At 30.1% G+C, this 60,948-nt stretch overlaps 4 protein-coding genes across 6 annotated transcripts; 3 read left to right on the forward strand and 1 right to left on the reverse strand.

The window, feature by feature from the left end:
* Window positions 1-11,584: 11,584 nt before the first annotated feature.
* On the forward strand, window positions 11,585-22,866 carry LOC8268106 (senescence-associated protein AAF, chlorolplastic). 2 transcript variants are annotated; one of them, XM_048373971.1, is made up of 13 exons: window positions 11,585-11,740; window positions 13,398-13,796; window positions 14,062-14,211; window positions 14,587-14,660; window positions 15,074-15,150; window positions 15,245-15,316; window positions 15,880-15,948; window positions 16,150-16,196; window positions 16,332-16,461; window positions 16,554-16,622; window positions 21,388-21,491; window positions 22,162-22,237; window positions 22,324-22,866. In XM_048373971.1, exons 2-13 carry the CDS (start codon window positions 13,465-13,467, stop codon window positions 22,495-22,497), a joined length of 1,374 nt encoding a protein of 457 aa, XP_048229928.1. In that variant the 5' UTR covers window positions 11,585-11,740; window positions 13,398-13,464; the 3' UTR covers window positions 22,498-22,866. The 2 variants fall into 2 exon arrangements, with proteins under 2 accessions (XP_048229928.1, XP_002531181.2); XM_002531135.4 differs by lacking the exon at window positions 11,585-11,740 and having other exon boundaries at window positions 11,773-13,796.
* Window positions 22,867-25,884: 3,018 nt separating this feature from the next.
* LOC8268105 (myosin-binding protein 3) lies at window positions 25,885-30,001 on the forward strand. Of its 2 annotated transcripts, none has more exons than XM_002531134.4 (4): window positions 25,885-27,429; window positions 27,532-27,747; window positions 27,857-29,306; window positions 29,396-30,001. In XM_002531134.4, exons 1-3 carry the CDS (start codon window positions 26,115-26,117, stop codon window positions 29,266-29,268), a joined length of 2,943 nt encoding a protein of 980 aa, XP_002531180.2. In that variant the 5' UTR covers window positions 25,885-26,114; the 3' UTR covers window positions 29,269-29,306; window positions 29,396-30,001. The 2 variants fall into 2 exon arrangements, with proteins under 2 accessions (XP_002531180.2, XP_015582099.1); XM_015726613.3 differs by having other exon boundaries at window positions 25,887-27,429; window positions 27,535-27,747.
* Window positions 30,002-30,187: 186 nt separating this feature from the next.
* Window positions 30,188-33,343, reverse strand: LOC8268117 (galactose mutarotase). Its single transcript, XM_002531131.4, has 5 exons — window positions 33,046-33,343; window positions 32,911-32,960; window positions 31,974-32,100; window positions 31,062-31,166; window positions 30,188-30,985 (listed from the first exon to the last, which is right to left on the reverse strand). The coding sequence occupies exons 1-5, from the start codon at window positions 33,143-33,145 to the stop codon at window positions 30,360-30,362; spliced, it is 1,008 nt and encodes a 335-aa protein (XP_002531177.1). The 5' UTR covers window positions 33,146-33,343; the 3' UTR covers window positions 30,188-30,359.
* Window positions 33,344-45,739: 12,396 nt separating this feature from the next.
* Window positions 45,740-47,818, forward strand: LOC125370213 (HMG-Y-related protein A-like). Its single transcript, XM_048375126.1, has 2 exons — window positions 45,740-46,068; window positions 47,077-47,818. The coding sequence occupies exons 1-2, from the start codon at window positions 46,018-46,020 to the stop codon at window positions 47,587-47,589; spliced, it is 564 nt and encodes a 187-aa protein (XP_048231083.1). The 5' UTR covers window positions 45,740-46,017; the 3' UTR covers window positions 47,590-47,818.
* The last annotated feature ends 13,130 nt before the right edge of the window (window positions 47,819-60,948 follow it).

Genomic DNA, 60,948 nt, shown 5'->3' on the forward strand with positions numbered 1-60,948 from the left:
AAGGTATCCAAGAGCTCGCAATAAAAACTCAAGATAATAATGTCAAAATACTATTTTTGATATTGCAGGATATATTTTAAAAAAGAAACGTGATAATCCACACTTAAATGAGTCACTTATTTTCAATCTTTATTCTACTTCTTCCATATATGTCGTAACACAACTAATTCATCCTAATTTTTTTTAAGAAATCAAACTTCTTATTTTTTATGTGATTCTATTACTTGGATGTTGTATTGAGATTGCATAAACTAGGTACTCAAGAAGCCGGCAATGAGAACTCAAGGTAATAGTGTTCAAATACCATTTGTCTGAAAAGATACTGTAGGATATATTTTTAAAAAAAGTATGATAATCGGCACTTAAAAGGAGTTACTTATTTTCAATCTCTATTCAACTTTTTCCATAAATATCGTAATACAACTAACTTATTCTAATTTTTCTTTTAAAAAAATCAAACTCTTTATTTTGGATGTGATTTTTTTACTTGTATATTGCATTAAGACTGGATAAATAAGATATCCAAAAAGCCCGCAATAAAAACTCAAGATAATAGTGTCTAAATACTATTTTTGAAAATATATTACAGGATATATTTTAGAAAAGAAAAGTGATAATCCACACTTAAAGGAGTTACTTATTTTCGATCTCTATTCAACTTCTTCCATATATATCGTAACACAATTAATTCATCTTAATTTTTTAAAAAGATCAAACTCTTTATTTTGGATGTGAATCTATTACTTGGATGTTGCATTGAGATTGTATAAACAAAGTATCTAAGAAGCCCGCAATAAGAACTCAAGGTAATACTGTCCAAATACTATTTTTTAAGAGATATTGCAAGATATGTTTTTAAAAAAAAACATAATAATTCACACTTAAAAGAGTTACTTATTTTCAATCTCAATTCAACTTCTTCCGTATTATATCGTAAGATAACTAATTCATCCTAATTCTTTTTAAAAATAAAATCAAGCTCCTTATTTTGGATGTAATTCTGTTACTTGGATGTTGCATTGAGATTGCATAAATAAGATATCTAAGAAGTCTTCAATAAGAACTCAAGGCAATAGTGTCCAAATACTGTTTTTGAAAAGATATTGCAGGATATATTTTAAAAAAAGAAACGTTATAATCCACACTTAAAAATAAGTTACTTATTTTCAATTTTTATTCAACTTCTTCCATATATATCATAACATAACTATTTCATCCTAGTTTCTTCAAGAAAAGAAAATTAAACTCTTTATTTTGGATGTGGCATTGAGATTGCATAAACAAGGTACTAAGGAATCTGCAATAGGAACTCAAGGCAGTAGTGGGGTAAATTAAATTGTCAATTTACCATATTGATGCAGTTTATGCACGTGTAATGAGTTTTTAATTTGTGCATTTCTTGTGTGCTAGAATAATTGGGTTGTAGAACTTCACCCACAATTTGAGTTAAAAGAAGTCACTCATGGAGGTTTATTACTATAATTTTGATTCAGTTTTTTGAATGAATGGTTATCCTTTTCTGTTTAATTGATTAGAAAAATATTTATTCTTTTATAACACTTGATGGTTCTAGCCTTCCATCAAACTTAATTTATAATTTTCATTTGCTAAATTGGAGATTTCAGAAAAAGAAAGAAAAATAATAACTTTGATCATTTGTAGTAATTTGTTTACTTGTTTATGTTTTTAAGAATTACTTTTACTCCAACCATCCAATATTGTAGTACGACAATAGTTATCAGTCTTTATCTTAGAGTAACATTACATAAATGTTTCCACATTATAAGATTAGTCTCAGTTACTATTTATTCAATTGGATATAACTTTTTATACGTGCATCTTTGTTTGTGGTTTTCTGCTTGATTAGAAATTTTTGATATTCTAATGCTTTTATTGTATGGTTGCATGGTTACTTTAATTTTTAAATTTTATTTTTTACTTCATTTCTATCGTCATATGATTCGTATTGAACTTCATTATCTAATGGTGGTTATTGACAAAGTAAAGTATATTTTACAAAAGCAAACCATAGAATTACCTATGAATGATGAGAGAGTGGCATTTAAATTTGTTTGCCAAATTGCTAACTTGTGTTCTTTACCGGCCTATGCTGCCTGTGCATGTAGTTTAAGAGACCTAAGATTTGTCTTAATTTTATAAAGTAAAGATTATAATGAGTTGAATTGGTAATCCTATATAAGGATGCTAAATGAAGTTACCTCTTTTGAGGTTTAAGTGCTTTATCACATTGATAGGTTTTATCACGTTAAATAGCTGTAGATGTAATCTTTTATTTTTTTTAAAGTTTAACTAATAATTTTCTAGGAAAATCGATAAATGATTATGTTGCGTTCATCTCCATTCTTCGAAACTGTGCTTGAACTAGTTGTCATTTTATATTTGTGTTAGTCCTTTTCTTTTCCTTTTGACTTTCTTCAAATATATTTAAGACTATTATTAAGTTCTTAGTAGATTAGTTAAGTAAATTAATTTTTTAAAATATTTTTTAATTCATGAATATGGAGTCAAAATTATGTATTCAAACTAAAATTAATGTAGTATTTCTATCAACTAGCTACTGGTATAGTTGGGAAGAGGTTGAAAATTCATAAAATTATAAGTTATAGATTATATTCTTTTGCCAAAACTCTCATTTCATAAAATTTCCAATTTTTGTAGTCTAATGTTCCAAATAATTTGTTGTTTTATTTTAAATTTTTCTGGTCATCACTCTAAATTGTGGGTTTGGAATGATTTCTTTTTTATTTGTAAGTAGTTTTTGATATGCCCTATAATTTCTAATATGGATGCAATAAATAGTTCCCAACAATTAGAAATATATGTGGGCTTAAATCTTTCATGTTACAATGCACAAGATGTGAATGACGATATGGAACACAAAATTCATTTGGATCTCCCCTCACAAGATGCAACATATGATTTCATACATAGAAGTAACAATCATGAGCGTCAAAGTGATTTCAATAATAGTGTTACTAAAGAAAAAATGATTAACATCGAAGAAGAAATTAATATAAAAACCAAAAACTCTAAATTGTGGGTTTGGAATGATTTCTTTCTGATTTGTAAGTAGTTTTTGATATGCCCTATAATTTCTAATATGGGTGCAATTAATAGTTCCCAACAATTAAAAATATATGTGGACTTAAACCTTTCATGTTACAATGCGCAAGATGTGAATGACCGATATGGAACATAAAATTCATTTGGATCTCCCCTCACAAGATGCAACATATGATTTCATACATAGAAGCAACAATCATGAGCGTCAAAGTGATTTCAATAATAGTGTTACTGAAGAAAAAATGATTAACATCGAAGAAGAAATTAACATAAAGACCAAAAATTCAAGGGATGAATTTTTGAGTTATTATAATATCAGCTCTTCACATGAAGAAAGTGAAATTAGTAATTATTTTGGGATCCGTGCAAATAAATTTAAGTTGAATAATTTTTCAATCTTGTTAGGAAGGATAACCAAAGATCCAATATTATGATAAAAAATATAAAGACTTTAACTTTTGATTCAGTGGAAGAAGCTTCTGAATTACAAGGCTTACTCAGTCGAGATTGAATTTAGCGTTCAAATGCATAACAAAAAAGATGATCCTATAAATAGGTGCATCAAAATGAGATGATGGTTATGCAATTATCAAGGAACAGAAAATTAAAAAAAAAACACATTAAAAGGACAAATAGGATTGAAAGAGCCAAGGGCTATCACATAACATAATTACAAAGCTGCATTTAGGAGTAAAATTTGTGGATGCAGAAAATATATACAGAGCAACTAAATTTGAATTTGAATATACTTATAAAATTATAACCCCAAATTAAATAATATCCTATGTAGTCGTAGGAATATCAATGAAGCACAAGATGCTCAGGTAAGGAATCTACTCAGTTGGTGTCAAACTGGTTAAATAATGGATTATATAGTCAACAATAGTGGCATTTTTTAGAATGTTAGGTTCATAAGACATGATTTGTACAATTTCATGAGTTCATAATCAAGGAAGACGCCTTTAAGCACTGAAGTAGAGCTGCTATAAATTTCCTAATTGTCATTTGATATATGGTTAATCTACCCATAAATTAGGTTCATTTTATGCCAAAGTCATAATGATTAATGTAATTTGAGGCAAAAATAACCAATCTTATAACCTTTAGTGTCTTTGTTGCTGGATTAAGAAAAAGAATAGAAAATTAAATAAAATATGGTGAAAGACAAAACTAGCAAGAAGGGATGAGGAAGAATCAAAAAATCAAGTATTTATGTGACCAAGTATTTGGAATGGATTGTGCAAGATTATGCATAAAGTCTGCACGGTCCAAGTCGTTTTAAAAGGGAGCTACTGCCTTACAACACGGTTCGTTTAGTTCTGTAAAAAAAATTTGCATGGTTCGTATCAAAATGAAGAAAAAGCTTTGATTTTACCGTATGATCCATGCAAGATTATGAAAAAAATTCTACACAGTCTGTGTTGCCCTAGTTTCAAGTTTTGAAAAGATTTTAATTAGTTGCACAGACCGTGAAGAACTATACTAAAATTTGCAGGGTCCGTGCCAAGTAGGGAAGTATACTAAACTTGAATGACATATGGGTAAAAGCGAAGGAGCATATAAATACCCATTAATCAGACATTTAAGGTATCTTTAGACACTTGAGAGCCATTAGAGGAGAAACATAACTCTAAGATAGATACTAAAAAGGAAACTTTATGAATTTTTTCTTTGAGGTGGAGATTTGAGGCTGAAAATCAAACTTTAGAAAGGTGACTGGAAGAGGAAAACAAGAATTAACAGCTCTACAAGTGAAGTTGGAAAAAAAGCTACTCTTTCTTAGTTTGAATTACTTATTTTTGTTATATCCTTAAATCCTTAACTTTGTGATCTTACAAGCTTGTAATGACTTTAGATGCTTCGTTTTCTCTCCCTTTTTATTACACTTTTGATGAAGAACAACCAAATTATTGTTAGGGCTATGGATTAGCTTTGTGAAAATTGGGTTTCACTTTTGAGTTTAATTAAATTGAAATCCTTTTGTGTTTATATTCTTGCTATTCTATTTTGTTTGGCTAATAAATATGAATGTATTTTTGCTTGTGTTGTTAGATAGATATGCTTTTAGAAATTAGGTGTTACCCTCAAGTCTAATTGCACTTGTTAGATTTTCAACATCTTTGGGATTGTAGGTATATTTTAGGTGAATAGGCAAGAGTTTCCCTTTAGAAAATGAATGAATCCCTTGAGAGATTAGAGGTAGGAGTTACTCACTTAGAGATGTGTGTTAGCTTATACAATTTAGGTGGGTGAAGCATAATACATTAGGTGCAGTTAAGTAGCTCAAGCTAACCCAATAGTATCTTAGTAAAACTATAAAGCCCTAATAATCCTTACGTTTGAATTTCACCTTTTGACTTAATTAGATTGAATATATTTGAATAGTCTAGATTAGTGAATAATCTAGATCAGTTAGTTAATTAATTTTAACATTCATAAATTAAATCCTCGTGAGATAATACTCCACTCCCACTTTATTATTTTCGTGTCAATTTGTATACTTGCAGAAAATACACAACGCCATTGTTGATAATGATCATGGATTATATTGCAAGTATATCTAATTGCTTTTTGTTATATTTATATCGACTATGTAATTTTTAGTAAATAAAAATATCTCTTATTATATTGTAGGTCTGGGGTTGACACAAATAATAGATTGTCTCGAGCTGATTCGCGATGTAGGATGGAATATAATAAATTTGGAGATGTATTGATTTGTGACACAACGTGCAAGACAAATCTCTTAGGAATGCCTTCATTAATTTTTATTGGAACCAACCACCATTAGGCTACTGTTGTTTTTAGTTATGCCCTGGTATTTGTTGAGCATATTGATACATATAAATGGGCTTTCTCAGTCCTTCTACCTGCAATGGGCATTAGAAAACCTGAGTCAATTCTAACAGATGGTGATAAAAGCTATTAAGAGTGCAATCAAGAATGTCATGCCAAAAAGTAAACATAAATTATTCTCTTGGCATCTTGAGAAAGATGTAGAAGGAATTTGCCATCAATATAGTTTTCTGAAGGATTTTAATTGTTGCATGTTGAACCCTTTTACAGTAAACAAATTTGAGATCAGGTGGGCAGAGTTGGTTTCAAAATACAATTTAGGTTTAGATAAGAAAATTTAGGTAGATGAAATGTATGATATGAATAAAAATTAGGCGGAGACATCTTTTAAGAGAGTATTTTTAGCTAGATGACTACTACTTAAAGATGTGAAAATGCTCATTCTTATCTCAAAAGGTTTGTCAATGTAACACAATGACTTGTTCATTTTGTACGATATTTCAGTTTGAGAAAGGTCCATAAAGATGAGGAACATGTTGATTTTATTACATTTCAAACAACAATACAGTGGCAAACACATGGATCTATTAGAGAATGACATGAAGAAAAAAATTTATAAGAACTGTATTTCTGGAAGTAAGTTTTGTATAACATCATAATTTTTTTTTGATTTATTGCATAATTATAAGTTTACTTTATTCATTAAATAATGCATTAACTTTTATTTATTAAAAAAAGGTATGTAAAGAAATTCAAAAAGAATTTTTATACAAAGGATATCTTATGGGAAAGAGTGAATATGTGAGAATCTATAATGTTAATAAGAATGCAAATTTAGAAGAACTAGACGGATGAGTTACAATATGAACTCGAGACACAACTTTGTACGCTCTTGTAGGATGTCGGAGCATGAAAGATCGCCATGTTGTCATATATTTTATGTTCTTAAGCAAGAAAAGATATCAAAATTTTTAAAAAGTCTTGTACGAACGAGATGGAGACAAGAAGTCAAGTCTAATGACCAAACTATGTTAACAATTTTAATTAGGCATTGGAGGATCAAAAGGCATAACAGTTTGCTTCCCTACATTCATATCGTTCAAGCTTGTGCCAACTGTCATCGATTAGTGATGAGTTGTTTGTAAGAGCTAAAGTAAAAATTGATTCATTAGCTAACCAGATGAGATATTTGGCAATAAAAGAAACAAATGATATAGAAGTTTTATCAAGACAAAGGAGATTAACATGAAATATTATTCAAGATCCAGAAATTGTTTGAAGTAAAGAAGAAAATCAAGAAGGTGCTACAAACCGTAGAAAAAAAAATGTAGTATGTGTAAAAAACCAGGACACACCAAAAGTAGATGTTTCATAAATATTGAAAAAAAGAAAATCTATTGATAAAGATTCATAAAATTTGAAGATTATTTTATATGTTTTTCCTTTTTTATTATAGTGGATAAATTTTATTTTATTTTAATTAAAAATTACATTATTAATGCAGGATAAATTCTGAAATAATGAGATTAGAGGTTGGTCAATAGTATTTATCTTGATGGTAACATTAAGTTCAAAATTTGGATTCTTGTTTTCTTATTTGTTATTGATCCTAGGAAAACAATCAACATCCCTTTTGATACCAGCAAGATTTTTAAAAGGCATCAAATGCTTGCTTTAGATTCTTTAGTTTAATCATCTCTCTTTTTATAAGTACATGCTTATTGGATTTGTTTAACATTTCATATTCACTGTACATATAATCATGGTTTTAGATGTAATAATTTTTTTTTTCTTCCAGATACATAAATTAGAAGGTTAATATCTCTATTTCTTATATTTATAATGATTTTGCTACTTTTAACTGCAAGGACGAGTTGAAAGAAAGGAGCAATTCTAGTGCATCATCTATTTGGACCGAATCTTGGACAACCATGAAAGCTGTTGTGAAATTCAAATACTTTTTCTACAAGGGCTTGTTGGTTCTCTACCATGGATCGTTATGTTGTTCTTTGTTATGTGGTTTTAACTAATTGGTTAGCACATATACAAAATCTATTTTACTTAAAACTTTATAATGGATGAACTATTTATTTATTATTTTTACTACATATACATGCACTAGTCTTTTCCATAATCTTACCATTTTAACCATAAAAAATGTGGATAATCCTTCCACTTCCAAGCCTTTTGTCTATTAACTTTTCTTATAAAAATAAATAATTTTGTAAACTTTTGATATGGGCAGGTTTAGCATTATTCAGTGATCATTGTTTGTGCATTTTGGCATTTATTATTTGAAGTATCTTTTTTAAACTGTCAAAAATATTTCAACAGCTACAATTAGATTTTACTAACTTGAAAGCTTCAATTCATTGATAATATTGCAAACTCCAATTTCATCCATTCACTATTCTAAAGGAAGATAGGACTAAAAACCGATTTTCATTCCAATTTCTCATAAAATAAAATATATATTTACTGTTAGAAATTTTAGATGATGAACACAATATCATCATTGATCATATACAATATAAATGATATTTGAACTATGACCAGATAGAGTCCAAATCTAAAACTTACTTAATAAGCCTCTTAAGACACATGAAAATGAAAAATCTACTCATATATATACATGAATGGAACACTCAAGGATCACAACTAATAGAAGTGCAATGAGATATTAATATGTTGTAAATAAACTATTTAATAAATTTTGATCTTTTCTTTTTTGCACAAAAATTAGACTTCTCTGCTAATGCAATATGAAATTAAAGTAAATATTTCAAGACTATAAAAGCAATATGATTTTTTAGGAAAATATCTACCCAATAGTGGTGATCTCTTACATGTGTGCTGTGCTGCATACATACTTAATTTGATTGTGCAAGATAGTGTTAGAGTCGCTCAAAATGCAGAGGCATTGTTATGTACACGAGATTGGCTATGCGGTGTGCCTCCTTTAGAAGAAGATCCGGAAGAGGAATCTCTAGTCGAAGATTTTGAAGAATTATGTCTTTCTAGTTTCTATATACTCTTTTCTATCGGGTTAGTGCAGGTATATAGTGTAACTAATTTCAGTTATACTATGTCTCGTTAATCAATTGTATATTTATTTTGTTGGTGGATTTTAGCTTGATCTCCATCATGTTGTTGGTGGCCAAATTGGTGACTATTACAGCTTTCTTTTTAACACCAAGGTTGTTAATTAGTTTTAATTTTGTTCTCAAGTTTTAATCATTTCATTTTTTTGGTTAATTGTCTATTGGAATGCTGCAGATATTTGAAGAGTCTTCAGTTTACGTAAGTGCCATAGCAAACAAGTTGATTGATGTGGTGGACAAGCATTATGCATCAACTCTATTTACAAGTTGCTATTAATTATTATTGTTATCATTAGCATAATATAAAGAGACTAATTACTCAATAAAAATGATGCTAATAAAATTATAGAGACCAAATTGAGAGAGATAAAAACAAATTGAGTACTAAAAATAATAAAAATTATGTCGGTTAAATTTATTTATAATAATAATAAGGGTTAATTGCAAAAGAACTCTCGACCTTTGGCGTTTTTCTCAATTTAATCATGTGTTTTTAATTGTAACAATGTCATGCGTGACATTATCAATTTTGTCAAATCGATACATAAATGAAATTTCCGGTGAAGTTTATTCCACGTGGCTGTCGGCGCTCTGGTAACTTAAACACGTAGAAACGATGCGTTTTAAAGTAAAAGTAGAAATGCTGCATTTTGCCCTATAGAAACGGTGCATTTTTTGTTGCAAAATTTGAAATAAATGGATAAAAAGGTTTAAAAGTGCAAAACCCAATTGCTTAGCAAAAAAGATAGCAACTGCTAGAGGCACACCTTCTGTTTTCCTGTATTGATTTGATAGTAGATCCTTGCTTTCCAATTAAATTAATTACTTGTGAAGACGCAACTAGTAACCTTATTGAAGAAAATGTAGTACCAGCAATAGCTGAACCCGTTGCATCATCCTCACAGCAGATAGACCACTAACACGTTTGAACACTCTTAACACTGCATCCATTGCAGGAGACAGTGCGGCTTCTGGCTCCTCTTTTCCAGATATCAAAACGATGCGATCAGAGATAGAGGGAGGGCCATCAAGGATGCGAATGCGGGCGCGAGTTTCAACGCACATCTTTTTGATGAGTTCTCCTTTACGACCAATAATACTTCCTACTTTGGCCACCGGGACAATTAGCCTGTAGACGTTGTCTCTTGGCCATCCTGGCCACTTTCCCTCTGTTTGGGTTTGCCCTTCACCTCCTTCCTGTTCTGCTGCTATAGACATCTTACTTTGTAATTGTAATTGTAATAACAGCTGCTAACTGCCTTGGCTGGTTCGCTACTGCTGCTGCTGCTGCTGCTACTCTTTGGTCTCTCCTTTACTTTCCTTTTGTTTGATGCACACACATCATAGGGATTTGAGGCATATGAAGCACGATGCATTTGGGAACAAGAATCTTCAATTTAATATGTGAAAAACGCACCGTTTCTATAGGGCAAAATGCAGCATTTCTGCTTTTGCTTTAAAACGCACCGTTTCTACGTGTTTAAGTTACCAGCGCGCCGGCAGCCACGTGGAATAAACTTCACCGGAAATTTCATTTATGTATCGATTTGACAAAATTGATAATGTCAGGCATGACATTGTTACAATTAAAAACACATAATTAAATTGAGAAAAACGCCAAAGGTCGAGAATTCTTTTGCAATTAACCCTAATAATAATGATGAAATTAAAACAATTCACAAATTTGAGTACTGATAATAATAATAATAATAAACTAAGATCTATAATAATAATATGTTTAATATAATTTTTCTTATTAAAAATAATTAAATTAACACTAATTAAATAAATGAATGGATAAAGATTTATATGAATCATATATGGATAAATGTGTTATTTAAGACCCACCCTCTTCGTATTTAATCCACACCCATCTATTTCCCACTTCTAACCTTATGCTTGTCGCACACTAAGTTAATATAACAAGACATCATATAAATCCCATCACAAGAGTTTACGGTAACATGCAAATTATGTTGTATTTCAGTTGCACCTCTAGGAACTAATGCCCCCAGCTCCACACAGTAAGATTGAAAAGGACGATGAACGTAAATTGCAGATAAATAATACAACCACAAGCATTCAGCCATTTAGCCATTCAATAATGTAACCCAATTGGCACTTTGCGCCACCCAACAACAAAATCTAAATACATAGAGAAAAATAAGTTTACCTCAGCAAATTCTATCAGTTAAAAGAAAAAAGAAATTATCCTTCTCAGTATAGATTTAAACTTGTCAAGATGGGCCCTATTTCAATTATAGCTTCAATTATATAATCAATTGGATATAACTCAATTGATTTAAAAATCACAGAGATATGAAGTCTCGAATTCTCGAATTCAAAGTTGAGCACGGTTAACTAATAAAATAAAAAGAATTACCTCAATTGATATCATATGGAAGGACAAGGACATACTTATCCAAACTTGACAAGGCATTTTTGTCGTTTTGAAAGAATTGGTCAGAAATGTTTAGGGAGGATTTTCCTGGTGAGAAGCATATATTACCATAGCAAAGGCCTAATCCATAACCAGTGGCTCACTGCTAAAACTGCAGAGAAGCCCATAAAATCTTCTTGTTACCCAAATGCCGATAAAATGCCCACTCATTGTCTGTTAGTGTTGGCCTTCACTGTGCCACAGACTCTTCTTGTGGCTATCATTTCTTGTCTACAAATTTTGTGGGCCTAGGCGCTCCCACTTCAATTGTTATATAATGATACAACTCACTTCCATTTTAACTTCTCGCGCTCTTCTGGTCAGTTACTCTCTTGCTTTTTTATTTGTTTCTTGTTTATTTTCTTGACTCTTAGTTATGTTCTGATTATTGCTGTTGTTGTCTCATTCTTTCTTTCTTTTTAACCTTGCGGGTTCCTTATGTTTTTGTTTGTAGTTTTGTAGTTTCTGTGTTTTCTTTCAATTTATGTGGATGTCATCTTACTGTATCTTGATTCTTATGTACTTGGGTTTGCTGTGGAGTTTCTAATAAAGGGCTTCTGTTTTCTTTTGAGCAACAGAGAAAGTAGATTGAATTTATGGGAAATATGTGTAATTTTGAAGTGATTCATAATATGCTCTTAGTGTTTTATGATGATATACCTTTTTATAAGTATTTTAGCATATGATTAGATTTTTGGAAATTTATGCACTCTGTATATTGAAGGTAAGTACTATATCAAGGCCAGTGTTTATCAAGAAAAGTATTAAGTTCTTAGATGCTGAAGCCCCTAATCTAAGATGGAAAAACTACATGAAGCTAGTAGAAGGGATTTTGTTCTTGGATTATAGACCTGTATAAGAACGATTGTATTGAATCAAAGATTTTAATCTCATATGTGGGGAAATGATTGAATAGTTTGAGTGACTGGATGAACTTGAGTCATGGGTTTATATGCCAATGATTTTACTCTCTGAAAATGTGGAGGAATTACCTTCTGATGCACATAACTGCTGTAGTTTTGCACCCTATTTTGTTTGTTTTCCAGAGTCAACTTGGGTTGTCCTTTTCCCTATAGATCGTTAATTTGCTAATTTGGACATCATGACGTGGTTTGCCCCATGGCCAAATTAAGTCTTACCAAATGATTTAAGTTCTTGCATATATGTCAAAGGGATGGAAGGTTCTGACTTTCCTAGGTATTACATGGCTGTCTGTCATATACCTTGAATTCGGATAGAATCTGACCATTGCTTTGGAGGGCAGCAGTTAGTATACCTGTTTCTAGGGCCAGCCACTGGACTAAAGAACTGAAAAAGATCGAGAGTATTGCTTTTGTTCATCAGGAACTAACATGTATTATGCAATCTTGTTTATAGTGCACAATCAGAAAATTTCAACATTTTTCTTGGTCATTCAAGTTTCAGGAACATTTGGTTCTTGAACTTGCATTTAAGAGTGTTGGATTACTGGAAGTAAGTAGGATGTAAGCTTTATGGAAAATGAAAACACAGTTTGGATTAAATTCCATTCTTTTTTTTCTCTTTCTATTATTGAGGTATCATTTGATACTTTTAAGTTTTAACCTGATAAGTTCGTGAATCCGGAAAGGAAGGTAGGTGTTGTAAAGGAAGACATTATGTCAGATCAGTCAGATAAAGTAACCTCTTTACTAGAACTGCTACTTCTGCTGTTACTGAATAATTTTTTAATCTGTCATCTTTCCAGCGTAATGTGATTGTTTTGGACAATCTTTGTTTGTGAAAATCATGGGATATTTGGACTTCATCGCTTTTCTTTTATCTTCATGTACCTGAGCATGGATGTAGATTAGAATATTTACAATGAAGGAGTATATGATGCTTTGTTATCATATTCTCCTAAAATGGTAGCGGTTTTACCATTTCACTTATCTTGAAGAATTTCCACCTAAAGTACACACTATAATTGACCCTTAAATAATGTTTGTTCTTCTTAGTTATGCTTGGAGCTGGTATAAGGGAAATGCTTGTTGGTGTCATATTATTCTTATTTTGATCTTCCCCATGGCACTTAGACCGAGCAAGATTTCGAGCAGTGCTTTTGTGAGTCGGAGGACAAGTTCTTCTAGTTTAAAAGGAGTTATATGTTCTTTTGCCAAGTCATTGCCACAAAGTAAGCTACAATCTGTAAATCATGGAATTGAGTTGCGGCAACTGAGCAGTGCACATCTCTTGACGGCGAAATTGGGTTCTGCTGATAATTTGTGGGGAATACATGGACAGCCAGTTAGTTTCACTGTGTCTCGGAGATCATCCACATTGTGCCATTCCACACAAACTCCTGGGACTGAAGAAAAAGAATGTGTTAGACCTTATGGTGATTGTTCTGATACCAGGTCACATTATTTAAGAATTAATTATGCTTTATCGTTTTCAATTGACATGACACATAAGATATCTTGCCATTTTATGGTCAGATTTTTTTCTTTTCAAAATTTCTGCACCCTTTTCATTGTCAATCTTTGAGATGATTGCTCATTTGTGGAAGAGGTGCTCATGCTCCTTGCTATGGATCTGCTGTTCCTTGCATATCCATGTTTCTATCAGTTGAGCACTTCGAGAATAACTTTGAGACTCAAAGTACAAACTTTTCTTTGTCAGTGCACAAATTGGAGAAGAAGATGAGTGCTCGTTCATGCCTGGGACAATTATTCACTCAAATCAGGGCTTAGCTGAAGCTTGTAAATTTGTGTACAATGATGCAAAATATGTAAATGAAAGAGCTCGTAATGACATTATCTTACTTTCACGGTAACATACTTGCTCCATTTTCTGCTGATACTTATCAGTTCACTCATTGCTAACCTTTATTACAGCCTATACATGAAAGAAACATGCTTTGTCAATCTAAAAACAGTTCAGAACTTGAGAAATAGTTTGCAATTGCATGTACATACTGAAGTAGCCTCATATTCTTTGTAAATAACTTAACTACAAGCACCTCTTGTGCTGCTCCCCTTCACCACAACTGAGTATTTTTTGGAATGTTCTATTAGGTTGTGGCTTATAATATTGAAATAAAAGTAGCCTGGCCTTGTTTGCACTTTTGACATTTGATATCCTTGACTATTTGAATATATTTTTTCCACGGAGATCTTAGTTCATGATTTTACATTTCTTTTTCAGTGGAATTATGAGGTTGGATGCCCGTGCACGCAAAGATGTTGCTATTCTTGGGTCAGGGTTTCTGAAACTCGATGGTAAATTTACAACGTTTTTCTACATAAGTTACTTATTTGCATGGCATTGAATACCATATATGTGTTATTGTTGGAATCTAGACACTGAAATAGAATAATTTTTATTTGTGTGTTATGATGCATGTGAAATGGGTCGTTGGTGAAAGCTTTAGTTTTTTTTCTCTCTTGTATTTTGGAGAGTGGGGAGGGGTTCTGTTATAAGAAAGAGAAAGAACTAATTTCCGGAAATATGAAATAGGTACTCAAGAATTAGTCTCAAAAGGGGGGTTTTACTATATGAAATGGGAAAGCAAAATGGAGTTTGACCACTATCATGTACTGCCTAAAGGCCTTAACCATGCCACAATGTCCCTAGTTTCTTTTTTGTTTTTTTCCCATTCTCTTCAATTTTATAATTTCTTTCTGCTTTTTAGCTCGGGCAAGAGAGGATACAGAGAAAATTGACCGCAACATGAAGAAAAAAGCTGAAAGTCTTCAGCATCTTGCTACTGTATGTACATCTGGAAACTTAACATTTTCTAACATGAAGATTAAGTTTTGTAACTTTCCTTTGATTATTGGAGGATTATTTTATCTTCTTGCAGATTCTGAAGGACAGAGCTCAGTCTAGATTGAAAAGTGCTGCTGATAAGCATTGGAGTGATGGAGCTTTAGAGGTACCTTCCTCTTTTTTGCTTCATAGTCTATCGGAATTGCTCTTTTAGTGAATAAGCTATCAGAAGAAAATACCGAGTATGGGGACTAAGCCAAAAGCATTAAGACACATGAGTGGCATGTAATCATTTAATGTGCCATAGAAGTAAGAAGCACTAGCTATAAGGGAGGGAGTTAAAGTGGAGGGAAGAATTATACTTAGTTGGAAAAGGTGGCAAAAATAGCAACTGCACAGTCTCAATGAGTAAAAGGGAAAGGTATCAAATCTTCAGCTGAGACGTGATTTTTCAAGAAGAACATGAGTAAATATGGATTGGATGGAGAAAGAGTGATGGAGAAGAATGCTAGAATAGCTCTGAAAAGATTGAGTAACTGATGGCAAATAAGCAAAGAAATAGCCAGATTTGAATCCAAATTAAGAAAAAAAATTGCTTTATGTATGATGTTTATATCTCTATTTTGTTGCATACATTTGTTTCATGTGTTGTACAGCAATTAAAATGCCTTCTATGTATATAAAAATCAAATATGATATATCTTGATGGAACCTTTGGAATCTTTCTAGGCAGATTTGCGCCGTGCTGACTTCCGTGCCAAGCAACGAGCAATGGAAGATGCCTTAATGGCTTTGGAGGTGATCACATTGCTCTTTTGATTTTAGAAATACCGAGGCAGTGCGTAAACATTGTAGAATAATTATACATCCATTACTTCATATTACCTTCTTTTTTACACTGGGTAGCTTACTGTTATATGTTACTTTGATTTTTTTGTCAACGCCTCTTGGACAAAAACATTATAATTAATTTTATTAAAAAAAAACTCTCCTTTGCAGTTTGTTAAGAATATCCATGATTTGATGGTGAGCAAGACGTACAAATTGTAAGTTCTTTTCACGATGACATGTCACCCTTGTGTTTTTTTTGCTTTTTTATTATTATCTAAATTTTTCCTTGAGTTTTACAAAATGATTCAACCTTTTGTCACTGATTTTCGGGGTTTTATTGGTTGTACCAGCCCTCTGCAAAAGGAAAAAGGTTCTCTATCAACTAATGAAATTCTGGGACGTATAATGCTTGAGAAAAATGGAAGAACTCTGGATTTCTTCCCGGGAGAAGTTTCTACAGATCGCATTACTGCCATTCAGGTCCTTTTTCTAATAGGCGACAGAATATAATTTTCTCATCTAATTCTCTCAGGAATCATAATGTTATTGTTGTTTCATCTGGTAACATGCAGGAAGCTTACTGGAGTATGGCGTCTGCACTCTCTGAAGCTGATGGCATTGACTACACTGATCCAGAAGAGGTTTGTTACTGTGAACTAACCTTAGATATTCAATGTTAAAAGTAATTCTCTCTATATATTTATCAACGATTGTTACACCTATATATACAAGTTATATTTCTAATATAGGAATTCAAATCAAATACTAACTCCTAAGTACATCCCTAATTATTCTCCTATTATATATAGCTGTACACTCCTAATTAATATGAAATAGTTGTAACACTCTCCCCCAAACTGGAGCATAGATATTGATCATGTCCAGCTTGTTACAGAGATGATCAACCTTAACTCCATTCAGGGCCTTTGTAAAGATATCTCCCAATTGTTCTCCTATTTTCACATAACCTGTAGAAACCAATTCCTGTTGAATTTTTTCGCGAATAAAATGACAATCAATCTCAATATGCTTAATTCGTTCATGAAGACTGGATTAGATGTAATTTGAAGTGCAGCTTGGTTGTCACACCATAACTTAGCTGGTACTGAGATCTTAAGACCCACTTCAGTTAGGAGCTGATATATCCACATTATCTCACACAGACTTGGCCATGGCTCTATACTCTGATTCTGCACTTGAACGCGAGACAACATTTTGCTTCTTGCTTTTCCACGAAACCAAATTTCTTCCAACAAACACATAATAGTCTGAAATAGATTTTCGATCTTCTTTGCACCCTACCCAGTCAACATCTGAAGAATATTTAATCGTAACATGACCATGGTTGCTATACAGGATTCCTCGCCTAGATGCTCCTTTCAAGAAATACAAAAGTTGCTCTATAGCTTTCCAGTGATTGACAGTTAGAGAAGACATATACTGACTTACTATGCTGACAGAATAGGCAATATCAGGACAGGTCACAATAACATAGTTTAACTTCCCAACTAATCTTTTGTATCTCTCAGGATCTTCAAACAATACACCATCTTTTGTAAGCTGCAAATTAGGAACCATTGGAGTACAACATGGCTTAGCCTCCAATTTCCCTATCTTGAATACTAAGTCAAGTACATACTTCCTTTAAGATAAGAAAATCCCTTTCTTACTCGTTACTTCAACACCTAAAAAATACTTTAGAGCCCTTAAATCCTTTGTATGAAATTGACCATGAAGAAAGATTTGAATGATGAAATCCCATCGGTATCATTTCTAGTAATGACAATGTCATCAAAATAAACAACCAATAAGATGATACCAGCTGCAAACTGCTTATAAAAAACAGAATGATCCGACTTGCTTTTCTTCATGCCAAACTTCTCAGTAGCTTGACTAAACTTTCTAAACTAGACTCGAGACTTTGTTTTAGTCCATACAAGAATTTATGAAGACGAGAAACTTTCCTATACTCTCCCTGAGCAACAAAGCCAAGTGGTTGCTCCATATAACTTCCTTCTGAAGGTCACCATGAAAAAATGCATTTTTAATGTCTAACTGATGAAGGGGCCAATTATATGTGGCTGCTAGAGAGATGAATAACCTAACAGAAGTAAGTTTAGCAACAGGAGAAAAAGTATCAGAATAATTAACTCTATATGTTTGAGCATATCCCTTAGCAGCAAGTCGAGCCTTTAACCTAGCAATAGTCCCATCTGGATTAACTTTAACTGCAAATACTCATTTACATCCAATAGCCTTTTTACCTGTAGGAAAATTTACCAGGGTCCAAGTATAATTTTCATCTAAAGTATTCATCTCTTCAATCATAGCGTTACACCATCCAGGGTGAGATAGAGCTTCATGAATAGTTTTAGGAATAGAAATCGAATCAAGAGAAGCAATAAAAGAACAAGAGGATGGTGACAAATGATTATGTGACAGAAAATATGATATCGGATAAGTGCATTGAAGTTTACCTTTACGTAGGGCAATAGGAATATCATCATTAGAATTGGAAGCTGGATCGATGACGAAGGAACTCTTGCAGGCAGGAGGACTTAGAACAGGAGCAGGATCAAGAGGTTGTTGACGACGAGAATAAATTTGTGTTATAGGAGGCTTAATCAGAGCGAAGGGAGGAGGATCAATAATAGTATAAATTAGTAAATCATTATCCTCCCCCTAATGGACAAAACCTGAAGATGAGGCAAATGGTGTTTGTTCCAGAAAGGTAACATCAGCTGACACAAGATATTTATTAAGACTAGGACAATAACATCTATAGCCTTTTTGTACACTATAGTACCCAAGAAAGATGCATTTGAAAGATTTGGGATCAAGTTTTGTAACCTGAGGTCGAACATCCCGAACAAAACAAATACAACCAAATATCCTAGGTTCAATAGGAAATAATGACTTGTTAGGAAAGAGAACATGAAAAAGAGTCTTACCTGAAAGAACAAATGAGGACATATGATTAATCAAAAAACAGGCTGTAGAAACTGCATCAGCCAAAACATTTTTAAGGACCTACCTTTGAAACAACAAAGCTTTAGCAGTCTCAAGAAAATGTTTATTTTTTCTTTCAGCAATCTTATTCTGAGATGGTATATTTACATAAGATGTTTGATGAATAATGTCAATATTGAATCATATAACTGTGAAAGCATTCTGATAAGTATCACTTTGCAAAATTTGAACAGACAAATTAAATTGTGTTTTGATCTCAGCACAAAAAGCAGTAAAGAGAGAACAATTCTAAATGATTTTTCATCAAATATAACCATGTCATTTGAGAATAATCATCAACAAAGGTAATAAAATACTTAAATCCTGTTTTAGACATAACTGGACAAGGTCCCCAAACATCCGAATGAACTAACTCAGAAGGAGCACTAGCTCGTTTATTAACTGTAGGACTAAAACTTTGACGATGGTGTTTAGCAAATTGGTAAGACTAACAATCTAATGAAGACAAACTAGAAAACTGAGGACAAAGTATCTTTAATATATGTAATGAGGGATGACCCAACCGACAATGTACTTCAAATGGGTCACAGCTCCAGAACACGCTAAAGATTTTGGTTCTTGTGTCTCAAGAATGTAAAGACCTCCCAATTCATGTCCTTTACCAATAATCTTCTTCGTCATAAGATCCTGAAATAGACAGAAATCAGGAAATAATAAAACAACAGTTAAGAGAACGAGTGAGTTTACTGACAGAGACTAAATTAAAAGTCAAATCAGGTGAATTTAGAATAGATTGCAAAGAAATTGAAGGTGTTGGAATAATTGTGCTAGACCCTATAACACGAGATATAGACCCATCTGCTAAAATAATTTTGTGCTAGGAGTATGTGATTTAAAGGAAGAAAATAGATTAGAGTTACCTGCCATGTGATCTTTGACACCAGAATCAATGACCCATTTGGGAGATGAGGAAACAAGATATGCGTTCATTTTATCTGAATCAGTGATAGTAGTAATAGAAGTAGATGAAGACTTTAGAGATTTCTGCTATTGTGAAAACTTGGCATACTCATCTGCAGATACTAGATAGACTCAAGAGCATCATTAGTAGATGCAACATGTGCTGACTGGTTTGATTAATTTGGCTGATTCTTGCGCTGCAACCTTCTACAATCCTTCTTAACATGTCCTGGCTTATATCAATAATAACAGAAAACACTTTCTGAATCTTGTACTCGAGTATCAGGATTATTAGTCTCCTCCTTTCTTATATGGTTGTCTCCCAGATTCAGAGGTGCGGCTGACAAGAGCACTATTAGATTGAACAGGTGCTAAATTTTTTGTGCGAAGTACTCTACTGAAAGCTTTTTCCAATGAAGATATCTCAGGGCTAGACAGGATTTGAGATTTGGCACCTTCAGACTTGAAAGGAAGACCAACCAAGAAGCTCATAACTGTCATCTTTTCTCTCTGAGCTTGTTGAACTCTCACATCACTACTAAATGGAAGTAACGTATTAAGTTCCTCATGAGTCTTTTTAAAATCCATAAAGTAGTCATCTTTCTGTACGATAAAAGGCGCATACCTCATAAGATCTATTAAATTTATTAAGAACGAAGCTCACATTCTTAATAATTAGATTTATTAAGTTTATGTTCTGTAATTTTAGACATCATAAGAACAAAATCAGACACGACAACTGACTTTTTCTTTTCCATATTAGAAAATCAACCTAATAATAGAATAAAAAATCACAACACAGCCGCAATTTGTTTTGAGAAATCAAACTTGTCTCATACTAGATCCCACATCGAATAGATGCTAATTCAAACAGGTAGAGGAATGTGCCGTGGAAGTTGAGGCGAGCGGATGGACGTAAAAAGGACCAAATTGCAGTGACAGATGCACTCTCACGCACCGTCGCGTGGAGAAGACCTAGAAACTTGTGGCGGCGCGTGTGGCTTATGCGCTTGGACTCAGGTGACCAGAATCTCCAGAAACATCGATCAGAAGGTGGCGCTCCTCTTGGTGTAGGCGGTGAAACAAACTGACCTTTGGTAGACAAGACCAAAAAAACAAACACCCTACTGCTAAACCAAGAAAAATCCTAAATTCCTAAATTGATTTCTGGGGTTAATTTGTGTGCTCTGATACCATGTGAACTAACCTTAGATATTCAATGTGAAAAGTAATTCTCTTTGTATATTCATCAATGATTGTTACACCTGTATATACAAGTTATATCTATAATATAGGAATTCAAATCAAATACTAACTTCTAAGTAAATTCCTAATTATTCTCCTATTATGTATAGCTGTACACTCTTAATTAATATGAAATAGTTGTAACAGTTACTATAATTATGTTCCTAATGTAATTGGCCAATTGATTTCTATGTGTGCTTATTTCATGACTCTTTCTCATTTCTGGAGCAGCTGGAGTTATTAATTACAACCTTAATAGATCTTGACGCAATGGATGGTAAAAGCAGCGTATCCTTATTGGCAGAGTGTTCAAGTTCTCCAGATGTTAATACAAGGTGCCCTACTTGAGAATATAATTTTTCTTTTCAATGAATCTTTCATTATGCTTTCCTAATTTATCTCCTACGTACTTTAACATACAAGTCAGCTAATTATTCAAGAGTTGCTAGTGTACTCGATTCTTAGAAATGGATGACATGGATCTTTGTATCTTGCATATACTCCTTGATAAAGCCACTCTCAGTGCATCATTGCCCATGACTGTTAGTTTCTGCAGTGATTGTCAGTAATATCCCATTGCACTATTCAGCAAGAAGATTTCAGTATGTAATCTTTACCTGCTACAAGTGCTTAAGATTGTATTCAATTATTTGTTTCAGATGAAGCGTCTCATGGCCCCATTGATTGCATAAGAATCTATGAACTCTCTTTCCCAATTGGATGCTGTCGCTTCTATTCTCTGATAGTCTGTCTGTAATCACTTGTGTTACGTTTTTTGAGAATCTATCAGACTTCATTGGATCATAAGTGGCAGCAATCGTAAGGGCTTGTAGTTGCCTATATGAAGGTTACTTGTTAGATTATTATTCATGCTATTGGCAGAATTCTGAAAGGGATGAAAGCCTATAAGAATTCCACACTTATGGTCCTCCTAATACCTGTATCTCTTCCTGCATGCTTTTTTATTTGGCTATGAGTGAGAACTTCTCTTATTTTGTGGTACAGACAAGCATTGGCAAATGCATTAGCAGCAGCCCCGTCCATGTGGACACTTGGAAATGCAGGCATGGGAGCATTGCAGGTAATGCAGTTTTTGAAAACGACTATAGAAACAATAGTTATCATTTCCCTAATATCAGCTACTGACACCAACGATTCTCATTGCAGAGACTGGCAGAAGATAGAAACCCCGTGATTGCTGCTGCAGCATCCAGAACCATCTATGAACTGAAGAAACAGTGGGAAATAGGGGAAGGAGATAGCTGGAGGTTTATGATGAATCAAAAATCTGAAGAGAAAGTGGATGGCCAAGAAGACAACAATGGCGGCGATACAGAATGAGAAGCATTCATACACTTACTTACACTGTAGATATCTATATGTAGGTAATAGGTCTATTAAATTGCAGGTTAACCCAGTGATCATCACCAGAGGCAATTAGTACTGATGTAATGAAGGAGTATCATGTTTTACCTGTCCTTTTAAGTTATATGCAAGTTATGCTCAAGGATTGAAATCTGCTTTGCCAATTCCAGTGGCCACCAAGATGTAGAGATGAAGTTATTGCTGATGTTTATGTCATCAGAGGTTCCAAATTGTAATCGCAAGTGCTAAGCACCCAGCATTTACAAACACCCTACATGCCAGTAGCTTGCAAATTCCAAAATGGATTCCATTTAGGTCCATAATTAGACTTTTTTCTTTTCATCATTCATGGTGATCAACATCTCATGTTTTTATGTGATCCTTCATAATTGTAGGCTCCATACATGTTATTAGATTATGAAGGTAAGGTACCAAAGGTCCATGACTGGACCTAAATTCCTTCAACAAAGAAAATAACAATTGAGGGCCATTATTGCCAATTGTGCAATGCAGCTGTGCTCTATGCTCATCAACTTTTGGCTCAGTGACCCTTTCCCTTAAAAAATTAAGAACTCAATATAATTATGTAATCAAGTTTGGTTAGATTCCTTCATTAACACCCTGTTATTCTCTAAACCAGAAATGAACTTTTCAAAAGCCCACAAAAAAAAAGAAAAAAAAAAGAAAAAGGAAAAGCAAAAGCAGAGATAGGGACCATCATCACTCTTAGGTCACAATCACAGTGCCCTAATTTCATACACTTTCCCTCTCTTTTCTTCAATCACTTTTTTCCTTTCTTCTTTAGCCTTTCCATAATGTCTGCCACTGCTTGACACCTATGTTTCATCATTCCTAGCACCTTTCACTTTTATATTTTCAAAATAGAATCCCAAGTCTCTCCCTTTTTTTTCTTAAATATCTCTTATATTATTTTCTCTTTCTTTTTTGAAAAAAATAAATAATAATAAGTGCATGAACTGATTATGATTCTATAACCACAATCTTATATGTGTATTTGACATTATACCAGAAACTTTTATATAGTTATCCAAATGTAAAACGTATTTATCTTCTCCACAGTCTCGTGCTTCAATTTGCTCAACAATGTAAAGCCTTAGGTTCTCTCTACCTTAGTTCTACCTTACATTCCATTAACTTCCCATTTTCTAAATTTTTGTTCTTTTAATTCATGAGAGACTCAATAGATTATAATCGTGATCATTATTATTTTATATAAAGAGATAATATCTAATGCAGAAGAGAATTTAAATTTAAAATCTTAAAATACTAACTTTTTTTAAAAAAGAAAATTTTGAAATGACTTAAATTTATGATTATCATTAATTTCTATTCATGTTCTTCAGAAATTAGTGGAATAGTGCTCTTTCTTTCTAAATTATTTTTCAAGTTAATACACATATATTTTTAAAATATTTCTAACATGACACAGACACAGTGATGATGTGTAAATTTTATATTTATTATATTTTAATACTAGTTTATATAAATATAATTAATATATTAATAAACTAACCTAATTAAATGATAATTTTAGTCTAAGAACTAACATATTAATTATAATTTCAACATTAACTTAGATATATAATTAATATATTAAATAATAATATTCAACAAAATATCAAAAAATCTAAAATATTGAATTTGATTATAATATTATTAATTATTACTCTTTACTAAGTTTTTACAATATATAATGTCCAATTTATATAATATAATTTTTAAACATAAAAAATGCGGTTTGAATTAAAAAAATTAAATTTAAATAATAATAACAGCCCAAACAATTACTGGTTGGGGTTCTCATAATTTGTTGTTAAGTCCTTTTCTCTTGTGTTAGAATTTCTACTCTCAATTGTCAGTCTTATCCATAAAATATCTCACAATCCATTAGATCACTTTTTATGAAGAAAATTTCCCAACCTTAGCATATTGTAGACAAAATTTTCTTTTGACCAACTTTAGCCTTACAAAAACAAATGGTTTTTTCTTTGAAATAAAGTAAACATAATATAAGGGTTCAAATCAAACAATCATGAACAAAAGAAAAAGAAAAGGAAAAGGAAAAGATAAATTTGGCAAAAAAGTAAGTTCTTCTTTTCTTTCTAGTTAGAGGTTAATGTCAACATAATATGTTTGAGATTCTATGACTACAAGAAAAATTGCCAATTATGTTTAATATTTTTTATGTATGATATGTTTCTAACAATAATTTTATTCTCAATTATGTCAATTAACTATTTTCACAATCTAGCATGTCATTTTGTTTCTTCAAATGATTTTTAATTCAAATTTATGAGAGGGTTATTTTATATATATTTTACAAATTTGGTTGTGATCCTCAACTAGGAAAATAAAAAGATAGCTAATTTTATTGTAAAAAGAATCATGCAAATTCCTGTTAATTAGGTAGTATGTCAATTGTCTATTATCCTTTTTTTTTACCTTTGATTTTTTTGGTAGGGATAACAAAAGGAAATTTAAAAAAATAAATAAGATATTAAATTTAGTATTAAAGAGACAACAAACAAAGCTAATAACTAAAATTAAAAACTAGTCAGGAAAGATTAGATGCTAATCAGAGAGAGCGTCTGTATTAACAGTGGCGCTGCAGGTGGGCCCACCCATGGAAGATATGGCCCACCAATACACTCTTGTTGCGAAAGGCGGTGGGCCATCTCTTGCGCGTGTTGTAGCCCAAATCAATTCAAGTGGGACCCAAGAATGCCTAAATTGGCCGTGTTTGGTTGAAATGATTACCTTATTCTCTGGCCTGCTACCCGCTAAAAAGAAGACAAATTTGATCACCTTTTTTTACTAGATATTTGGTGTATAATCCCAAAATTGCAGTTATATAGGATATAATTATAGTAGTTCATTAATTTATTTTGTTAATTTCTTTTATTTGAGATATATTGTTATCATTAGATATTGTGTATATTCTTATTATAAAATCTATTTTAGTTAATGTTATTCCTATAATAAAAGGACTCAATCTTCAATAAGCTTAATAATTTCACAAAATTATATTATATTACAATTTGATATTTTGAATTTTAATATTTATACTAAATTATTACTTTTTTATTTTAATTTATTAAGAGTCCAATGAATCAGAAGCTATATAAAAGAAAAAAATTATTTTTTTATATACACCATAAAAGAAAACAATTCAGAAAATTTGTACCAACTTATCGAGTTATATATTATTAGGAAATAAAAAGTTTACTTTCATTTACAACAAAGTAGCAAAAATATAGATGGGAATAAAGAGTAACCGATAAGTTAAAAATTCATGGTTTGCGAGAGAATAAAGAAAAAGAATCCATAGATTAACAAAAGTTGTAACTGCATGAGCTTAGTAAACATCAGCCTGAGTAGAAGTATTACCTTACATTTGGTATTGTTATAATCAATTACTGTTTAATGCAAGTGTCTCTCCTTTCTTTACAGCAACAAAAGTATTTGTTTCTTTGTCAGAACATCACAAGCATTCCCCCATTGCCTCTCTCTCTCTATCTGTTTCTTTGTTCTTCTCTTCTCTGCCTCTTTGTAAATAAACAAAAAAGAATACAATGGCTGGCAACAAGTTTGCAACAATGCTACAGAGAAACACCCACAAACTTACTGTAATTCTAGTCTATGCAGTTCTTGAATGGATCTTGATTATTTTGCTTCTCCTCAACTCTTTCTTTGCTTACCTTATAACCAAATTTGCCAACTACTTTGGCCTTAAGCCACCTTGTCTTTGGTGTTCAAGGGTTGATCATGTCTTGGAGCCTGGAAACAGCAACACCAACAACTCTTATAGAGATCTTGTATGTGAGACTCATGCTACTGAGATTTCCAAGCTTGGTTACTGCTCGAATCATCGACGATTGGCTGAAACTCAGAATATGTGCAATGATTGCTTGGCCTCTCGGCCAAATGATCATAACGATTATGAGTCTGTTGGAATGACAAGAAGGATTGCTTTCATTTCTTGGGTTAGCTGCAGGGATACACTTGAAAATGGTGACAAGATGGTCAAGTGTTCTTGCTGCAAAGAGAGCTTGGACAGCAATCTTTACCCTCCTTGTTTGTTATTCAAGCCTTCTTGGAAAACTTTGAAGTATACCCAGAAAGGAAATTTGATTATAGAAGCAATAGATGATGATAACAATGGAAGTGACCAGTGTAAACTACTAGACAAAGCTGATAATTTGGAATATTACAATGCAGATGGTAGCGAGAATGGAAAAAATGATGGAGAAGAACTTCACATGCTTTCTGATATTGGAAGTTTTGGCCTCAAGGATTCAATAGAGGAAGAGTGTTCAGGGTCTGAATCGAACTTGCAGGGCGATGAGAAGGAAGGTAATGTTGATCAGAAAGCCGATAGACCTTCCATTACAGAACAAGACTGTTATGGTTTGAATCTCGTTCATCGATCTTTTGATGAAGATATCATCCAGCATTATCTTGCTGAAGATAATTCTCTTAAAATCATAAACCTTCAGTTTCCAAGGGATCTTGAATGTGAATTTAATCGACTGATCCCTGTTGAATTAATTGATTCTTCAACGTTCGCGAATCATGGACCATCCATTTGCCAAGAAGAAGATCTAGGAAAGTTGGATGATCATCAAGATGAAGCTTCTGATATTTCTTTGCAGATAGAAACACAAGGTAACGTGTTTGAAAATGAAGAAAATACAAGTTATGTAGAGGTTGAAAACATCCAGATAAATGTGGATGATGGTGCGAAATCTTCAGTTTTAAATCTGAAGGAAATGGGAAAGGATCTTGTTAGCCACGCATGTGAAATTTCTCTGCAAACTGCTCAACCTCTATCTACTGCTGTCGACAATGTTGAACTAGCAGACAAGAATGGAACAGATGGTGTTGAAGGTATCAAAGTTCTCAGCTTCTGATTCTTCTTTCCTCGTTTTTATTTCATGAACATTCTTTAATTACCTAACTGATCTTCTTGTATTATTTAACTAAAAAAAGCAGCTCTTGAAGAAGAAAATAATGACTTCAAATTGTTGGTTGATCCATCCAACTCCAAGGCCACCATAGAACTGTCTAATCATGCAACCAATCAACCTCAAGAACAAGATTCACCTCCTGCAGTGCAAAGTCTGCGAGAAAATAACTCTACCACAAATGGAAATGATGCCGAAAATCCAAGTGCACCCGATACATACTTGGTTCATGATGAACTCGGTAAGCTGCATTCATATCCTTATTTATTCTAAGAATCAACATTTCTCAATTTTATATACGAAGTATATAGAAGAAAGAACAACATTTAATGCAAGTTTTCATTTACTAGGTCCAAACTATAAAGAAAGAACTTTCATGGAAGCAAAAATGTTTTCAGCTGATAAGAACCAAGAAGCAATAAACCAACAGTCGTCTGCACATTCAGAATCTAACGAAGTAGAGGAAGAAAAATTCCCTGAGACGCCAACTTCTGTTGATTGTTTTAACTACTTGCACAAGAAATTATTTGAGAAAAGAGAACCTGGGACAGAAGAGTCCTTGGACGGAAGTGTGGTAAGCGAGACGGATGGTGGAGATCCACTTCTAAGTGTTGAAAAGCTGAAAACAGCTCTTAAAGCCGAAAGAAAAGCTTTAAATGCTTTATATTCAGAACTGGAGGAAGAGAGAAGTGCTTCTGCAATAGCTGCAAATCAGACTATGGCTATGATAAATAGGCTCCAAGAAGAGAAGGCAGCAATGCAAATGGAAGCATTGCAATACCAAAGGATGATGGAAGAACAATCTGAATATGATCAAGAAGCTTTACAACTTCTTAATGAGCTCATGTTGAAGAGAGAAAGAGAGAAGCAAGAGCTTGAAAAAGAGTTGGAAGTATACCGTAAGAAAGTTTTGAATTATGAAGCCAAAGAGAAAATAATAATGTTGAGAAAAAGCAAAGATGGAAGTGTAAGGAGTAGAAACTCTTCTGCTACTTGCAGCAATTCAGAGGACATTGATGAATTATCTATTGATCTTAATCGCGAAGCAAGAGATGAAGATGGTAGCATTTATGGAAACCAAGACAGCATTAACATTAATACTCCTGGTGATGAAGCTATAAATTTGGAGGAAATAGCACTAGATTGTGTGAAGCAAATAAGTTCCCTTGACGACTCATTGGCTGAATTTGAGGAAGAGAGGCTATCTATTCTAGATCAACTCAAGGCACTGGAAGAAAGGCTAATTGCTTTGAATGACAAGGAACTGATCAACGACAGAAACTCGGTCGGGAGTTCCTCAAAATATAGTGAAAGGGGGTTTGACGAAAGCTACGAATTGAGCACTCCAGAGGAAAATGGTATTTCACATGGGTTATCAAAGGGTAAACATTGCACTGAGAGGAAAACGATGGGTTCCATGGCAAAGAGCCTTCTTCCTCTTTTGGATGCTGCTGATAATGAAACTGAAGAAGGGTTGATATTTGAGGAAAATGCAGCATCTGAGTTTGTTGAAATGGAAAACTCTTCAGTTTCCAATTTTGAATTAGACAGCAAGAAATTAGCCCTTGAAGAGGAAGTGGATCACGTTTATGAACGGCTACAAGCTCTTGAAGCAGATAGGGAGTTCCTAAAGCATTGTATGAGTTCAATAAATAAGGGAGATAAAGGGATGGATCTTCTCCAAGAGATATTGCAACATCTGCGGGATCTTCGGGCAGTGGAACTGCGGGTGAGGAACTTGAATGATGATCCTCTGGGATAAAGTTACACTTAAAACAACCAAGGCACAAAAGATGAGAGGTAACATTCTGTTCCTATGTCACAATACGAGTATCAGAATATCTTAAGGTTCTGAATACTGATATCTATTGTTTGCATTGATGATCCAGATACCTTTCTCATGATTGAGCAGGAGAACTTCAGATTAAAATGCAGGCCAAAGAATTTGCGGAACTTTATGTTTTCTGCAAAAATCCGGAAATCCCTGAAGGAGTGGGAATTCCTGGATTATTTTGTTTGAATTTCTGGATCATATGCAGACTAAAATACTGAAGTCTGCATCAAGTTCTAAATCATCTCTTTTGGGTTTACTACAGGAGAAGTGTAAAGCCCAAATTTTTGCAGTATCTCCTCCAAGCAGCCTTTTCCAGGCAAAGGGGAAAGACAGAGGAGTGCATAACTCCACCTGGTTTGAGTGTGTAGCTTAGAATTAAACTCAGTTTCGTTCAAACTTTTTCTTCTTATTTTGTTTTCCAGAGGGGAAAGGAAGGGGAAGGGAGAGGAGAAGAAGGGATAACTCTTCCTTCTCTTGGTTTTCGCATTGCCAATATCATATGGTTGCAGTAATGTGTCAATATTTGTGAGCATCAAAATTCTCTGTTTGCATTTACACTGTTAAAAGAATTGTGAATTCAATAGCTTCCTATACTTGATAGCAGAAGTTAAAAACATGTTCTGCATCTTGCAGTGAAGAGTAGAAATGCTCCGGTCACTAACTCCTAGCATCATTCTACTGTCTACAAATATCAGCTTTAAAATGATTGAATGTTCTTGTGCAATGCACAGAAAACATCTTACTCCCTTTATTGAACTGCATTATCTCAATAGCTAATTGATAATAATTATAAAAATTTGATAAGAACACAGAACTGTTATTAGAGAGAGAGATCTACAAAATAATGCACTGGAAAACTGTAAATCATGATATTTCATTAAAAAACTGTTATTTAGAATCCTATCATATAATCGAACTCTAACAAAGCCTTGTGTAGACTGAAAGCTCCTATAAGAGAAAAATATTAATCAAATAAAGCTCAAATGACCTCTATAATCCTTATTTGAGGGATAATAAAACTACTCAACTGAAAACTCAAACAACATAGAGTGTTTGTACTTCTCTCCAGGATGGACAACAATGGAAGGAAAATTTTGTTGGTTTATGGAATTTGGAAAGCCCTGAGTCTCAAAGCATAATCCTGAATGCTTGTCATAGACAGCCCCGCCTTTTCCAGAAACACCATTCACATAATTTGCAGTGTAAAACTGCATTCCAGGAGCATTTGTCCACAAGTTCAACACTCTAGAGCTAGAAGGGTCCTTCACCTTAGCTGCATGTTTTAAGCCTTCTTTCTCTTCTTCGCTATCAAGGATATAGTTATGGTCATATCCTAAACCCTCAACTTTACTTATTGAGCTTCCAACTTTCTTTTCTGAAGTGAAATCAAAAACTGTGCCTTTAACTGGCAAGAATTCTCCTGTGGGAATTGAGTTCTGGTCCACAGGCGTTATTTGGGATCCCCATATCTGAACCAAATGTTCAAGCACATTCCCAGAGTTGTGACCTGCTAAATTCCAGTAGGTGTGCTGTGCTAAGTTAACTGGAGTAGACTTACTTTTAGGTACTGCTTCCAGGTCCAACCTCATTGATTTGCTTGAAGTTAGTGTATACTTAGCAGTTACAGTAACATCTCCAGGATATCCTGGTTTCAGAGCAATTCAAACATGAATATCTTTTCAATTGCAATGTTAAGACAATCCAGAGAATCAGAAACTCACCTTCCTCCCCATCATGACTTTCATATTTGAAGGTAATTGATGGTTGTTCACCACTTTTATGTTCCACAACATCCCACACCACTTTGTCAAATCCCTTAATACCACCTGGGGAGCAGTCAAAGTAGCTAATAATAATGCTGAAGCACTATCCATAACTAAAAATTTTACAAGAAAAATTCAAGATGACAGCTTCAGCAAGCACAACACTGAATTTGATTGTAGATGCAGAACTACAAAGCTGGGACAGACCAATTTCTTGTACTATAATATTATTGAGAAAAGAATGGAAAAGGAAAAGCCTAAACCAATTTTTTTTTTCCTGACACAGTAAAGAGCAAAAACTAAGAAGAATTCAAACTTGATACTCCATCTCTTTTCCCTTATCAGTCATTACCTATAAAATGATGGATAGAGAATAAGATAAAGCTGCATATGCTTTTGATTTCTCTGCATCAGATTACATAAATTCTTAACACAGAAGCCTTGAAGAAAAGCAGTAATGGATGGTAATCAAGAACTTATGTGATTATATAATACTGGTAATAAAAGTTCAGCCTCCATTTGAACTTCATAGAGATAGTGGAACTCGTGAATTTAGAGAAGATAGCAAAAGGTTAATAATTTTGAGATTCTATAAATCACAAAATGACTTGAGATCAGAGTGGTAGTTCACTGTCTTATCTTATAAATTAATTTGAAAGATGGACAAGAAGGAATGCCAAAAGTTGCATGATTTCAATTCTTCTTTTCTTGTTGCTAGGTTGAAGGCACTTGGAAACAATGGGAAAAGAACTCGCAGGAAATATTTCCAAATTCAATATAAATAACAAGCTTAAATGAGATTCATATGCCTAAATATTAAATTGATTCATTGATCTATGAAATGACTGAGAAGTGAAATTTAACCATTACCGTGAAGACTGTTTGGCCCATTGTTTATAGCCAAAGAGTATTCCACCCCATTCAGGCTGAACTTCCCCTCCTTGATTCTATTTGCAACCCGCCCCACAATGCAACCGAAATAAGGTGCATTCCCTTTCTGCTTAGAGAAAAATTAATAAATTCATTAGGGGAGAAAAGGAAAAATACATTTACAAATCTTTATTAGACATAGTACAGCAAATTTCAGCTTCATCTTTAAAGTTGCAAGCAGCAGAAATCTCTGAAATTTCTGTTGCAGGTGCTGTTGAGAAAAAGCAACATATTGAATATATAAATATGTAGTAGTCATAAATATAAAAACACTAAAACAACAAAGATTTAACAATGGCATGTAGAGGGTTATTTTGACTCCTCAAATGATTCAATCCTTTACAAGAAATCAATACCTAACTTTTCTCCTCCACTGATTATATTTGAGGTCTTGACATTGTCAATGAAAAAGATGAAAAGAAATTCAGACTGTCAGTTGGATTCCTTATATTTTGCCAGCTAATATTAGTTTACCTATTTCATGGATTCATGGCTGTTTCATATTTGATGCATCTTACATCTGATCTAGCTAGTTGAACCACAAGTACAGTTATGCTTTCTGTGCATCTATGCTATGCTTGGCTTTAGCCACATTTATTTTTCAGGGTATCCTTTCATTGTTATGCAATAGCTAAAGAATCATTCACATAGAAACAAAAAGGAAAATGAGTGAATAATATAATAATTACATTACATCTATAAAAAGTAGGACTCTGTCAGATGGTACCAAAAGAAAAGGCAAATAATTACGCCATGAATGAGTATAAAAGAGGAACTGGACAATTAAGAAGGATTAAGATTAGAATCATTACATAATATGTAAACAACATACACGAAAAAAAAAAAAAAAAAAAAGACATTGATCAGGTTCACTCACCATATATGCTTCAACTGAATCAAACCCAAGAACAATATCATCAAGCTTCCCTGTAAATCAATCCATAAAAGAACAAACAAACAAACATCATTAGTATGATCATCTATAACAGATTAAAAAGAAAGAAAAGCTTACCTTGCTTGTCAGGAACAAAGAGGGAAGTAATGGTGGCACCATAGTTGGTAAGACGAACACTAATAGTCCCATTGTTGAGTTCAAAAAGCTGTTCACTCATGATTATTTCTGTTTGGGTTATGAGGTATTATGGGAGAATTCAGTCAGACTACTGGTCAAGAAGAAGAAGACTTTGTTTCAGAGAGAAGCCTGTTTTTATATATAAAGATCAGAGGAGATTATGTTTGTTAGTTGCGAGGAGTCAGAGGAGTCCGAGTACTATGATTCCCAGATTTGGATAAAGATTTTATTTATGCAACGGAATACCACCCCGAGATTTACTATAACCGGTGGTTTATTTAATATAAAACCAAATTTATAAATATAATTTTTAATATTTAATATTTATCTATCATATTTTTAAAATAATAATAATTAGATATTCTTAATTTTTAATATTTTAAAATTTTTTTAATATATACTAATATAAAATTATTCTAAAAATATATATTAGTAAATTTTGATATTATATAAATTAATATTATTAGTAATAATATAGTTTATTATCTTTTAAATTAAAAATTATTATATATTTAAAATTTATTAGCAAATATAATATCTAAAATATAGGAAATATAATATTTAAAATATTATTTTTGAAATTATAATATATTAAAATATAATAAACTATAATATTTTATTGGATAATTATTATCTAATTAAGAAACTAATTTATTATTAATATAATATTTCTTTGAATTGAAATTAATATTTAATTAAAATTTTAGTTTATTAATTAATAAATTAATAGAAAAATTTATAAAATTACACGTAAGCTTAAATCACATGTATAAAAAATAAATATATATATCAAAATAAAAATTCTATATGTCAAGAAAAAGACACATGTCAAAAATTTTAGATTTCAGAAATTAATAGATTAATATTTAGATTAAAATTATTATTATTCATTTATCCATGCATTCGCATTATTATTATTATTTTAATTATAAAAATTAAATTTATAGATATAATTTCTAATCATAAAAATAATATATTAATAGAAAAATTATAAAATTACATATAAACTTAAATTTCATATTTAAAAATACAAATTCTATGTCTCAAAAATTAAGCACACATCCGAAAAAAATTTAAATTTCAAAAATTAATATTATTATTATTATTATTATTATTATTAGTTATTTATTTGTGGTGCGACCGTTATTGTTATTATGATTATAAAATTAAATTGATGAATATAATTTAATAAAAAATATAATAATTTTAATTTAATTTAAATTAAATACATTTTTAAGTTTTTAAATTTTTATATTTTATTAATATAATAATATAAAAATTATTTTAAAAATATTTATTAATTAATTTTAATACTATAGAAATCAATACTATCAATAAAATTGATATTATTATATTTTAAAATTAAAAATCTATTATATAATTATAATCGAAATTTATTAGTGTGTATAAAAATATTTTAAAGTAAATTTTGTAAAAATTATTCATAAAATTATAAATTTTATAATATTATTAAATATTTAAAAATTCTTTAAAAGTAATTTTTCTATAAAAAGTTTTTAGAAATTTTAATTAAATAGATCATTTTTGGTCAAATTTTAAAATCCTAAAATTATTTATATTATTTCTTGAAAGTATTTTAGCCGCTTCCTATAAGTGTCCTGACTATGTTTATTTTATCGCGGTAAAAGATGAAAATAATAAATATTCTTAAACATGCATACACATCTCAAGTATGTATTTATGCCAGATAAGTGTCTAAAGTTTCTAATCTCATTCTTTTTTCACGCAAAAAAATCTTAAAATATTATTGTAAATTTTATTTTTATAGTTTTATTTTAAAAAAAAATTCTTCTTTTCAGTTTTTCAAAAAAAAAAAAAAAAGAGAAACTGAAAATTATGTCTCATTTTCTAAGTTTTTTTACAGTATTATCGTTATTCTAGTCAATTGTAACTATAACTCTGAAGATTGACAAATGATGATAAAATTAGTTCATTGCTAAAATTATTGTGCTAATTTTAAATGTCTTTTATATAATAACACTTTAAAATCTTTATTATGCTTATTTTTTTGGTAAATTATTACTCTTAATTATTTATAGGTATTCACAATGTTAAGCATGGATAGATTATAATAATTTTGCATATATAAGAAAAATGAAAACCATCACTACTTTAGTTATAAAATAGTATTTAAAGTTAAAATTATTAAATACAAATATTTATCAATACATGGACAAAAGATCAAGGATATATTAACATGAAAAGTACAAAAATTTGTTGATACAAGAGATTTATATATTTTCTGGTGATTTATTACTAGCAATTTGTGTCCAGATGAAATAGTATTGAAAATTAAATCTCAATCAAGGTTTAATTGCTATAAAATCGGTCTTATTGGATAGATAACGAAATATAAAATTGTCTAGTCTTATTAAATCATTTAAAATTCATCGGAATTGACTATTTTTTCTTTTTAATTTTTCACTTTGAACTCTATAAAAGTTGACATAGCTTATCTTGGATAAAAATAAGTTGGTAGGGAATAAAATGATAGTAGAATCACAGCCAATTAACACCAAATGAATAAATTACAACTATTTAATTACTGGTGTCAGTGAATTTGGATGCAAATTGTTTATATTTTAATTCTCATCATTAAAAAAATTACAGAACCTCTTGTACTAAAAAGGTTAAATCACATGGTCAAATTTTATATTTTCCTATATATTAACCATAAGAATCTTAAAAAAAAAAAGTAAAAGAAATAAAAGTAGGATTATAACTATTAAAGATGAAATAAAAGTAGGATTATAACTATTGAAGATGAAATAAAAGTAGGACTATAACTATTAAAAATGAGAAATTTTGAGACGTTTATAAAATTTCTAAAAACTATATATATTTTAATTGAAACCTTCCCACAAATCTATGTAATATTATATATATATATATATATATATATATATATATTATCAATTTTAAAATTTTTAATTTTTAATATGTGCTTATATTTTGATATATAGGATTTTTGTTTTGATATGTAAATTTATTTGTCATCCATAAAATTTAAGTTTATATGTAATTTTATGATTCATTTATTAATGAATAAGTTATATTTCTAGTTTAATACTGATTTTAAATCTAAAAAATAAAATATTATTTATATTTTAATATTATATTAATTAATAAATTAATTCTCTAATCAAATAATAATCTTAATTTAAAAATAATATATTAATTATATTTTAATATTATATTAACTAATAAATTAGTTTTCTAATCAAATAATAATTCTAATTTTAAAGAATGACATCTTATATTATATTATTAATACTGTAATCACTAAAAATTAATTTTTAATTATATATAATTTTTAATCCTAAAAATGGTAATATTAATTATATTAATAGTATTGAAGTATATAATAAGATCAAATAATAAATATTATTAAGATAAGTTTTATATTATTATACTAATAAAACTTTTAAAATATTAAAATATGGAAAAAAAATTAAAAATTATCAATTTGTTGTTATGTTTAAAATATTAAATATTAAAATTTTTATAAAATTTTATTTATAAACTTAATTTATAATATAAATAATAACAGTGATCAATGCAATAAATATGGATATAAAACTTGTAAAAACCTTAGCTTTACCCTAAAATCTACCAATACAAACATACTGTAATGTGCTGCTATGTGGTTTTGCTTGGTGATGTTTTGGGTCCCTTTTTTTGTTTTTATAGAGTTTGTAAGATTGCTTCATCAGCTTATGGATCATTGCCACTTTCAAGTTTGCGTGTAGTGTAGAAAAATATGAACCTGATAGAGCAAAATTACAGCTAATAATTTGAGAAAATAAAGATAAAGTAAGACAAAATACACAATAGAACACACAGATTTACGTGGAAAATCCATAAACAAATTAGGGTAAAAACCACGGGCAAGGATAGAAGAATTTTACTATAAGAAAATAATAGGAATTACAAACTCTCTATTTATAAAAGAGAAAATATTAAAAATCTCTCTTTATAATAGGAGAAAAATAATTGCTTAATTCTCTAATATTTTTCTCTTATTTTTGGGATGATTGAATAACAAGGTGAGACCTCTATTATATAGGCTTGGAATGTACCTCAAGATTGTTAACTTAGCAATGTGGGAGAAATACTCCTCAAAAATTAATAACTTAACAATGTGGAGAGACACAAATCCCTAAATATCAACAATCTCCCACTTGAAGATTAGTTAGATCTTCACACCGTCCTTTCTTCCTTGCCTTTCCATGCTGCTTATATTTTTATCAGGCCACTAGAAGATTGACACCAAATAAATTTATCAGTGTTAACTGCCTTCGTCAAAAAATCTGCTAGGTTGTCTTTAGTATGAATTTTTTGCATATCCACACTGCCCTCTTCCACTTTTTCACGAATGAAGTGATACTGGACTCGTATGTGCTTTGACTTTGAATGAAAAGCTAGATTCCTTGCGAGATGCAAGGCACTCTGACTGTCACAGAACAGAGGAATATGCTTTTGTTCGTGCTCGAGTTCCTCCATCATCATTTTTAACCATATTGCTTCCTTACTAGCTTGTGTAGCTGCTACATATTCTGCTTCTGTTGTTGATGTCGCCACAACTGACTGCAGTTTTGATACCCAGCTCACAGCTCCGCCAGTAAGTGTGAACACATACCCTGTAGTAGATTTATTTTTATCAAGATCACCTGCATAATCTGAGTCAACATATCCTCTAATAATAAAGTTTGATCCTCCATAACACAATGCAACATCTGAGGTTCCTTTAATATATCTTAGAATCCTCTTTACAGCATTCCAATACTCTCTGCTAGCATTCCAATGCTCTTTACAGCATTTCAATCCTCTTTATAGTTGTAGTCTCTGAATTTTCTTTTGAAGTGCTATCATCTTCTTCCTTCAATTTATCTTCTAAGAAGATTACATCCCTGCTGATTATAACCTTGTGGGCAGTGGGATCCCACAGGCGATACCCTTCACACCATCAGCATATCCCAAGAACAAACACTTCCTGGATTTTGGATCCAGCTTTGTAGTTTCTTGGGTATTATACATCACATACACAGGACTTCCAAATATATGGAGGTTTGAATAATCAACTGGCTTCCCAGTCCACATCTCCATCGGTGTCTTTTGATCAATTGCTGTAGATGGAGACCAGTTAATCACATAACAAGCGGTGTTAACGCCTCAAAATGCCTTATTCAGCCTCCCAACATTGCTCTAGTTCTTTCTAACAGAGTTCTGTTCATCTGCTCTACCACTCCATTTTGCTGAGGAGTGTATGCCGTAGTGAACTGCCTCTTAATGCCTTCTTGCTTACAAAGTTATCAAATTTATTATCTGTGTATTCTCCTCCATTATCTGTCCTTAACACTTGATCTTATTGCCTAAATCAAGTTCAACCCGCGCTTTGTAAGTTTGAAAACTGCAAATACATCTCCCTTGCTCTTGATAGGATACACCCAACATCTCCTGGAGTAATCATCGATGAAGGACACAAAGTACTTAGCTCCTCCTAGTGATGAAACTGGTGCTTGCCATACATCAGAGTGAACTAATTCTAAAACATCCTTGCTTCTAGAATTGGTTGTATTGAACTGTAGTCGATGTTGCTTGCTTGTTATGCAATGCTCACAAAAGGGTAATGACACCTTTGTGAGACCAGAAAGTAGATTTTTCTCAGCAAGAACCTTCATGCCTTGTTCAGACATATGTCCAAGCTTCTGATGTCACATCATTGCAGATCTCTCGCTCGAACTACTTGAAACAACAGATGCTTCTGCTTCATGCACAGTCTCTCCTAAAAATATATATAAATTAGCAGCAATTTTTTCTCCTTTCATAATTACAAGCGCTCCTCGGCTAATCTTCATGATGATGCAATTAAGATCATCCAGCTATCCCAGAGATAACAAATTCTTCTTCAAACCTTCCACATGTCGCACTCCTTGAATAGTACGGACTGTACCGTCGTGCATCTTCAACCTGATAGTTCCAATGCCTATGATTTTTAAGACATTATCTTCACAACTATACACAGATCCTCCTAAGATAGGTTCATAATGATGGAACCATTCTCTTCGAGAGGTCATGTGATAAGTTGCTCCTGAGTCAAGAAGCCATACATCAGCAAATCTCTTCCTGCTCTCAGTTGATATTGTTGTTTCACAGCATAAATATATTTCCATCATCCGAAGTGCATGCCATATTCCCTTGAGGATTGGAATTCTTCAGACTCCAACAATCCCTCTTTAGGTGACCTTTCTTACCACAATGGTAACATTTATAATTCTTCTTACTTTTTGATTTTGATCTACCATGATTGTGACTCCCATTTGGACCACGTTCTGTTGATCTCCCTCTGATCACCATCAAGGCTTCCACCTGTTGTGAACCTGCCTGCTTGTCTTCCTTGTTCCTTCGCCGATTTTCTTCTTCAAGAATAGCGGCTGCTATATCATCAAAGACTAGAATTTCGGTAACAAAATTATTTGTCAAACTGATGATGAGTTGATCATACGAATCAGGTAGACTTTGGAGTAGAAGTTTTGCACGTTTTTGTGACTCTATTTTATAGCCCAAAGATGTGAGTTGAGAAAATAGAGTATTCAAGACATTAAGGTGCTCTGTCACTGAAGTAGATTCTGACATTCTTAATTTGTAAAGTTTCCTCTTAAGGAAAATTTTGTTGTGTAATGACTTGGCTTCGTACAGTCTAGTGAGGTGGTCCCAAATCTCCTTTGCCATTTTTTTTCTTCTATACTGGACAAGATCCCATCTGCAAGTGCCAGATGAAGGTTTGCAATAGCATTCCCATCCATCTCGTTCCACTTGTTATCATCTGTGAGTGTTGTCGATTACGTTCATCGATAGCCAAGACAATTGTCTTTTCTCAATACAGCCTTTATCTTTAATTTCCACAGTGAGAAATTACTCCCGTTGAACTTTTCAATCTCAAATTTTACCGCCATTGCTTCTATCACAAACGGTGCCTTTTAGCTTGTAAAATTAACCGCAGTAATGAACACAACTCACTAGGTAAGTTCCCAGGAAAGACTGGAGGGTCACAAGCGGACCTCTTAAATACCAATCTCCTTAGACAAAACCCTCCCTAAATTGTAAGTATTCTTACTACTCCACACAAGCTCTTTTGCATCAAAGAAATCTCAAAATCCTTTTCTGATGTGAAAGATCAGACTGAGCTGTAATCACAGAATTTTAAGGAATTTCTTACCAACCAGGCTCTGATACCAATTGTAGAAAAATATGAACCTGATAGAGCAAAATCACAGTTAATAATTTGAGAAAATAAAGATAAAGTAAGACAAAATACACAATAGAACACACAGATTTACGTGGAAAACCCCTAAACAAATTAGGGTAAAAACCACGGACAATGATAAAAGAATTTTACTATAAGAAAATAATAGGAATTACAAACTCTCTATTTATAAAGGAGAAAATATTAAAATTCTCTCTTTATAATAGGAGAAAAATAATCGCTTAACTCTCTAATATTTTTTCCTTATTTTTTAGATGATTGAATAACAAGATGAGGCCTCTATTATATAGGCTTGGAAGGTACCTCAAGATTGTTAACTTAGCAATGTGGGAGAAATACTCCTAAAAAATTAATAACTTAACAATGTGAGAGAGACACAAATCCCTAAATATCAATATGCAGCAATTCAAAGGTTTCATGCCTTTTTTTTTATTATTGGGATAAGAAATTCAAAATTTATAGCGGATTGTAATTATGTCTAATTATTTTTATTTTAATAAATTTATCAACACAAATATTTTAATAATTTTGACTCATCGATAAAGTCGATTAAATTAATTACATATAAAATAATATAAAGCACACACTATTATTAAAATTTAAAATACAAAGAGTCCACATAACAACTACAATTATTATCTTTAATTATAGTTAAGAAAAACCCTAAAAACTATTCCTTATATTCCTTTTTATCTCACAGTTTTTGTATTGTACAAAATTTTAAACATACATTCCAGGAAAAAATGACTAAACTATCTTTTCTTTAATAGAAACACTTAAACTAAATGCATTAATTATCTCTTATTTTAATAAACGTAAAATTGAAAAAAAAATTAAAGTATTATTGAAATTCTAAAATAACAGATATTTTAAATTTATTTTCTTTCAAAAACATCACTTAAAAAGAAATGAAAGGAACATACATTAAGCATTATAAGTCAAACTTTATTTTTTATTACCTATTTGCAAAGAACAAATTTAGGTTTAATAATTTGTTATATCATTAAAATAATTTAATTTGAATTAAATAAGTTAATCCAATTTTGACATAAATAAGATTTTAAATGAGACTTATGCATTTTAAATAATAATATTAACGAGTGTTTTATACTACATAATGTAAACTACATTAATCAATTTTATTGGCCTAATTAGTAGTTCATAGTTATTGAAATATTTATATTTTTAAATAAATTTACTAAAATTTAAGAAATTAAACATGATAATCAAAACACTAAAAATCTTTTACCAATAGGGTTTCTTTTTCTTTTTCCTTTTCCTTTTCATTTTTGGTGTAGTTTTCTTTACTTCTTAGTCCTGACTTTGGTATTTGTTATTAACCTTTTTGGTTTTAGGTAGGTTTTATTTTCATCCACCTCAAGTTTTCTCAAGATGCTTTTCTCCTTTCACTAATAAAATATTTTAGGATTCTAATATTAAAAGGAAAGAAAAGAAAAAGAAGAATCAAGTCATTGACCTATTTATTTTATTATAATAAGGTTGTTTGGCTCTTTTTATTATTTTAAAATATAAAACTTAAAGTTTTAAATTTATGATATAACTAGTGATTTACCTGTATGTTACATGACTGTTATTATTAATATCAATTTAATAAATTTTTAATGTTTATTAAAATTATATTTTACAATAATATTATTTTAAAAAATAATAGCAAGCTAATTATTTTTAAATGTCTGTAATTTTTTTAAAAAAATTTATAATTTTATTATTGCAATAATATAAAAATTATTTTAAAAATATTTATTAATTAGTTTTAATATTATATAAATTAATACTATCAATATATTTGATATTACTATTTTATAGAATTAGAAATTATTATATAATTAAAAAGTTGATTTATTAGTGAATATAATATTTAAGATTTTACTTTCTATAATTAGTTAGACAACTAATTTACTAATTAATATGCTATTTCTTAAAATAATCATAATCTAATTAGAAAACTAATTATTAACTATTAGAAAACTAATTTATTATTAATATGTCGTTTCTTAGAATTAGAATGAGAATTTAATTAGGAATGTAACTTATTAATTAATAAATTAATATAAAAATAAAAAATTTACATATAAGTTTGAATTTCATATGTCAAAAGTAAATACATATATCAAGACAACAATCTTATGTATCAAAATTTAAACACGTACATCAAAAAAACTTTAGGTGTCGAAAATTAATATATATAATATAAAATAGAATATAAATTAAGTCATAGTCATAAGAGCGGGGCTTGAATTCAAATTGTCTATTCATTTCAAACCTAAAAATTCAACTTAAATTTTATCAAGTTATTTTCTTTAAATTTAATTAAGTTTTTTTATTTTAATTTAAATAAAATATTTGAATTCAACTCAACTCAATTTAGTAATTTTCTTAATCACGTTAAACTATATAAAATTAAATATGTTTAATTAAGTTCAATTGGACTCAACTAAATAAAAAAACAAAAATTTAAAGATCTTCTTTAAATTGATAGATGACCACATCAAAATTAGATTCTTCCATGAATAACTCATGTTCGACTTAAAAAATATCTACTAATACAATGAAAATATTGATCATATTTTGTAGGATGTTGATTCTACACTAAAAATTTAATATTTTATTTGATTAAAATCTACTAAAAAGTCTATTTCATTTGAGAACAGCACATGACAAAAAAACAAAAAGTTTAAAGAAATATTTTAGTGTTATAAAACATATAAATTTACAAATATCAAATTTATTTAAAATTCTATTTATTTTTTTTAAATTTAATTTAGCGCTAACTAATTCTATATAAATTGATTATATAAAATTCTAAATTACATTCAGTTCATTCAAAGCACATAAATTTTTAGATTTGTAAATAAATTCTATAAATTTTAATCAAACACGGTGTAAAAATTAACCAAGTGTCGATGAATGCAATATTTTACACATTCTAGCTAATAATAATTCATAAATCATAAAAAGTTAGAAAGAAGATTCAAATAAAAATATATTATATTAATAAAAAAGGAAAAAAAACCAACTTATAATAATAATACAATTTGATGAAATTAACCCTAACCTATATTATTTTTAACTAAATAATAAAAATACATCACTTATTTCCACCAGCACATTTGATCAATCAGGTTTTCCTCACTTATCGATTCATTGCAAAAAAAAAAAAAAAAAAAGTCATCTCTCCAACTGTTTACCTACTTAATATTTTTATGAAGATATAATAAATTTAGTTTTTTCATTTTTTAATTTTTTTATTTTAATATCTAGATTATTTTTATGTTTAATTAAATATCTAAAACTATTAAAATATTGAATATGGTGCTCTAGCCAATTTTACATATTAAAGTACTTATGTGTTATTCTAAATAATAAAATGATTTAAATATTCTACTCTAAAATAATATTATTTTCTCTTTCTTTATTTTTTAATTCATTTTTAATACTATTTTTTTAATTTGTGTTTGTTTCTCAATACATTAAAATAAAGAAAATATTAAATTTTTTATCCAAATAAAAATTAAAAAATTAAATGTTATTCTCTTATATTTTTATTTTTTTATATTCACCTAAAAAATAAGAAGAGAGAAAGAAAAATATATTAATTTTATTTTAAAAGGAAAATAAATCTAAAAATTTTAAAAAGATATAAATGAAAAAAAAAAAGAAAAAAATTAATCTAATATCTTTAGATTTTACTTTTAAAAAGATTTAATAAAAAAAAAGAGATAAAAATAAAAAAATTATAAGTAATGAATGTTTAGATCATTTCATATATAAAATAAGTTAAAATAAAATCTATAAAGGACATTATAATATATATATAAAATTAGTATTTTTAGGTACTTGATAAATTAAAAAATAATTCCAACAATAAAGTAGAAACAGTTGAAAAGTTAAGAAATTAAATTTTATAATTATCCCTATTTTTGTTGCAACGTGTATGTAAGACTTCAAACTAAATTGCTTTGTTGGTACTAAATATTTGAATCTTGTATTCAACTGAGACCAATATTCTAATATTTTCTTTGTGGTATTAATATTTTTATTTATGTTTTAATTTAGGGTACTTATAACTTTTGGCCTATTGGTCTAATATGACCATTGAAAATTGAAAATTTCTTGTTGATTCACCACATTAATAATATCAACTCACTAATAACTTATCCTACTAAGTATATAAGGATTAACTCTTAATTTGTATAGCTTGAAGAAAATCTAAAGATGCGTTACAGATATTTAAAGCTGTTTGGTTCGGCTGATTAATGCAGTTAGTAGCTGATAAATTAAATCGCTTGGTAAAATTTTATTAACAGTTGTTATTAGTATATTAGATAATCATTAAGAATATAATTATTTTTAGATATAATTTATTCTATTATACTATATTTAATGATACAAATTAATAAAAATTATAATAACTAAAATTTTTAATATATTTATTATTAAAAATATTTATAAAAATTATTTTAAAAGTAAAAATTTAAATTCCACTAATAAAATTTAATATCATAATTATAAATATCATAATTATTATTAAGTAAAAAATAATTATCTATTAATTATATGAGTCTTAATAAATATAACTTAAAATAAATTATTATAATATATTTTAATAAAAATAATATTATCTAAATAAATAAAAAATCAATTAGATATTAGTTGATAAAAGAAATTTTAAATTAGAATTGATTGGACTACATCAACAATCAATTGCTGATTTTTAAATATTTATCAAATGCTTCTAATATAGATGTTTAGTAAAAAAATACTTTAATGAGTCAATGAAGAATATTTTATTTTTAATAATTACATTAGTAAAACTAGATTAAAAATATAGTAGTTATCTTAAATTAAAACACCAATAAAAATAAATATTAATTCTAAGAATTTATTACTGATGAAACTTAACTAAAAAATTGTGCAAGCAAAGTTGAGAATATAATATAATATTATATGTGTAATATTATTAATATACATATATTTTGAATATTAAAAGAGAATATAAAATTGTTAGATGCCCTTTAACAGCATGGTTTTTAGGGAGAAATGAAGAGGGGACCATGAAACTTTTGTTTCCGGAGGAAAAGTCCAAACCAAGATTGATGATAACAAAAACCTACCAAAAACAATGGATAAACTTGTAATTATAATTTTTATTATTTAAAAATATTGAACGCGAGCCACGTCACTGATCTTAGTGACAACATCATTACATTACCATAGTCATCCGATCATCTCCAACCAAACCATTCCCAACCGTCCATTTTGCCTTTAGGAAGGATCACAACAAAAGTAAAGAAAAGGAAAAAAATAATAATAATATTCATAATAAAATAAAGTAATTAAGGAAGAAAAATTATATGCATTTGCATAGCTGCCCATATACTTTTGGGCAAAATTCAGATCAAAATAAAGTGTTTGGTTTGCAAGAATTTGAAAGAAAGAAAGCAAGAAAGCAGCAGTTACTGATGTTGTTGAGAGGTGGTGCCTTTGTTGTGGGGACTGACTGAAACTACTCCTGTCTGAGAGTTTGGACTTTGAAGTTTGAATTGTGTGTGTGATATATATATATATATTTTTTTTTTCACTTTCTTGTGGAAAAGAAATTAATGGCAGCTCAACGGTTTGTTCAGCCTCAATCACTCCCTCCTTATCCTGAGGTACTATACTAATACTATACAATACTTGCACATCACTCTTTCTTTTACACTCTTTCTTTTACAAAGGAAATAAGAGACGAATACCAAGAAAAAGAACATACTTGTCTTTTATATTTCTTGATGCTGTTGGTAATTATGTGATATTAGGTTTTGTTTATGCCACTCTTCAAACAGAAAAGAAACATTATTCTTTTTTTTTTTTCTTTTAAAAAAGATTTGGGTAGTTCATGGGGTTGTGGGGTGATTTTGGAGTATACCAAATTTGAATTTAGAAGGGATTGGTGTTATTTTTCTTTTAGTTCTCATATTAAGAGAAGAAAGAAAAAAAAAATTAGCTTTTTTCTTTTTTTATAAAAAATATATGCAGTTGTGTTCAGTGGCTCATTTCACTTACTGATATTTAAATTCAAAGGAATTTGAGAATTTTGAGATTTAAATTTTGTTGCCTTAGGTTGTGCTACTCGTATTCAATTTGAAATTCTAATGGAAATTCTGGGATTTTTCTTTTAATTGTGAGAAAAACAAACCTATCTTGGAAGAAAAGAAAGTAAAATTGACTGTATAAAGTGCAGTTTTTTTTTTTGAATTTCTGTTTAAGCTTGTATTACTGAGATGATTTTACAGCTAGTAATAGTCTCTTTTGCATATGAACTTAATTGTTTCTTGAAAGAAAGAAAAGAAGAGAAAATTGTATACATAAGATAGTCCTTGAGAAATATAAGATAAGTCCATTTTCATATAGTCCCTATTTTGATTGTTTTTCATCTTTAAGCACCAGTTCTTAGCATCTGTAAGCTTCAAGAAAGGGAAAGTGGATTTTATGTAATATAATGAACACTATTGTTTTACTTGGTTTTTGGCATTTTTGATACATTTGCCTTAAGATTCTCACTACAAGTACTTCTATTAAAGACTTGCCATTGTAGGTACCCTTGGCAAGTATTTTGATTTTTGATTCACTTTTTTTTTTCTTTTGAAATTATATTTGAGTTTTACTGTTGTCTGTAGATGATCTTTTCAGCAATTGAAGCATTGAACGAGCCTAATGGCTCTAATAAGACATCCATATCCAAGTATATTGAATCAAAGTATGGGGAGCTCCCACCGGCCCACACAACACTCCTCTCACATCATCTCAACAGAATGAAGGATACTGGAGAATTAGTGTTTTGGAAAAACAACTACATGAAGGCAGACCCCAGCGCACCTCCTAGGCGTGGCCGAGGAAGGCCCCCTAAACCCAAGGTTCCAGTGCCACCGGGCACAATCCTGTCTCCTGCCAGACCTAGGGGTCGTCCACCAAAGGACCCCAATGCACCCCCAAAGCCAGTGAAGCCAAAGATCGCGCCTACAGGTAGTGGAAAGCCAAGAGGGAGGCCACGCAAGATGGCACGGCCAACTGGAGGAATGAGTGGAACTACTCCAACCACAACAGTGACAATGGCAACTGGGAGCGGGAGGCCGAGGGGTCGGCCTCCAAAGGTGAAGCCTGCCTCTGTGACTGAAGTGAGTGTTCAATAAATCAGGCCACCTCCTTCCAGTTAGTGATAGCAGTAGTTGGTCGACTTGGGTTGTTCTGTGTGTTGTAGAATTGGGGTGGTGGTGGTGAGTCCTTAGTTTGCTAATCTGTCTATGCACATGTGTAATTGCCTGTGTAGAATGGGATGAAATTAGTTATTGTTGTTGATGAGGCTTTGTTGTTTACATTAGAGAATAATATGGTAGTAATTTGATGATCTGTCTTCATTAACTTTGTTTTGTTCCATATATAATTGTCTTCCCTTTTGATCGACATGACTCGCTATCTTTATTGGAATTTTAGGTACCAAAAGTCATTCCATTTTGATTGTAACTAGTCTCTGTCATTGTGGGTTCTGAAATTGTTAGCCAAATTCTGAGTGCTCGTTCACATATATGCTGATAATGACATTCCAATCCGATGATTGAACTGCACTCATAACAAAAATATTTTACATGGGGGAGGATGATCTTAGACAAAGTTTATAGTTTAAACAGTAATGGAAGTAGCAGACACTGCAGTTCTTGTGATGATCATTATGATACGAATGGTGGCGGTGACAATGTGATGTTTTTGGCAAAGGGAAGAAGAGGCTCTTGGTCACATTGATTTAGCATTGACAAGACCATTTTCTGTACAAAGTTAGTAATGGCCTTTTCTGGTTCCCTGTTTACTGATATCTCCCTCCTTAGTCTGTCTGTCTGCCTGTCCCTCTGTGTTAGAAGAGGACTCTTTGCTTTGGTCCTTTTTGTACATTGATTGACTCTTCATTAATTGGAGGATTCATGTGGGTCACTCAGTGTACCACTAAAAGAGTCAGACTCAGAGGTTCAAAATACATGGTGAAAGTGCTTTCTTTGACTCGTCCAACTGCAAGATTTCCTTTGCATTGTGGAAGAGGCTCAGGGCTTAATTGGCATTGATTTTTGTTTATTGGAAGAGGAAATGTTATTACTTCTTCCATTTTATTTTTATAAGTCAAATTTTTTAATTCGTCCAAAAATATTTTAGTTGTGAATTTAAATATTAAGTATCTTATTAATTAATATGAATATCAATATCTATAACTAATTCTTACTTTTTATTTCTAAAATACAATTTATTATATAATTTCTTTTCGAGTTCTAATATAAATTTTTTATTTAAATTTTAGAACGTATAAATAAATTAACAAATCCATCAATATTTAAAATTTTGAATTATTATATACTGTATTAAAAATTCTATTAAAAATATTCTATTAAGAAAATAATTAAAAAAAGTGATATTTAATTAAAATAACTAAATTTTTAATTTTTATGCAAATGAAAATGGTCTATAAAGTTGGACCAGAAAGTATTATAATTGTGAAACTTTGACGATACTTCTAACGGAATCTTATTAGTTTCAGTCTTGGAGCTTACAAAAGTTATTTTCTTTTCGTTTTTATTTTATTTTATTTTTTTTTTTAAAAAGAAAAAGAAAAGAGATCATAAGAACCCACCTGCAAAGTCGGAAATTTTTAATGTCAGCCGAAATAAAGGGGTCCAGTTTCAGATGTATTAAATAAATCAGAAGAATATTGAAATTAATTAGGAATAATTATTTCTCAAAAATATTTATGAATAATGATAAGTATTTCTCCTGAATTTTGTTCCCACATGTACTTTCATTTATGTGCTTTTAGAAATAATTTTCTTTTATTTCCTATCTAAACTGTTGTCGTTTTGTTAATGAAGTGTGAAATAATTGTGAAAAAAGACACTAGTTTATAATTGAATTTTAACTTTTTTTTTTTAAATTTCATATAATAAATTAGTTTCTAACCTTTTGTTAGAACTTTTTTAATCATATATAGAAATCACATATTAGCCATTTGATCAATTCAGTATATTTTGGTTTGATCACTTGATTAATAATAGAACAATTTTATTCGATGATAATGTATATAAATATGAAGGATGAAAAAGATTAATTTTGAAAACACAAGAAGAGAGTCCTTATCATGAATTGGACCCGAGTCTTTATGTACCAAGTATATGATACACATGTGAAATCCTTTTTTTTTTTTTTTTTTTTTATGTTAAATATTGGAGGGCATTTACTCTATATAGACACTACTCTCTTTTTTTACTGTGTCTTATCTTTTTATTTTTTGGGTTAAATATTATTTTTTCTCTGAAGTTTGATTTAATATATAATTTATTTTTTATATCTTTTTATTATATTAAAATTCTTTTCAATTTTAATAAAGCTAATTATTGTCTCTTTTCATATTAGTCTAACAACTAAACTGGTAATTTATAATTAATAATTAAATTTATTATCAAGTATCAAACTCATCCAAAATTAATTTTATTAATAAATTAGAGTAAAATTTTATTTTCAACAGAAGTTAATTTTAGTGTCTAATTAAAATAATAAATTTAATATTATTTTACTTGATTATATCTTATTATTTTTGATAAATTTAATTTCAAAAAATTTAAACGTATTAAGAATATTTTTTTTAATATTATTAAATTACTATGCAATTTAATTTTAAATGTTTAAATAAAATAAATAGTTAAAGTTATTATTTTTATTAGCCACTAAAATTAAACTATATTAAAAATAAAAAATTTACTAGTACTAATATCATTTAAATTGTTAATAAAAAGTTTCATTTTAACATACAAGATTATCACGATCTTTTTCATTGATAGTAAAATTGTCAATTTGGTGTCTAGATCATTTCACTATATTAAAATATGATTGTTTAATTTAATTTTTTACTTTTTATATAGTTTAACTATAATATATAATAAAAATAACAATAAAATAATATTTTATATTAATAACTGAAATTAAATTATATAGTAATTTAGTAATATTATTGTAAATATAAGTAGTTTAAAATGTTTAAATTCTTTAAATTAAATTGTATTAAGAATAAAATATTAGAGCAAAAAAAAATATTAAATTTATTATTTTAATTTGACACTAAAATTAACTTATGTTAAAAATAAAATTTTCTCTAATTTAATATTAAATTAATTTTGGACGAGTTTGATACTTCATAATAAATTTAAGAATTAAATTATAATGTTAAATTACCAATAAGATTAATTTTAATAAAAAGAATTTGAAGTCTAATAACAACTAAAGATGATATACATGCTGATTATTTTATTTTGGCAGAATATAATTTTTAATTGATACAATAGAATAGAAAAATTTATAAAAATATTATCAGTAAATAATATGAATGTACATTAAAATATAAGTATAATTTGAAACATTATAAATTAGATTAGCACCCTCCCGTAAGGCGGGTTATTTTAATAATAATAAAATCATATTACTATAAATAAAAATAAATAATAAAATATTATTATCACTGTTGGGTATAATTGCTTTTAATAATAGTTAATGATAAACTTTTCTAATTTAAAAAATAAAAAAGTGAGATAAAATGAAATAAGAGGTAAAACATAAATGAGAAAAATATATAACCATTAAAAAATAATAATTGTTTGATCATAAAATTTGAAAAATTATAAATGAAGAGGAATATATTATATAATTGTATAAATTTATTTTGATAAAAATATATTATAGTCATTTAAGTATTTTTTTAAACCACATTAACTCTTTTTTTTCTCTCTCTATACTTCTATACTTTAATTTTAATTTTAATATTTCTATTATTAAAAATTAATTAGTAATGAATAATTAATTGTATTTGTTCATGCATATTTTATATAATAAATAAAATTAGATCTTAAGTATGATCTTTTTTATTTCTTTTTATATTTCATAGAGTCTCACATTATTTATTTTAGTTGTAATATTCAAGTCAATAATTTATAAATTCGGTAAACAAAACCGGAGTAATCAAAACGGACTAGAATTGGCTCATAACTAGGAGACCAGTTCAAGATTAATTTTTCATTAGCTAGAATCGGAACTATCGGTTCTAATTTCACCTCGTAAAATTAAATAACTCATTTTAATTATTTTTAAATTTTTTAAAAATTAGTTGAAATCAGTTGGATTCGAACTATGAACCGGAACCGATTGGCTTCATTGCAACAACATCTATATTTATATATGTTAAAGATAGTTATTATATTTGTATTTGATAAATGACTAATATCAATACAAAATATTAAATATATATACTTTATTAATTATGTAGTTTATAATAGAAACTATAATAATTAAATGAAAATTAACTAATATAATTATTGTATAAGATATAATAAATTTACCTACAAAATATTAATATAAAATTAATTCATAAATAAAACATATATAATTTACCAATAGAATATTTAATCAAGTTTCACCCAAAGCGCGGATATTAAACTAATTTGTTTAAAAGTCTTCAACTATATAGGATAAACAAAATGGATTAAGTTATTCTTTATAGGGTAATTACTATTTACCCCTGCATTTCTCTATATTATACTAATTTTCTTTTAATATTTTAAAAATATATCTTTTATCATTTTATTTTATAATTTTATACTAAAACTTTTTTTTAATCAAATTTTTTAGTTAAACAATTGTTAACTATGGTTTTATATTATTTGCCTCCTAATTGTTTATGTAATATACAAACTATCCTTATAGTTTATTTATTACACTATAATTTTCTAGCTTTTGATAAAACTAACTACTACCTTTTTCATTCAAATCAAGAAAGTCAACAGACTAAATTGACAAAAAAATTCAATTTAATCATTAATTTTTAAGTACCTAACTCTTTTAGACTTAACTTTAAATTAAATTAAGGTAAATATTTAATTTTTAGCAAAAATTAATTTTAGTGTCTATAAAAAAATAAGGGGTAATTACTATTTATCTCTTGTATTTTTTTCATATTATATTTCTTACCCCTTAACATTTGAAAAATATGTTTTGCATCCTTCTAATTTTGTAATTTTATACTAAAAACTCATTTCGTCAGACTTTCTATTAGGGAATCGTTAATTAAATTTGATTTTATACTATTCGTCCATTGATTTTTGTGTAATATACAAATTGTCCCATATATTTTATTTATTGCACTAAAATCCTCTTGTATTTTGAAAATTCATGCAGTTAAGGAATTAAATTGATTATAAAAATATAATTTGATCCTTAAATTTCTTATCAAAGTTACAATTTTGCTATAATAAAATTAATAATAAGAATAATATATATTTTACTTTAAAAATAATATTTAAATTGTACTAATTTTTAATATTTTGATTAATATAAGTACTTTTAAGATATTTAAATTTTACTAGAACTAATTATGTTAAAAATTAGAGTAATTAAAGAACACTAGTTAAATTAGACAAAGAGATGTTAGTATAATAAATAAATTATAAAGAACAATTTGTATATTACACCAAAGACTAGGGGGTAAATAGTATAAAACTAAACCTAGTTCACTGTTGTTTAATGAAAATTTTGACTGAAGGAGTTTTTAGTATAAAATTATAAAGTAGAAGGATGAAAAAAATATATTTCTTAAATGTTATGAGGTAATTAGTATAATATGAAAAAACATAGAAAGCAAATAGTAATCACTCTAAAAAAATAATTAACTAGTGTTCTTTACTTTAAATATTTTAAAAACATTTATATATTTATCAAAATATTAAAATTTATATAATTTAATTTTAAATTATTAAAATAAAATAAATATTATTCTTACTATTAATTTTGTTACACAAGAATTGTAACTTTGATAATAAGTTTGAGAATCAAATTATACACTTATATTATTTTAGTTTTTTGATTGCATTGATTTTTAAAAACATGGAAATTTTATTGTATAAATAAAAGGAAAAATCATCTCATTTATTGTGAATTTTTATCAAATTTGCAAATATACCTTGATCTATAAAGTTTGTCAATCTGGTCCATCACCTATGCATTTTGTTTCATATATATCCAAGATGAGAATGGCGCGTGCCAAATCTGATATAGCTTGTCTACATGGCTACAACTCATTCCTATATAAAACAAAATTAACTGAGTCTCAAAACTTATTATTTTTGGCTTCAAATTATTTTTAAGAAAATAACTAAAATATGGAATGATACTATTTCATCTAAAAAATAATTGTTACAATAGGATATTGATCCAATATGCTATATTCTCTAATCTTATTACTAGCAATTTCACCTACCATAGTAGCCGGTATAAGATGAGAATCAACTATAAGCTCCTCATCACTATCTACTATGTTTGCCAATATCATTCCAAATCCTCCTGCAAGCTTCACAACACTTCCTTTCTCTCCTCTTGCATTCATTCTTCGATTACATACCACAATTTTTCTTTGAACTTTTGATGGACTTAAACTATCCACAAATCCATAACTACCACTAACATCAACACCATATACTAAAGAAAGCTTAAAATCCACTAGGGGCTCACCTGAATACAGTGACACCCCACCATAGATACTCCAATCACCAAGCACAACATCAGTTGAAAACTCTCTATCAATTGTAGAAGCATCAACAGTAAGAATTCAAGGCGTAATATTAACAACAGTATTAGGATCTGTACCAAAATTACCAGCAGAATAAGACACAATGATACCATGTTGTGTTGCTCCAAAAGCATCAATAGCAATTGGATCATGGTCATATTGAGGAGCATAACCAGTAATACCGATAGATAAAGAGATGACATAAGCACCATCTTCAATTGCTTGATCCATAAAGCAAGAATGTCATATTCAAAACAACCCATGCTCCAATAATTCTTATAAGATTCGACTATTCACTTTAGAAGTTGATGAAGGAGCTCCTTGTATGTCACGACTTGATTTGTGGGCCCGTGACCGGCACTAGGGAATGGGTAAGCTTAAGGCCACCAAATCCCGTAGTAAGCCTGACTATTCACTAACTCAATCAAATTGGAATCCGGACTCAATCCAAAGCACTATTTTCATAATTAATCTTAAATCAACGGGTACTATAAATTAAATTCAGTCCGCCAGCATAGTTAGGCGAGACTTGAACTTATATAAAATTACAAACTGATAAGTCTAAAAATTTCTACTACGGAGAATCTAAATTGTACAAGTCAAACATACAAAAATCAATTACATCAATCCGATGATGGAGTCGGGTTGCTAGATAAGAACTTGCGAGAAGACTAACAGTACCTTAAAAACAGTGAAATTGAGACTGTCAGTCTCGAAAGTGAGTTAAAATCATATATCAAAAAAAAAATATAAACACTTAAATAAAATATTTACTTAATAATAAAAAAATAAAAATATATGTCATGCTATGCTTCTGTAAAATAAAATAAAATAAATTTCTATTTCATATCACGGGACGGAGTACCTCAGCAGAACTCTAATTCCAACACTAATATCTTGACTCTCTCATTCTAACAGAACTGGCGCCCAGAGAGCGAAGCTCGACCAGGGTCCTTAAATCCAGTCGGGTCACTTAATTATCACTATCAGTCTTAGCCTTTCGGCTCTCTTACTCCAATAAGACTGGCGCCTAGAGAACGAAGCTCGACCAGGATCCTTAACTCCAGTCTGGTGACTTAGGTTTCAAAACAAGCTGGTGCCCAAAGAGCGATGCTCGACCAGGGACCTTTACTCTGGCAAACTCACTCAACTCAGCCCATAGAGCAATGCTCGACCAGGGCAAGCCCTAAATTTACCTTTTAAAATTTACAAACCTTTACCCCTTATTTTCTGTCTCTGATTCATACCGGTGTGCACGCGGTCCTGATGAAACCCATCAGGTGGCATGTTCTATTGTCGTCCCATCCCGAGTCAACACGAAATCAATAAAATCATAATGCAGAAAATGAAACATATATAAACAGTAAATAACTAAATAATTAAAAATATTAATCATTTCATAAGAGATCACGTAAAAATCTTAGCATGACACACGTAAGCAGATATATGACTTTAACTCACAGATCTGACGACCTCCTAGCTCTGCTCCGATGCCTCAGGTGGAGTGAGCCGAACTGATGGATTATCTAATCACGGAAAATAATTTAATCAATAACATTGAAACATTTGACAATTAACCCTAGGACTGACTGTCTAAGAATCTCGACTTGGAAGAATCCTACCGAAAATTCGGTAGAACCTCCCTTAAATTAAGAACATTTAACCCCCTGTATAACGGGTCGAGGACCTGCTAGAAAACACTTCAAATTTTTAACAATTTATTTTTAATGGGAGTCGGATTACCAAGACTTCATTATTTTTTCCGACTTCGCCACACATCACAAATCACGGCTAATGGCAGACAGTCCGACAAACTATATATTTTAACTAATAAACTTCACATAATTTTTCTAATAATCAACACCACAAATAAACACATAAATTTTACCAATGAATTCTAAAATCAATGGGCTAGAAAATTACCGAGACGCTTGATCGCTCGGCCGACTTGCCTCCAGCCGCCGGAGTCCGATCGACGATCCGAACGCACCAACGTACTCGAAACAATGCGCTGACGATGATCCCAGCTTTTGATCTTCTGATTCAATTCCCGATCATCTGGAGAGATTTACGGACGATCTCCGCCGTCGATTTTCAAACGGAGTCCAATCGCCACGAAATCGATGCCATTGCAAAGCTTAAGCTGAGGAGAGTCCGGATATGCCCTCTGATCATCCATCACTCGTCGGAACTCGCTGAAAAATCTCGAGATTTCCGGCTACCCCTAACTTTTTAGCTCGCCGGATCTTGCAATTCCAGCGTCCTCAAGGGGTGACGATGGTCAAAAAAAGAAACCCAGAAGTTGCTAATCATTTTGAGTCTAGAATCACCGGCAATGGTTACTGGAAACGCCATGAATGGTGGCAAGAAACCGCTGCCATTTCTGGCCATTCTACATCGCCTGCCAACGCCATTCGCCGCCATTGCCGCCCCTAGTGTGCTCGCAGTTGACGGCCGCACCTCCCGACGTCGACACCACCCTCGGCCAAGCCTCCAGTGCCCGTCCACCATTGAAGCCGACGTCCCCCTTTTTCTCTTTCTTCTTCTTCTTCTTCCTTTCTTCCTTCTTTCTTTTCTTTTCTTTTCCTCTCCATAACGACTTTTGGTTCATGCACTTTTCTTCCTTACCATTTAGTCCCTCAACTTCTTAAATTACAATAATTTTGCCCTGAAAAATTCCTAATTAATTCTTAAACTTTTCTTTAGCTTTTCAATTAAGCCCCTAACTATTTAATTTGGGCTAAATTAGAATTATTGAAAATATTTAATTATTTATTTACCCTTGCTTTTAAATATAAAATTACCAAAAAACCCTTGCCGACATATTTAATTATAAAAATACGAAACATACAAATTTTCATTAAAATCTCATATTAATAAAATTATATTTTTAATCCTTATTCCAAAATAAATTCTCAATTTAATCCTAACACAATTAATTTAATTAATCAATTTGGTAAATATTTTTCAATTAACATTAACACCATTAGCTAATTAAAATGCCATTTCCCCAATAATTCTTTTATAATAATATTCTTTACTAATTCTTTCATAACTTTCAATATAGAAATTAATTTATATATTCATGTTGGAAAAAAATTGAATGACCGAAAATATAATCTATTTTCTAAAAAATTTACTTAATTAGTTTCTTAAAAGAAAATCAAACAAATTAGATATACAAAGTAACTCCCTTATTTTGTCTAGCATTAAAATTTTATTTAAATCATTCCAATTAAATCAAATAAAAAGAAAGTAAAATTGATTTAAGTAAAAATTTATTTATTAATTATTACTAATATTATTATTATTAAAAGAAAATTCTGAATATTACATTGTATTTTACAAGAAACGGTTAAAGTTTGAGAGACAATGAAAAAAAGAAAAAACACTTAAGGAAGAAGACGAAATAGGAGAAGAATCAAATCCTAGATCTTATTTAGATTGATAGAAGGAGTAAACAGTTTCATTCCACATTTTAGTTACTTCTTTAAAAATAATTTGAAGCAAAAAATGATAAATTTTGAGACATTTAGAAGGAAAATAATATAAAACCAAACTTAATTAACAATTTTTTAACAAAAAAATTGATGAGAGAAGTTCTTAATATAAAATTAAAAAATTAAAAAATTATAAATTATAAATATCCCTTCTTTATATCATATACCTTAACTCTACTATAATGGTTTCAAAATAGAGCAAAAACATGAAAAAGAATCGGGATAAAAATACAAATAGTCACTGAATTTTATATTCAGTTTTATTTTTGTCATAAAATTTTAATTTATTTCATCTTGGTTATAATTTAGTCACATTACTAAAAAAAATTGACGTGTCGTATTTTTCTCTCTTAAATACTCGTTATATTGACTGTTTATGTTATGTGTCAATTTTTAATTCACAAAGTGATTAAAGTAAAATATAATTAAAATAAACTAAATTAAAATTTTATAACTAAATATAAAATTTAATGACTCTCTATATTATTAACCCACAAAAAAATCAGAAGCATCCAATTTCTTGAAATGCTCCATGTATCTTGGCTGTACCTCTTTTCCTTAGGATTCATCCTTTAATGATTAATCTCTTTTATCTTTTACTTTTTCACTTTGCCTATCAACTTCAATTTCCAGTAAATTTGGATTTTAAACTTGTTTGGCTTTCATCTATGTGCCTTCAACTCTTATCTCCATTTGTACTTCAAGACAGATTCAAAATCTATTAGCCTTACACACATTAATAAATCCATATATATTCATAATAACCGAATTTAATTTATAACTAAGCCTTCCATTAATAATGAAAAATGCCTCTAGCAGCATGTACATTAGAAATTTGACTTGTTTCTTGCAAGTAATAACTAATATTAATAAACAGATTCACAAATATACATCTAATAAACAAATAAACAATTTTGCTACAAAATAGGCACTCACATCCACATTCGGTGAATTTGACTTTGGAATAAACACATTCAGGTCATCATTGGGTTATCTCATTTATAATATGAAAAAAAATTAAATTTAAATTGATTGATCAATTCAATTCGCGAATTATGTTAAATAGTTAGATATGTTAACGGATAATGTATAATATAAATAAATACATTTAAACATATTTATTTTTATATTTATAAAAATCCAAGTATGTATAAAAATAATAATCCAAATTTGAATATTTTATATTAAAAAATATTTTTATAATTTGAATAATTATTTTTAAAATTTAATCTTATTTTAAATGGGTCAACCCATATAACTTAGTTAACAAATATGTTTGTATTGGAGTTTGATGTTTTAACATCATTAATCAAACGAATACTATTTGGATTAATTATTTTTCAATTATACACATGTCTTAATATGACACAATTATATACGACGCAAATGAATTGTTATCCGTACTCTTAAGTTTCCTTTTAAGTTGGTATATGTTTTCGACTAAGTTAATTGGCACTTTTAGTTGATGCTTGCTTGTAACTTCTCAAATAATGAATATATGATCTTTTATAGAATGACTTATGGTTAAAGGTTCTATCACATCCAGCTTAAACTATATCCATCCCTAACTCTAAAACTAAGATTATAATGGGAAGGTCACTTCTTGACCTAGTGAAATAATGCTCAGCTAACTAATTCAGATTTATCTCGAATGGATTGTAATTGGAAGGAAGGAGATGTGGTTTTGGACAAAACCATCTATAGGGTGGAGTAAGGTCAATGTAGATGTTGTAATGGCTTAAAGAAGGGGTTGTATTAAGACTAGTTGGATGGTTAGAAATAGTTTTGGTAACATGTTGATGGCTCATGATGGGTTGGTTAGAGATAGCTCCTATGTGAGAGAGGATTATTAGGGCTCAATGATGAGCTATGAAGATCTCACATGATGCTTGCCAAGAATTCCAGGTATGTTGACGAAAGAGTTGTTATGTATGGGATTTTTATGCACGTGGATAATGGCTTTAAGTTTGCTTGCTTAGGAATAGAACAAGTATTTTGCATTTTATTTTCAATAAAATATTAGTGCTAGTCAATAATAATGGCTTGTTTCTTAGGATATTATCTAAGAATAGGAACAATTTTAATTTATTTTTTTTATATTTGATCTCTTCACAAGTTAGTAATCGCAAGCTTATTCTAAACTAAACACTTATGGTATATTCTCTTTCTAAAATCTTTGTCATTTTCTTATTACGCTTTAGTTGGGACCTATCAGTGGTGTTAGAGCTTGGCTCATTATGGCAACAATAATGAAACGATTGAGAATTTAGAGTTTGGACTTGAAAGACTCCAAAAAATACTAAAAAATGGAGAGGGGTGTTTCTAATAAGCTACACCAATTGGGAGGCACTATTAGTAAAATATTAGAGGCTCTCTTTTCCAACCGGATTGTGTCTTTCGGAAACTCTGATTAGAATACAAATTCTCCTAATGGGCGCTTTCGTAATATAAGAGAAGAAAATTAAGAGAATTTAAATGGTGGAAGACCCATGTTCTCTTCCAAATTAGCTAAACTGAAGTTTTCACGATTCTCCATAGATGATCCCACAAAACGGTTCACGAGAGTGGATCAATTTTTTGAGTATTAAGGTACTCTTGAATTGCATAAAGTATCATTGGCCTCTTGCCACCAGGAATGCGAGGCAAATCAATAGTGGTAATGGCTAACAAGAGCTTATAAAGAAGAAGGCTAGGAGACGACATGGGAGATTTCCCATGAGGAACTTTAGTCAAAGTTTGATCCAACAGAATATGAAGACTTTGACAAAGCACTATCAGAGTTGAACAAACAGGCTTGTTACGTGACTATCAGAAGGAGTTTGAATGATTGAGAAATTGTGTACAGGGCTAGAGAAAAAAGGCTTTAGTGGGAACTTTCATGGGAGGACTCAAATTCAAAAAATTGTTAATAGTATAAGGTTGTTCAAACCAAAGTCATTAAAAAAAGCCATCACAAATGAAGGATGAACAACTTTCTAATTAAAGAAAACTTATACGGCCTTTCAGTCGAACCAATATTGATGACACTACTCTAACAAAATTTAAAACAACTTTACTCATGAAAAGACTAACTTAGAGCAAAATGCAAAAGAGAAGGGCACAAAGACTATGCTTTAATTACGATGAGAAATTCAAACCTAGTCATAAGTGCAAAGGTTTAGAGCTGGTTTTATTAGAATAAAAATATCACTTCATGCACTTATAAGATGGCTAGCTTACAAAACTATGCAGGTGATGGCTAAGATTGGTCTATATAAAGTGGTAGTTCTAATTGATAGTGGTTCAACTCACTATTTCATTAGTGAGAGAATAGCCAATAGGCTGCAAATACAAGCAATTCCAACTTAATCTTTTTATGTTAAAATGGCGAATAAGAGGATACTAAAATGCCAAGGAAGATTTGAAAA

The sequence above is a fragment of the Ricinus communis genome, chromosome 5 (genome assembly GCF_019578655.1).
Source record: "Ricinus communis isolate WT05 ecotype wild-type chromosome 5, ASM1957865v1, whole genome shotgun sequence".
Taxonomy (NCBI): Eukaryota; Viridiplantae; Streptophyta; class Magnoliopsida; order Malpighiales; family Euphorbiaceae; genus Ricinus; species Ricinus communis.

Excerpts from the sequence above, each read along its gene's own strand:
- LOC8268106 (XM_002531135.4), top strand. The coding sequence starts at position 13,381 with ATGTTTGTTCTTCTTAGTTATGCTTGGAGCTGGTATAAGGGAAATGCT. Across the intron at positions 16,462-16,553 it reads ATCGCATTACTGCCATTCAG|GAAGCTTACTGGAGTATGGC; the intron begins GTCCTTTTTCTA and ends GGTAACATGCAG. Across the intron at positions 21,492-22,161 it reads TCTCCAGATGTTAATACAAG|ACAAGCATTGGCAAATGCAT; the intron begins GTGCCCTACTTG and ends TTTGTGGTACAG.
- LOC8268105 (XM_002531134.4), top strand. The coding sequence starts at position 26,115 with ATGGCTGGCAACAAGTTTGCAACAATGCTACAGAGAAACACCCACAAA. Across the intron at positions 27,430-27,531 it reads TGGAACAGATGGTGTTGAAG|CAGCTCTTGAAGAAGAAAAT; the intron begins GTATCAAAGTTC and ends AACTAAAAAAAG. Across the intron at positions 27,748-27,856 it reads CTTGGTTCATGATGAACTCG|GTCCAAACTATAAAGAAAGA; the intron begins GTAAGCTGCATT and ends TTCATTTACTAG.
- LOC8268117 (XM_002531131.4), bottom strand. The coding sequence starts at position 33,145 with ATGAGTGAACAGCTTTTTGAACTCAACAATGGGACTATTAGTGTTCGT. Across the intron at positions 32,961-33,045 it reads CTTTGTTCCTGACAAGCAAG|GGAAGCTTGATGATATTGTT; the intron begins GTAAGCTTTTCT and ends ATTGATTTACAG. Across the intron at positions 32,101-32,910 it reads ATTCAGTTGAAGCATATATG|AAAGGGAATGCACCTTATTT; the intron begins GTGAGTGAACCT and ends TTCTCTAAGCAG.
- LOC125370213 (XM_048375126.1), top strand. The coding sequence starts at position 46,018 with ATGGCAGCTCAACGGTTTGTTCAGCCTCAATCACTCCCTCCTTATCCT. Across the intron at positions 46,069-47,076 it reads CACTCCCTCCTTATCCTGAG|ATGATCTTTTCAGCAATTGA; the intron begins GTACTATACTAA and ends TGTTGTCTGTAG.